Raw genomic sequence first — 70,971 nt, 5'->3', positions numbered from 1 at the left:
TGTTTTTTAACCTTGTGATGTTGGTATTGTTGTCACGCTACAGAAAAGGCTCATAAGTTGAATAGCCATTCCAAATCACCCAGTAACAATCGGGTCTATCTTACCAGCAGCCTCACGCCAGAGACCAGGGGACATCCCTTCCCTTTAGGGACTTTCCTGACACTGGATCCTTGACTGCCTTGCAAAAGCAATGTTGGGATGCAACATTAGTGACCTTATTAAACACCTAGGCAGACTTATATAGGAAGAAAAGAGTACATACTCCAAAGGATGTTGAGCTTGGGCTTCTCAAGGGAGAGCAGCACACTTAGGTGTCCTTATGGTGTACGGTGTATGATGTATGTGATCCTGTGGTCTTCTGAGTCACACTTCTCAAAGTATGCAATTTAAAACAACATTAAGCAAGGCTAAATTTTAAGTCTGCAAAAAAATCCCCTTTTTCTTATTTAAAGTTTAAAAGTTATAAACATATGAGCAAAGCACTGGAGATGGTTCAGAAGTTAAGAGCACTGGTTTCTCTTGCAGAAGTCTTGTCTTGATTCTCAATCTGGCTGCTCACAACCACCTGTAACTCCAGTTTCAGGGGATCTGACACACTCTTCTGGTCTCCTCAGGCACCATATGGTGCAGATGCACACATGAAGACAAAACACCAATATACCCAAAACAACAACAATAATAAATACATGATCAAAACTGGGCATGGTAGTACATGTATGTAATCTGAGCACTCAGGAGGTTGAAGCAGGGGACCAAAGTTCAAGTTCATCCTCGGCTACTTAATGAGCTCAAGAGAGACCATAGCTAGTTAGCTTTTGTGTGTGTGTGTGTGTGTGTGTGTGTCCACACACTCTTGAAGATTTTCTTCTATAGATGAAATTTTAAAAGAGGTTTTATGAGGAGTGAACTTTAGTTTTAGATTTGGGGTAAGAAAGGGGTGCTAATACTGTAAACTCAGGGTTACAAACATTCTGGGCCTAGGCTATTTTCAACATCCCTCCTGAGATGTAAGCAGGAGAGCACAGTGCCCCTCTGTAGGCAACTCCAGCTTTGTCAGTGGTGTGGAAGTTTCTCTCCATTGGCAGGAAAAGCAAGCTGATTTCTTCCCAAACCACAGTTCCCCTTCCTTCAATTTTCATACTTCTTTTTTATTTAAAAATTATTTTTCATTTTACATTCCAACCCCAGTTCCCCCTCTCTCCCCTACTCCCCCACCACCTCTCCCCTTAACACCCCCCATGCACTCCTCAGAGGGGGTAAGGCCTTCCTTGGGGAGGGAACAAACTCTGGCTTACCAATTTGAGGCAGGACCAAGTCTCTCCTCTCCCTGTATCTAGGCTGAGCAAGGCATCCCAAAAAGCCAGTTCATGTCCTTGGGATAAATCCTGGTGACATTGCCAGGAATTCCTCAACTATCGAGTCACATAACTGTCACCCACATTCAGAGGGTCGAGTTTGGTCCCATGCAGGTTCCCAGACTGTCAGTCCATAGGTCATGAGCTCCCACTAGCTCGGGTCAGCTGTCTTTGTGGTTTTCCCCATCATGGTCTTGACCCAACCCCTTGTTCATATGATTCATATGATCCCTCCTCTCCCTCTTCAACCAAACTCCAGGAGCTCAACTCAGTGCTTGGCTGTGGGTAACCGCATCTGCTTCCATCAGTTACTGGATACATCTATGATGACAATTAGGGTAGTCACTAATCCGATTAAAGGGGAAGGCCTGTACAGACACTCTACTATTGCTAGGATTCTTAGCTGGGGTCACCTTTGTGGATTCCTGAGAATTTCTCTAGCACCAGGTTTCTCCGTAACCCATAATGGCTCCCTCCAGCAAGATATCGATTTCATTGCTCTCTCCCTCTGTCCATCCCCCAACTCGGTCTTCTTGATCCCTCATGATCCCATTGCCCATCCCCTCCCTTCTACCCACCTCCCTATTTACCCAGGAGACCTTAACTATCTTCCCTTCCTGGGGCCCTCCATGTGTGTCCCTCTTAGGGTCCTCCTTTTTACCTATCGTCTCTGGGTTTGTGGGTTGTAGACTGGTTACCCTTTGCTTTACGTCTAATATCCTACTTATGAGTGAATACATACCGTGCTTGTCTTTCTAGGTCTGGGTTACCTCACTCAAGATGATTTTTTCCAGCTCTATCCACTTACCTGCAAATTTCAGATGAAGTCTCTCACCCAGGCTTGTCCCCTCAGTGTAACCCAAGAAGACAGCCTGCTGAACTCCCCCTCCCACTCATAAGCATAATAAAGTGGAATCCTTGAGCTTAGAAGTCTTCACCATGGCTCCTACAGGAGACTTGCTGAGGCGCCCCCTTGCTGTGTGGGTTTTTTTTCTTCCCCTGAGCTTCCTACAGACCCTAGAACATGCTGAACCTTCGTGTGCTGAACAGAGTCAGGGGTGTAGGAACCTAGCAACAGGGTCTACCAGGGGGCACAGGCAGGATTATCTTGGCCTGTTATGGCTCCATCCCTGGTCTCTGAAACTTCTGGACCTCCTGTGACCCTGGGGAGTTTTGGAGGTCCAGTCTAGCATGGGAAGGCCCCAGCCCTGAGCCCCAAATGTTCATTCCAGTCCCCAGTCATAGCCACTGAAGAGACTGAAATACTGCCATGTGAGTACAGACGGCAGCTAAAACATATCCTCAGCCCACCTTCTCCGATGGCACCAAAGACTCCTTCTGGTGTGGTGGTCAGGTGAGCTCCCTACCCTATCACCTCGGGGACACAGAGAAGAAATTCTGTGTACAGTGCCAGCTGAAGGTGTGTGAGAAGGCATAGCTTGATGGACTGCACCAATCATGGGGTCCATCCTGGCAATATTGTATTCCCAACTTCCCCAAAACCTTCGAGCCTGAGAACTACTATTATTCACTCACAGTATGGGAAACTGAGGCCAAGGGTAGGAGGTAACAGAGCAAGGCTTTCAATTTCATTCTGGTTTTGCATCCTGTCCACTGATGTGAGCTTAACACAGAAGACTTGATAGTGATGTGGCAATCAGGGGTGGTGTGAAGATGGGTTCCTGGACCCTCCCCTATGTGACTCTGGCTTCCAGGTACCTCATCTGTTGAATGGGAGCATGCCCCAGCTTTTCACACATCTTGAGCACAGTTGGCTGAAGGGAACACTGGCTTGGAGCTCTTACTGCTGGTAAAAATTCCTAGGGATGTTAACAATCCAACCCAGGTATCCCCATCTCCCCAGAGCAGAGAGCAGAAAGGAAACTGGAAGGAGCTGGAGTCACCACTGTGTGGTCTCTAGGCTGGACCTCACCTTTGACCTGGTGTGAGAGACTACCACCCCATGCCCACCCCATCATGCCCAGGAGAGCTGTGGAGTACGCTCTAGGATGTGAGACAGGTGACAATATGCTGAGCCTCCAGGGTACGGAAGCTGTCCAGTCCAAGAGGTCTGTATTCAGTGGCATTTCTGGAGCTGCTGGGCACCAGGGTGGGGGCTGGGGCCTGGCACGGATCACAGCTTTCCAGTCAAGTGCTCACTAATCCACCCTGCACGTCTGCTTGAAAATAGCTTAATTAGCCTGGAAGAGAAACTGGCAGCCTGCCAACCAGGGGCCCTGAAGGAGGGACCCACAGAGCCCCTGCCAGGGAGACCCCATGCCACAGGTGAGCCTTGAGAGGAGGATAGAAGACCTTCATGCTCAGAGAAGTGTACCCATCGCCCATCCTGGACCTGCCATGTGGAGGCCACTCAACCCCATTGGATCTGTGAGGGGCCTGGATAGGTCATGGAGTCAGGCAGGACATGCCTGGCAATGGTCATGGTATGGGGTCTCTTCACAGACTTAGAAGACAAGGTAGCAGCTAGGGCCTGGAGACCTCATTTCCCTAAAATGCTGATGAGGTCCCTTGACTTTCTCATTAGCAGTGGGGAAGGGCCTAGGAGAGAGACATCAGGCTGTAAGCAGAGACTACATACCCAATGCTGGAAGGAGACAGTGTGTGTCCTGAGGACACATTTGGGGAGGGCATCATGTCTGGTGTTTGTCTGGTGTTCCCCAGGGAGCCTGGACAGAAAGGGCTCTCTGATGGATAAGACCCAGCATGCTACTCATCTCCTAGAGACACCATGAGTCCAGGCCTGAAGGTGGTCCAGGGTTTGTGACTTGAGGGCCTGGGTGGGGCTTGGGCGGGGCAGCATGCAGCCAGGCACACTGAGCCTTCTCTGCCAGCAGCTGAGCTGGGTGCTGGCCAGGTACCCTGGGGGAAGCTGGGTGTGTACACTAATGCATGTATGTGTCACTCAGAGTGAGTGACGAGGAACACCCCCAGTGAGTAGCAGCTCTACCTGTGCCATCAGGTCCAAGGGTAAACAGACTCCCTGGCCTCCCTGGCAGCTCTTGTCTCTCACCCTAGAGACCATGTCCTATGCCAGGTCCACTACCTTGTTCCCATGCCAGACACACACTACCTCCCGTTCACCCTATACCAACTCTGCCCTCCAGCCCATGCATGCCCTGACCAACGTCTGAATCCTCTCTCAACTAACAGCCCTCTGAGGCCAGAATATCACCACTGTCTCTCAGGACCACCCCTTGTTACCAGTCTCCGTGATTGGGATAACTCCTGCTTCTAGCAACATCATAAACATACAAATACATGCATGCAGATAGATATATACATGCACACATACACACCAAAAGTCCACATACTTATGTACATACATATACCCATAAATACATGAACTAACACATGCATACATACACCATATGTGCATACACAGACACACACATGAGTATACATCTAAACACGTGCCTTACCTATGGTCAAGGGTGAACTTTCTAGAACCCCACTCTGCCAAAACGAACCCCTTTTTGCACTCTGTAAGCTGGCCTCAAGCTACAGGGCTTACTTGCTTTACTGAGACTGAAGAATAGAGTGATTTGAAATGAGAACATCCAGGCCTAGGTCTAAATTCTGATGGCTCATTTGGCTACTGTGTGGCTATGGCTGAGTCACATGCCTGTCTGGGCGCTGGCCTCCTTTGGAACACAATGTGGCTAGTGACCCTGAGGAGGAGGCTCAGGGCCTGCATCACCCGATTCTTGCTTGGCCTGACAGTTTCTTCATAGCACTCAGCAGTCATTTGGATGCCACAAGCCTCTGATGACATACTGCTGGCTCCTTGGGGGCTCCAGTGATGCCCTTGGCATCCACTCTGCATCTTTCTGTGTTCTGGTGGTCTTCTGATGACCATCTCATTAACAGGACGGATGCTAATCATGTTTGATGAATGAATGAAGCGTGAGACCCTGCAGAAGGGCCGACAAGGATGTGGTTACATGAAGGACACACACACGCACGCACGCACGCACGCACGCGCACACACACATACACAGAGAGAGAGAGAGAGAGAGTCCTCTGAGGCTACACAGACTGAATCAGAAGGGAACCCCCTGGCAGGTAGGGCTACCTTCACAGACATCTCTTTGAAGCCCCTTGACATAGAACGCTGCCTGAATCTAAGAAGAAAGGGTAGGACCCAGTTTCTGGGTCTCCAGGAGGGAGGCTGCAGGTTGCATGGGTCCCAGAAGCCCAGGTATGGGCCTGCAGGGGGCAACCTCTAGGCCTGACATTGGCCACCTGGGTGGCAGAGCTGCCAGTTGCCAGCTGGCAGCCCAGCAGAGTCTGAGTCTGGCAGTGCCGCCAAACACCTACTCACACCAGCCGCTCGTTTTCTGGGCCTACCCACGAGCTAGTGGGCAAGCTGGGTCCAGGGAGGGCCTGAGGTGCCCTGCCAGGAAGAAGCACCTCAGGGAGGATGTCCTGAGCAGAAAGGAGAAGGGGAAATGAACAGAGACAGCCTCCATTTCTCATCCCTCCGCCAGGTGTGTGGCCTGGGACAAGTCAAAGGCCTGCCTTGGCCTTAGATGTCTCTTCTGCACCATTAAGGGTCAGGAGTGGACAAGGGGTCCATGTTCCTCCCTTCCCTGCACCAGGGGACTGTAATCCCCCCCAAGGAAGTGTGAGAGGACAGATATGGCCACAAGAGGGCGACCAAGCTTCACCCCTCAAGGAGCAGAACTACTAGGCCTGCCCCTGGTACTGGACTTGGGGGTCAAAGAGGAGACAGAGCTGAATCTTGGGGGTAGGCAAAGACTCACATGCCTGTCCCCAGCTAGAGGCTGAATCTCCTCAGCAGGTGATAACATTGCCTGGTTTCAGCAGTGGATGCATCTGGACTGAGGAGCTATTCCTATTCAATACTTTACAAGTAAAGAAAGCCGCTCAGAGAGGTCAAGGGGTTTGCCATGGTCACACAGCTAGTAGGAATTCAACGGATTATCCCTTCATTCTGCACTGGTTCAGAAACCAAGCCTTGGGCCTTGCCAGGACTCAGGAGCTCAGAGAAGGGACAAAAACCTTTATTCTGCCTCTTTCAGGCCCCTCTCTGGGTGGTGTGGAGTAGGAATAATTATCACAAGAAGCAGTCATGGGCTCCTCCATGCCTATTCTCCACAGGCCCCTCCTCAGCCTTCCAGAACACTTTAGCTCCAGCCTGGCCCAGACCTCATTCCAGAAGTCTCCTCGGTCCTTCAGTCCCTCAGCTGCTACACTCTGCCCAGCCGTACCTTCTCAGTAGCCAACCCACCTTGCGCTCCGACTGCCTTCTGTTCTGCCCTCTGGAAGCTGGCCTTCACCTTTGACACACGCGGGGCGTTTCTTCCTGTCCAGCCAGGAGACCTAAGAGCCTCTTTGCAGCCAGAGTCTTGGGCACCCACCTTGGCTCCACAAAGTTTCTCATCCACTTCTCCAAATACTCAAGCATGGGACAGACCAGCCAGCTCACTTCTGTGGAACCCACGTAGCCCCTAGGCTGGAATCCATGGTTTCCTCCCTCCATCTCCTCATTCCATCAGTAAATGTACTCCCTTCCACAGATAACCTAAAAACCCTCCCTCAGCTACTCCAGCTCCAAGCAGGCCGGCCGTTCTGTCCCTCAGCCTCCACCTACCCTCTCGTGCATGGACGGTCTACCTTGAACTCACTGTGGCCAGACTGGGCTTTCCAGCTCTGCACAAACTTATCCCCAAGTGCCCAAGACACACTTAGAGCTCGAGGTTTAGTGACACATGAGCTGTGGCTGTGGCTCAGACTAGTTCTGCAGACCCCAAAGGGATCCAGATAGAAGTGGGATACATCCGTTTAGAGTAGTAGGACATGAAGGGAAGAGGAGAGAGAGAGAGAGAGAGAGAGAGAGAGAGAGAGAGAGAGAGAGAGAGAGAGAGAGAGAGAGAGAGAGAGAGAGGGCAGAGTGACAGGCAGAGAAGGTCAGGGCAGAGGTGCGGATCAGCAGAAGGGAGGGTCAGTGGTGCTGGGGTTAGCAAGAACAGTGTGTGCTGCTAGCTAGCGTGAGTGCACTGACATTCCTGCTGCTAGCTAGCGTGAGTGCGCTGACATTCCTGCTGCTCTCAGTGACCTTGCCAGTCAGTCTGCACAGCTACTGGCATCCTAATGAGACATTGCCAGCAAGGGCTTGGGTGGTGATCAGCAGAGCCTCTGGCTGCTAGGGCCAGATCCAGGCTCTGTCTTCTCCCCTGCAGGCCAGCAAGGCTCATCTTGGAGCCACAGAGGCAGAAGACAGCATCCCACAGCCTTAGACGGCCTCCAACCAAGGCCCCAGAAACCCTGGACACAGCAGAGTGGGTGTGACCCACCCACAACCAGGCTTCCTGCAGTACCTGCGAGCCTTGCCCACCACTCCCAGGACCCAGCAGCTGGAAATTCCTTGGGCATGGCAATGTCATCCAGTAAGGGGCTGGAAACCTGGCTCTGGGCTTCTGGTCACAGCCCTGGTTGCAAGCTAAGCTGCAAGGTCGTGGTACATCACTTCCCGTCTCTGGCCCTCAGCTTCCCTGAGGGTAGGCAAGCTGAGAAGACTTTCCAGCCTAGAGATTCCCTGTTTGGAAGAGCTTTGCAATATGGCTTCCTAACTGATCTGCAGCAGACTGGTCAGTATCACAGGGAATCCAAGGTGACAAGGTAAATCAGGGGCTTCTAGTGTCATCCTGGAGGCCTGGGCACCAGCATATTGAATGAGTACATACATCTTCAAGGACTTCCTGCCACTCCTGTTCATGAGAGATACCCATGGCTCCCAAGCCTTCCAGATCCCAGCAGCTTCATCCACCCTGGTTTTCCTCAGCCCCTAGTCCTAACCTTGGCTCCCATCAGCAAACCTTCCATAGAACTCTCTGCTGTCCTCCCCAGCTGCTGGACATTACAGCTTTACTCCTTCCCTGCCACTACTCTAGACAGGAGGCTGGCTTCGTTGCCATCTTTTAGATAAGGGGAAATTTGCATGTAGTGAAATGCAGGCATCTGATGGGAACAATTCCTCATGAACCTACCTGGATATCCTGTACACATCTCCCAGCCAAAATGTGCTCTAGAGCATTCCCTTTATTGAAAAGTGTTGCCAGGAAGGACACACACACACACACACACACACACACACACACGCACACACACACGCACACACGCGCTCGCGCACGCGCGCGCGCGCGTTCTGAACTCTGTCATCCTGCAACAATGTGAGAGGCTAATTTCTGGAGTGATCTTTTATGTTTTGCAGGCTCCATGGGGATTGACATACAGATTGAATGTCCTGTCTCCTGGCATGGCCCGGCACACACTGGTACTGGAAAGCCTGTGGAAGAAACAAGATTAGAGGGTGTGCCTCTGTGTGATGAGCCCACTCCAACAAGGCCCAGGGTCCAGACCCTCCCTCCCCCTTCTCCACCACCCCTGACCTGCAGAAAACACACTACCTGTTTTAATCACCGTGCCAGGGAGAGCCAGGATCATGCCACCTCCTACCATGTCCTTATACACCGTGCACAGCCACTGACGGTTGCTGCCACCACCAGGAAATCTGGGCTCCCAGAGATGAGCTCAAAAAGCACAAGGTGGCCTCCCTGATCCTAGAATGTGGCACTGATTCTGCTCTATCCATGACTTTGCCTGGACAGCGTCTCACAGATGCTAGGCTCTTCCACAGAAGGATTGAGTTACCTAAGCAATGAGCCAGAGGATCAACTATGCCCCACACCCACACAATCACATGGGGTGACCTTGCCTGCCCCTCCCAGCTTTGCTTCCACACCTGTAAAATGTCAGCAAGGCTCTCCTTGCTCCGATGTTGCCTGTAGGAGTCGATACATATTTGTTGGACAAATAGCCCTGTGATGAGTGGCCATTCAGAGTGGCAGCAACCCTCATGGTTTCGGAGGGCTGGCTGAGGGGAGGACCCCTCGCAAACACTGGCTTTGACTCCTAACCTCTGACCTCGGAGATGTATGATTATCCCAGTAGAAACAGATGAAGACAAATTCAGTAGTGATTAGGAGCAGCGAAGGCATGCTTGGCAATGCCCAAGGCTCGAGAGTGGAGCCCCTTTCTAGTGCCCGCTGAGGCTCAGCTCAGCAAAGCCCAACAGGAGGAGCTAAGAGGGACAGTCATGTCTATCAGTTGCCGCTAGACGGCGCCAGGCTACAGCCAAAGCTGATCAGGTGAGCCTATTGGCTCCTTGAACCAGACTGTTGAGGAGACTATCTTGAAAGAAGGGCTGTGGCAGCAGGAGGCCAGCCAGGGTGAGTGAGGACAGAGACAGGGTACCTGGAAAGGATTGTCACCTTGGCCTGACATTCTGTCATTCTATCACAGTAGGCCAACACCCAGATATCCCACTAGAGCTCTAAGACCCACTTAACAGATAGGGAAACTGAAGATGAAAAGGACTTCCTGGGCTGACTGACGTTTCTGAACATAGCACAAAACCTCTGTGTGACATCCAAGCTGGAGTGTCAGCCCCTGAGGCCCCTGGGCTTTGGGGGACAAGAAAAGCAGCAAGTCTGATGGGGGGGGCTCAGGGTGGGGGATGGAAGAGGCACTGGGCACACACAGAGACAAAGCAACACAGGGAGCACCCAGAGGGATGGGGAGGGGACTAAAAGACACCTAAGAGAAGCAACTAGGGTAGGAGGCAGGTGGATAGAGCGGGTGAAGCCAGGCCTGGGAGAGGAGAGGCCGACTCAAGAGGAAGAGGAGGACGAGTAGCGAAGAGGGCAGGGATAGAGCCATCAGAAGAGGGGACACAAGGGACTCAGAAAGAGCCCGTGGGAAGCCGGGAGATCAGCTCCAGCTTTGCCTCACAACCCTTGTCCCGCTGCTACTCCACTCCAAAGGCTGGGGTGGGGGACAGACACCACCTCTTGGGAATGGTGGTTGAGCAAGGTTCCCTGGGGCACTGAAGGCAGACAGGCAAGGTCTCCAGTGTCATGTTGCCAGGAGATGAGGCCCCGAGGCCTGTCTCAGGAGCCTCCTCTACGATGGGGCTTGAAGTTTGCCTGGGCACCCCCTGCCTTTGGCCCTGTGGCTCCCACCCCTCACCCCATAGTACATGAGCTCTCACTTAACATCAGTACAAGGCAAGAGAGGAGGCCTTGGAGACAGAGGGAATTCATATTTAGTACCTGTTGGGTGCCCTAGCTCCTGTCACCCCTGTTCTGTCACAGGGCCTGATGCATCTCTGACAAACACTGACGTCCTAGGTTTGGGTTTGGGTACTGAGAAGCCTGATTCACATTTCTGCTTGTCTGTTACCAGCTATGTGACCTATTACCCAGGCTGCTTTTCTGTTCTGTGTCACAGCAACCTCCTTCAAACAGCAGAGTACCTGTCTTATAGACTGATCCAAAGAGAGGAATGATGTGATGGGTGAGGGAGGGGTGGGGAGGCTGGTTTTAAGCCCCAGGGGCTAAAGTCTGGATCCTCAGATGCCCAGTCCTTTCCCCTTTGAAGACATTGACCTACAGCCACCTCCAGGGGCAAGGCTGTGCTGATTTCTCCCCTAGGCATTTGAATAGACATAAGACCGAAGCCTAGGGTGCAGGCAAAGCCATACCCATGTTCTCTTGTCTCTGTGTGATGCTTTGGGGTCATTTGTTAGGGCAACTTTGCCTCTGGGCACTGTTTGTAAATCCTTCAGGAAACCTTCCTCACAAGACCAAGTTCCCCAGTTACAGACAAAGAAATGGACTCAGCATTATGCCTTTACCTCAGTTCTCATGTTAGTAATGGGAGAGCCTATGCATGGGTGTAGCCAAACTAAGGGAGGTGCAGGATGGCCAGGGATCCTCCTTGAGGCCCCCACCAGCTGCTGGCCTGGCCTGGCAAGGCAGTAAGAAACCTTGAAGGCAGCCGAGGGAGATCTGAGGCCAGGCCACACGTGATTTATGTCCCATGTCGCCTGTGGTCTGGGTGATCTCCACAGACCGTAAATCTCAAATGCAGGCTGCCCAGGTCCCTGGCAGGTGGCAGGGGACAGTTTCAGGGAACTGCAGGGTGTGCTACCCAGAACAGAAATCTCCCATCGCTTGGCCATCCCCATCAAAGTCTGGTGTCCTCGAGATCTTTGGGGGTCTAGAGACCTTAGCTATACACAGGAGTCCAAGTCAATGCAACCATATCCACCTTCTTGTCCTTCAGGCTTGGGGAAGGGAAAACAAGGACAGGGTGTGGGGTGTGGGTTACTATTGACAGCTATGCTATACCCCTCTAACCTGGGCCCTGCCAAGTCAGACCCACAGCTTGGTGGACATAGACACCTGAGGTAAGGACCTGCACCCCAGAAATCCAGTCAGTCTCTGGGGTAAATGTGCTGAGGGGACAGTGGCCAGCACGAGATGAAGCGCCCAGAAGCAGCCCCTTCTAACCGGCAATGAGTCATAGTCTGGCACAGGCCCTTTCTAACCTTGCCCACAGTGTTGTGTAAATCATAAGGCTGTGTGTGACTGGGGGAGAGACAGGTAGAGTGGGATTGTGTGCACACACACGTATAGCTACCTGTTCTGTGTATGCTGCATGCTCATAGAGCATGCATGCGTGCTTATGCTCGTGTGTAGATGTGGTACACATCTGTGCATGTGTTCATTGGTACACAAGCACATGTGTGTGCGTGGTTTCGCATAGATGACTATGACTGTGCATACCCATATAAGCTCCTTCTTTCCAGATTCATTTTCTTGTCCCTCCATCTCTTCTTCTCGGACTTTGGCCCTTGCTTTCTGCTTCCTTCCACAGGCTGGGCTGGACAGAGGAGTGAGTCCCGGGGGCTCCTCGCCTGCCTCTCACAAGGCCCTGTTGCTCCTCGTAGAACCCACCTAACTGAGGCTCTTCCTGCTTTCACGGGTCTAGGGATCACAGCCATCAGAAACAAGTGCCCAGTCCAGCCCCCATCAGGGTTCATCACAGCGACAAACCCCAGATCCTCAGGGGACTGAAGGGACACGGCTCAGTCTCCTCGGGGCCTGTCCTGTCCATTAGCCCTTAGGATTTGCACTTCCTGTGGCTCAGAATGCTAATGCACATTTGACAGTTAAGGGCACTGAGGCTCAAAGAGTACAGGACACGTCCAGAGCACAGCCAGTTTAGCGGTGGCCTTTCCCAGCCCTGAAGTCATGGGAATGAAGTATGCTGGCTGCTCCCTGGAGCCCCGAATCCTAGGACTCTGCTACCCAAGTCTCTCTCCTCAGGGTCCCCAAGACTCCAGGATCTTTCCTTGCCTGCTGCTCCCACCTGTGGTATGAGGCTCCCAGCAGCAGCCTACAGCCCTGTCCTTGTCCTTCTCAGCCTCTGCCTGTGCATCTGTTGGGCCAAGAGTCCTGCTTGAAGGCCACTCAGACATCAGGGTAGCCTGCCTGCTTGCAGGTTGTGGAATACGGCTCTTCCAGACAGAAGAACCTGTCTGCTATAGAGTGCTGTTGGGCGAGCTGGCCCACAGGGGCGCCTAGCTCGTAGATTCCTCACCACCATACTCTTTCCATCCACGCTCTTATACATTCCTCCCTCAGAGCACAGCTCAGCCAGGGGCGTTTCCCCCGCTGTATTCTCCTACCTCCAGATCCCACGTGCTGGCCCCTCTGCTTGGAACACCTCGCCTGTCTCATCACCCTCAACACTGCTTGACCAAAGTCCTAGAGCTAAATCCCACTGTGTCAGAGACTCTTCCTTACAGCCTGACAAGTCCCTGCCCATCTCCAGGCCAAGTCTCGATACTCATGGGCTCCATCTGCATCTTTGCTTCATATTGCTTTGGCCAAGAAAGGCCACATCTCAGGCAAGAAGTCAAGGGACGCGTAGGTCTAGGTGTGTCCAAATGGATGGTGGAGATGCCAGACACATGGGGGGGGGCAAAATCTTGTTGACCGAGAAGATGAATGAGGGGTGGAGAAGGGATGAAGCAGGTTCTTTCTAGAGTTGTGTGGGTGATAAGCTGAGTAGGGAGAGGTCAGGAGACCCCGCCACAGTTGGCAGGGCAGCCTGGTGGGCGGTTCTGCTGGGCGGGAATGTGGTCCACTCCCCAGTGTGCTTGCAGAGGACTTCCAGCACCAAAAGCCTGTGTAGACTTCACTGTGCAGCCCTGAGAAAATGCCTGCCCATTCTAGAGTCTCATCTTCCTCATCTAAAAACGAAAGCTGTTCCTGCCAGCTTCTAGGAGGTCCTCAGTGCTTGTCACCTCCTGGGGGTCCTGCACCTGTATGGTCCCAGATTAGAGCTGACCAGAGCAAACAATGTCAAGTGACAGGGTGTGACTTCTGAGTAGAGGTCAGAAAGAGCAGGGGGGCTTCTTCATCACTTATTTCTCTGAGGGAAGTCAGCTGCCACGCTGTGAGGAAACTCAAGAAACAATAGAGAATGAAAACAGTGGCTGGGCACATGCCATCCCCACAGACACAGGTCCCTCCGTCTCCAGCAAACCCAGAGCCACTCAGCTAAGCCAACCTCAGGACCCCAATCTGGAGAAGCAATGTGAGCTTCTGAGGTGGACATTATGCAGAACGAATAATAATATCCCTTTCACTGTCCACCCCTGAATTAGCCACTTTTGTTTTCACTGTGACCAAATGCCTGGCAGAGACAAATTAATGGAGGATAGACTCACTTTGCTCGTGGTTTTGGAGGTGTCATCTGAGCTTCTTGGCTCTGTTGATTCTGAGCCAATGAGAAGTGGAACATGACGATGGCTGGAATGCGTGTGAAGGAGTCTGTCTGCTCACCACGTGGTAGACAGGAAGCAGGAGGGGGCACTGGATGCCAGGTGTAACTTTCAAAGGCAAGCCTCAAGTGATCTACTTCCTCCAGCTGGACCCCACGTCCTACAGCATCCAAAGTAGTGTGCCGGCTGGGGACTAAGCACTCGACACATAAGCTTGTGGGGAAAACTATAACAACCCCCTATTGTCTACTTAGATAGCCTTGTTTACTGGCCTTACACAAGTGCCAAAGTTGATGTGTCCAAAGTCAAAGTCCCCTCCCATGCTAGAGTCTGAATGCATAGCCCATAGCTAAGGCCTTTTATATTCATCCCCAAGCTCGCTGCCCAGCCTCCTCTGTGGTTCCTCTTCATTTCACATCTAATGTGCCTCTGAGATGGAATCACCCCAAACTCTCTGAATGTCTTTATCCTCACACCTTCTTCTCTCTGTTCTGTCTGAATTCCTTTCCCCTTTCTTTGCCTGGAAAATTCCTGCTAACCTGTCAAGACCCAGTCATTCTGATCTCTCTTAGACCCTTGACTCTCTCTGGCATGTCGTGATCAGCCTTCATGTTCTGTTCCTTAAGAGCCAACGTTGAAAATATGATTTGCTTTCTCTGTGAACCCCACCCTGTGCTCAGCAGAACAGCACAGGCTTCACACGGCTCTGCCCCACCCCCACCCCCACCCTCAGAGACTTCATAGGGACCTTTGATGGAGTGAGAAATGCTCCTACAAGCTCAGGGGCTTAGACATTTGGTCACCAGCTGGGAGGTTGTAGAACCCTTAGGTGGGTTCCTCACTTGAGGAAGTGTCACTGGGGAATGGGCCTTCTCGATTCTAGGCTGCCTCTGTTTCCATCCTGATCTCTCTGCTATCCAACATGATGTAACCAGTTGCTTCACACTTCCCTCTGACTGCTAGCATGACATAACCAGTTGCTTCACACTTCTACCTGACTGCTGACATGACATAACCAGCTGATTCACACTTCTACCTGACTGCTGACATGACATAACCAGCTGATTCACACTTCTACCTGACTGCTGACATGACATAACCAGCTGATTCACACTTCTACCTGACTGCTGACATGACATAACCAGCTGATTCACACTTCTACCTGACTGCTGACATGACATAATCAGCCGCTTCACACTTCTACCTGACTGCTGACATGAGATAATCTGCCGCTTCACTCCTCTACTGCCGCAGCTGCTAGCCACTCCCACTGCTGTGCCTCGCCTCCATGATGGACTGGACTCTCTCTAAACCATGAGCCAAAATAAACCTTCCTCTTTTGGTGGCAGATACAGGCCCCTGAGTGGCTATGGTAGACTCTATCTTAGGAACCACGGGAGGACGCAACTCGGCCTTGCTTGACCACAGATGTGTGTTGATTCACAGGCAGGGCTTTTCTTAGAGATCACTTGGTGACAGAAGAGAGAGCTGCAGTCTCATCTGCAGTACAGCGACTTGTGGTGAGGGGCAGTCCTGGCCTAGCCTGAAGTACACACAGTAAGTGGCTCCACAGTTTGTGTCTCCTATGTTTTTATAATCCCCGTCTCTGTAGGGCACGCCAGTGTGCCTGATCCCTGCCCTAGAGTAGCCCGTGTACACTACAGGTGCTTTGTGCAAATGTGTACAGATTCCAGACTGAAATGAGAGAACCTGTGCTATGAGGTAGGGAGGGTTTGAGCACCAGGGTTATAATGTCCCTGACCCTCAGTTTCACTCTATCAGGAGAGTCAGGAAGGCCAAAGAATGAAGAACGGTGCCTCCAGCTGGGCTCTGGGTCTACAACACAGGACAGTCCTACAGCAAGTATCTCCAGGCATAGATGGGTAGCACTAAGAGGGAGAGGGGGCAGACTCTAGACCCTAGATCCACCTGGGGATCTTCTTTTCTCCCTGATCTCCTCCTATCAGAAGCACAACCCAGCCCTGAGGATCATTATGGGGAGAGAGGCTCAGACAGATGTGTCCTGGTAGCAAATGGATGCGGGCAGGAAGAGAACAGAGAAAAGCAGCACAGATTCTTATCCTATCTCCACTGGGAGACAGCTGCAGGCCAAAGAACAGCCAATGAGATCCCCTAGTGTCGGCTCTAGAATCTGTGGAATGGAGGTTGCAGTGACGACAGATGTACCATAACCAGAGCCAGAGGTCAGTGGCTACTTCACAGAGATCAAGGGAGATGTCAAGGTGAGAAGGCAGAAGGCAGGAAGGGCTTTTAACAGCCGCATCAGGAGGATGGCGTGAAGGACTTCGGCGGTCTTCCAGATCTGACATGAGCTTTAGGCTGAGGTGGAAGGAAGGCTGGGATGTGGCAGCAGTAGGTACAGCAAAGTAGGTTTGGTTAGACAATGGTCTGTCTGAACATTACCTCACCCTGGTTCTGTAAGGGGACTCACATGAGGGGACAGTCCAGTTTCCAGGAGGCAACACTCCTGTGTATGGGGCTGCCACAGCTCCCATCACAGGATAATTGCTCCTATTTAGAGGGGGATTTCATGTTTGCAAGGCTCCCAGTTTCCTGAATCCCAGGTGACTGAAGGTTTAGGACAATGACTGGAGACCTTCAGGGCTCTTCTTAGGGGACTAAAGCAGGACACTGCAAAGGCCACCAGGTTCACATCTTGGTTACTCTCATCTCTGTGCCTTCAGCCCTGAGGGATAGGCAAGGTTCCTCTCACCAGTTTTTACAGAGCCGGGCAACCCAGGTCTCAAGGAGCCATGATCTAGGGAGGGAGCACAGGAAAAGTGATGGACTGGGGATTATGTAAAACCACGAAGAATTGTTTCTCACACTACATGTCTTTGGGGGGAATTCCTGAGGCGGGCTCTGCTGCATGTTGCTGTCACTTAGGGATCCGTGTTCAAAGGGATCCCAGGTCTAACCTGCACAACAGGGCATGTGGGACCGCTTGGAACCAACATCTCCCAGCAGCAGCTCTGGAATGACCAATGGCACAGGTCCTTTCTTCAGCTCCCCCCACACCTCCTGGGAAGTCTCCTGGTCTCACACAGCACCTCCCTCCAAGGTGGGAAAGGTGGTGGCACCTCAGGGTGGGCCCGGTGGAGAGCACTGATGCCTACAATGGACAGGTCCGTGGATAAGTCCTAGGTAGAAAATGGTGTGTAAGGAAGAGCAAGGGGTGACATTGAAGCAAAGATCCACGGAGGTCAGGGAGAAATCCCCAGGAAGGCTGAAAAGGAGGAGCAAAGATCTTAAGGCAGGCGGCAGGCCAGGAGACCAGTGAGAGGGAGCAGTAGCCCAGAAGCAGGAGTTCATCATGCGGAAATGACCCGTCTCAACAGGATTAGACTTTTGTTTTAATTTTTAAATTTGTTTTTACTATTTATTTGTTTGTTTCTTTGAGTGTGTGAGTGTGTCATAGTGCGTGTGTGGAAGTCAGAGAACAACTTCATGGAGTCACTTCTCTTTCCACCTTTGCGGAGGCTCCAGTGACTACACTCAGAGTGTGTGGTTTATATGGCAAGTACCTTTACCCGGTAAGCTGTCTCATGGGCCCCTGTTTTTGTTTTTTGAGACAGGATCTTGATATATAGCCAAGGCTAGCCTGGAACTCACAGTCCTCCTACTTCAGGCCTCCTTAGTGCTGTGATTACAGTCATGTGCTACCATGGTCAGCTAGGGTTGGGCATCATTTGGGGTGAGATAGGACTCACCTGTTGTCCCAGGATGTCCACTGGGAAGCAGCATTGCCAATGGATAGACGATTGTATGAGGCCAAGGCCTACGTGTGCCCTTCAGTATCTTTCTGACTGAACGAGACAGTTGGCCCCTCTGAACCTTAGCATCCTCCTCGGCAAATGAGGGTGAAATGGAGGCTGTATCCTAGGGCTACTGAGACAGGCTCAAGTGCTCTGAGATCCCACTATGTCAGGGCTAGAGAACTATTTGCTGGTTTTCCAGTCACTCTTGCTTCTGCCTGGGAAGCCCTGCCCCCTTACCCGTCACTATCACCATCATCAAGATGTCAGTCCAGTTCCTTTCTATCCTCTGTGAGTATCCCTGAGACTCCAGAGTCTCCACCTCTGGGTCTGCATCTGCGTCTGCTGAGAGGGACCAAAACTAGGCAGACTGAGACCAGAGTTAAGGGAGCATCGACTGAGCCCGACCAGAAGCAGGTGGTACTCCCCAAACACCACCAGGTGGACTCCCAGCTGCCAGTGGGCTCTGTCTCCCAGGGGGGCTGGGAAACATGGGGGTCCCACCCTGAACTCCTCAGCCCAGCTCGGCTCTGGCAGCCGAGCTCTTGGGTTGGCATGAGCTGGTGGCTCACCCAGGAGGGGAGAGCAGCTGCAGAGAGGGTGGGAGAATTCCTCCCGCTGCTGGATTTGTAAAACAATTGATTAAAGACAATGCAATTAATTATTCTTTGATGAAATAGTGAAAATTACCAAGAAAATGAAGATTTCAGCATCCGAACATTAAACCCCTCTAATTATGTCATTTCTGAAAAGGGGGAGGGAGGGGAAGGGTGGAAGTGACAAGATGGAAGGAAGAAGAGGAGTTTAAAAATAGATGGGGTGACCCTGGAGCTTCGTGCAGGCTGGGCAGAGGAAGCATGGATGAGGCTACCACCCTTAGGCCCAGACCCTGTGGTTCCAAGGAGGAAATAGGGATTCTAGAGCTCTCTGTGGGGTCTGGGAGCAGCCTGGGGGGGCAGACACTGGGATATGTGCCTTGAATGCATTCCCAGCCTTTTATCTTTATAAAGGGGACAGAATGAGGCTCAGAGACACCTCATGGCTTGCTCAAGGATGCATAGCTACCACTAGAGACAAAACTGGAACTCAGGTCTTACCCCAGAACCTGAACTGTTTCAGCCCTACCTGACTGGAACCTCATGGAGTAGACACTAGAGATAGATTTGGCATATGCCACTCCAAGAACTGCCCCACCCCACCCCAAAGTCTCCATCTCGGGATTGGTTTGAGCACTGAGTAGCTGCCAACTTCAGCTGATCTGAATTGAGCCAGCATCCGGTGATACCTGTTAAGATGGGAATCTCCCTTCCTTCCTGTGCCCTCTGGGATCCCTCTCAATAGGCTTCAGCAAGCCTGGCCCAACTACCTCTCCCAAGAAACCAAGATTAGAATGCCTAGGTGCTGCCAGCCTGACTCTGCCAGGGGCTGCTGGGTGGTTTTGTTTCCCAGTCCCAGTTCCCCTGCCTGCCACAGAGGACACATCTGTCCATCCACGAGAGGCTGCTGGGCACAGTCTGTTTCCGTTCAAATAGTAAACCCAGTCCCAGGAAACCCCAGCCAGCTCCAGAAGGGCAGGGGGAGAAGAGGAATGAGGGAATTCAGAACTAGGGAATGGACTGGAGGACCTGGAAACAGAGAGAGACAGGCCTGCAGGGGTGTCAGTAGGGGGACCAAGGAGGAGGCGGGAAGAAGTGGGCCCTGGAACAGGGCTAACCCCTGCTCCACCGCGGACCATCAGAGGCGGTCTAGGTTAGAATGGCTGGCCCTGACAGGACCAAATGCAGAGCACTGGAGGTTCTCTCTCAGCTTGGCAGAGATTCCTTGTCACAGCTTACTCTGCAATTCCTGCTCCTGGACCTTATCTCAAGCCAATCACATAATTTTTCTGAACACTCTCAGTCACTATCAGCCTCATTTTTTATCAGTTAATATTTCCAATCTGATCTGGCATCAAAACTCCAATTTCTCATTCAGTCTAACAGGCCTTTCCCTCTGCAGCCTGGCCGGCTCAGGCTGAGACACCTGAGGCTAGGAGGTAAGACCTGGTTCATTGGAAGAACAGAGGCCAGAAGTTGCCTCCCGCAAATGCTGCTGATGGGACTTGGGGGACTTCCTCACTGGGACCCTGTAGCTGATACCTCCCTGATGGGGGCCTTGGCGTCATCTGCAGCTGCAAAGTCTCCGCTTCTGCTTCCGAGCTCCCTCTGTGCATCAGATACCCTTCTGTGCAGAGTGCCTGCAGCGGCTACTCTGACCACAGAGAAGCCCGAGCATGTATCACCACCACAGACAACGTGGAGTCTCCGCCCCTTCCAGACTCGACTCTGAGTAGGGTCTGACTCTAGGACACAGGTCAGCTTTTTCAGGCATCGCCACACAAAGCGCATTTGTCAGATGATTCCTTGCTGCCACCCACCTCCTGCTCCACCCTTACTGTTCTCTTAACCCGGCACAGGTGACAAGGGTCACAGAGCCAACTTGGGGCCGCCACCTCGCAAGGCTTGAAGAGCTGTCTACCAGTTTGGAATGTGAGGATTCTCAGCCCAAGAGGTAATTCCAAAGGAGTAATGTCCCATTTGGATACCCACCCTCGTGTAACAGTAGCCTCCATCAATTCAGACTTCCTGGACCACAAGCCCTGCCACCTGACCCAGACCCTCCTCCATTGGATGAGACATGCGTATTGAAGGATAGAACCTCTCTGCAGCACCCCAAGGTCTCTGGACCAGACACTAGGACCTGAGACAGGTGTAACGCCAAGGGTCTGCCAGCTGGCCACCTCACAGATCACACTCTTGTCACAGTTCAGCCACCAGCATTGTTCCTTCTGGCCAGCCTGATGCAGGGGTGGTGACCAAGGAAACCCCATCCTCAGAGGCAACAACAAGAACAAGACTAAGAACTAGATGGGCCTGGATTCGAATTCTAGTGCTATCTTTTTGGCTGTCATTTCTAAGGCCAGTTTCTGTGGGGGGGGGGTGTATGAAATGGGTATGCTAATACAACCTATGCTTATGGCTGGGAAGATCCAACCAGAGGAGTCCTAGCCAGGTGACAGCAGCCAGCCTCTTCAGAACCCTTCTCTTGAAGAATCTCTTCCTCCCTCCGGGGCTTGACTCAAGCCCAGTTAGAGTTTCTGGCTGAACAGGATCCTGAACTTGTCCTTTTTGCCAAGTGGAGGATAGCTGTGATGTGCCAGGGCTCTGAAAGGGTCCTTGGAACCAGGAGTGGGGCACAGCCTAGCAAGTGGGGAGGGCTGTTCTTCCACCCATCTGCTCCCAAACCCCTCCCACCAGGGATGGCGCTCGGCCCCTCCCCCAGCTCCCAGCACAGATGGCAGAAAGGAAATGCCAAGGCAGGGACAGGGAGGGGCCACTCAGCCCCCAGCAGCAGCAGCCCCTGCCAAGCTTCCCACAGGAACAAGAAAGGAGCCCCTCCCTCACCCATGGCATTGCCCCTCTGAGAGCCACAGCCCACTGATGCCCTGGTGCCTTGCATCCTGTTGTCATGGTAACCAGGACGGGGCTGACGTGCCGACAGGCAGTCCAGGAGCCGCTGCCACATGCATCACTTGAACTTGATGTGACAGACACTGGCAGGCGGCCTGCACAGGGGTGGAGGGAGGTGGTGCCCCTATGGGCAAAGGAATCCAGACCAGACAGGGGAAGCTCACGTGGAAGCCTGCCAACCAGGACATGTTTAGGGTCCTCTGAAATCTGTGAGGCCCTAGAGGCCCCACCCATGGCCTGTTGTGGGTCCTCTCCAGCTCCCTTTGTAAAACTGGAAGAATGGGCCAGGTGGGAAAGAAGAAATAAAATAGCGATGGGCTTGTTTTGTGATTGAAATATGACACAGGTGTGGCTATTGTGGAAAGCCAGGCTCTGCCCTGGCTTTCACTCCTTCCTGCCATCTGCCAGCCTTCACTTTCTGTTCTGTAGAATGGGTCCTAATGTTGCCTCCTCAATTGGGTTCAACTGCCCCACTCATCCATGTAATGAAATGTTCTCAGGCTGGGGATGCGGCTCAGTTAATACCTAGCATGAACAAAGCTCTAGGTTCAATCCCCAGTACCACATATGCCAGGCATGGCAGTACATGATTCTAATCTCAGAATTCCTGGGCTAGAGACAGGAGGATCAGGAGTTCAGGGTCATCCTTGACCATGTAGTGAGCTAAAGGGCCAGCTTGGGTTATGTAAGATCTTGTTTCAAAACAAATAAATAAATAAATTTTTTTGTTAGCTAAGCCCATTTTCACACCAAGCATTGTGTTAGGTGTTAGGGACTCAGTGGACAAGGCTGACCTGTGCCTATGCTCCCTGAACTAATACTCTAATGGGAGGGGCAGACTCAGAGCAAAGACGACAAGTCTGTGGTGACACTGGGGCAATAGAAGGGGGAGACCAGGAGTAGTGGAATACCTGGGCACAGGCTGATTTAGGCAGGAGGCTGAGAAGGGGCTATCTCAGCTTTGAACTCATTGACGAGCCAGACTCTCTCAGCCTCCAGGCTCCCAAGTAGAAGACAACTGTTCTGAAGCAGGAAGAAGCCAGGAGGAGGAGCACTGTGACCTAGCACCGGCCAGCACCAAGCACAACTGCTTGCCTATTCCCAATGTGACAGGAAGCTCAGAACAGAGGCAATGTGGCCCAACCTCCATTGGCATGACGTTTGCAAGTACTGGCGCCCAGAGACTGTGCCTATGAGGTTGCCCGAGTAGAAGCCAGGAAAGGCAAGGATGAGTGTGGTGTGAGTCTGGGGGCAAGTGAAAGAGAAGAAGAGAAGGAATCAGATTCAAGATGATTTGTGGCATGAGAATCACGCATAATGAGGCCTTATCTCTAAGGAATAAATAAGAAACAATAACAAAATGGTGACCATACTACTGGAAATGAGGCCTAAGTGAGGGTGCCTCTGTGCAAACCTGAGTGCAAATGCAGAAGGAGGGGGCCGTGTAAAATGCCTGCCCCAGAGCAGCTATCACAAGATGCACCCAGTAATGGCATCTTTCATTTTTATTGCCTCTACAGAGGTGGGGTACAGATGTGGTAAGGGTAAGGAAAGTGTGCTGAACTTTTGAGCTCTGATGAAAGAACACTCTGGAATGCAGGAGGCTTTCTTTTTCGGTCCAGGACTCCACCCTGAGCAAGTGATGGAGGCCCTACTTTCTGACCTTCTGCTCCGTGTCAGGCACTCTGCCAGGTAATTTACTGTCATTACCTCACGCAGCAAAGATTGGGGATCGTGTATCAGTTAGCTTTCGCTGGATAATAAGTCAGCCCAACGTGTGTGGCTTAAAACCACCATCACTTACTGGTTAAGCTTGTGATGTTGTGGTTTGGAGATGCAGCTGGGATATTCTGCTGTAGGCTGGGCTCCCTCATGCTTCAGCGGTCAGTTAAGTGGCTCTGCTTCTGGGGGTTGGCCAGCTGTCATCAGAGTGATGGGCGGGATCTAGCCATGTGTCTCTCTTCATCCAGCAGGACAGCCCCGGCTTGTTCACACCACAGCTGGGCAGGATGCCAAGAGGACAATGGAGACTTGGTCTCAGAACTGGCTCACCACTTCTCCCACATTCTGTCACAGGCTGGAGTAAGTCACAAGGCCAGCCTGGACCCAAGGACAGCAGAGAAACTACAAAGTTATGTTGATGTGAGTGAGACATAGTCAGCACAGACTTGGGCATGGTAGCACACATCTTCAATCCCAGCACTCGGGAGACAGAGGCAGGTGGATCTCTGAGTTTGAGGTCAGCCTGATCTACAAACTAAGTTCCAGGACAGCTGAGGCTACCCAGGAAAACCCTGTCTTGAAAAACAAAGATCAAAGGACACACTCAGCACAGGGGACACACAGATAGATCTCACTACCACTGCCATCTTAACTGGCAAGCCCCACCCACAGGCTTCAGTGGATTCCAAAGGCAGAAGGAAACCAAGTGCTGAATCCATAGGGATGTGGAATGTGAGAGCCAGCAAGACTCAGAGAAGTAACACGTCTTGCCTGATTTATATAGCGAGTGGCAGATCTTGAAACCTAGGGTCTTATGTTTGACTCTCCGGTGACACTCAAACTCCATTCTCTCAGGGGACAGTGGTGGGGTCCTGTTTGGCACAATCTGAAGCATCAGTGGGCTTGTCTGAAATGAGAATGGGGTGGGAGAAAGGTTAGAGGGGCTAGGGAAGATGGCTTGTGAGGAAAGTGCTTGCTGTGCTAGTGTGAGGACCCGAATTCTGACCCCCAGCATGCATGTAATACAATAAAATAAATAGCTGGGCGGTGGTGGCACACGCCTTTAATCCCAGGACTCGAGAGGCAGAGGCAGGCGGGTCTCTGTGAGTTCCAGACCAGCCAGGTCTACACTAGCTAGTTCCAGGCCCACTCCAAAGCCACAGAAAAACCCTCTCTTGGGAAAAAATTAAAAGCCAGGCTTGATGACAGGCACCAGTAACCCCAGTGCTGGAAGGTAGAGACAAGGAGACCCTAGGGTTTGCTGGCCTGCCAGTCTAGTCATCTAATCTCGACTAGACTAATCTAATCTTGACTAGTCTAGTCTAGTCTTGACTAATCTGTGAGGCCATGTTCAGTGAGTGATCTTGTTTCAAAAACAGCAACCACAACAACAAACCAAAACCCAAGAGTAACGGGAGGGAGACTCTTGACATCCACCACTGGTTTGCACAATAAACCAAAACCCAAGAGTAACGGAGGGAGACGCTTGACATCCACCACTGGTTTGCACATTCATGGGTGCACACCCACACACACATGCGCACGCATGTACACATCACATGGGAAACAAACAGCAGCAGCAACAACGAAAGTCCTGAGTTAGAAGCAGGGGAATGCCAGGGGATGGAGCAGAGCCCACGGCCCTGGCAGGCACAACAGCTGTCTGTTGTGCTATACAGAGGCACAGGACCCTGTTAGCCAGACCAGCACTGACCCCTTTCAAGGCCTCCGACCGACCAGCAGAGTCCCTTCAGAAGCCAGGGGTGAGGGAGCTGCCTCTGGTGTCTCACTGAGCTCCCAGCCCCTGTGGTGACAGGCAGGGCCAAGAGATCAAAGAGGTGCCACCGGGCTGAATAAAGGATCTGCCTCCCAGAAGTGCTCTGGTGACATCTCTGCCTGGCTGGGGGAGAGTAGAGAGCCCTGGCCTGCCAGGGGACTGCCCCACCTCCTCACCTCTACTGCCACTGCCCCTCCCCCCAGACACCAGAGCCAGGAGCACAGCTGTGCCCAGCCAAGCTGCCGGGTGCCAAGCGGGGCCTGGCGGGCTCCCTCTCATCTGTCTCTCTTTAGCAGGAACAAATGGGAATGAGGGAATCAATTAACAAGGCTTCTTAGCCAAATGACGGTTGCTCCCACCTCCCCAGCCTGTTAACCCTTTTCTTCCGGGGCTGGGTAAGGCTGTTGGACTTGTTTCTGCAAGCCCAGGCCCTGGGGTGCCACTGAATGCCATGCTCCTGTCTATGCCAGATGTAGGTGGTAGCTGCCAAGCTGGAGAGTAATGCCAAAACATGAGGACCAAATTTCATCTTAACAGAATCTGGGGTCAGTCTCTGTACACTCAGAGATACCTGCTGCTACAGGGCAGGACTGGCACTTTTTTCCTCTGCAGAGACCTGGGACCCCCTGCTGGCAAAGCAAATGAAACCGAAAGGACAGGTATAACAGTGGTCTTTAGCCCAGGAGGGTGAGTCACAGTCATGTCTCTTCTGAAACCCATGCTAGGTCTAGAAAGTGCATTGGCCTAGAGGACAGGGTGGAAGTATCAGAACACTTTGTATAAGCCCTAAGCACTTTCCCCATTCTGAAAGTAAATACCCAAAGCTAAATAAGCTATCTGAGTGATTCAGGAAGGCAAAAAGAAGATTCTGGAGGTCTTGGGTTGTCAGGAGCCCTGGGTTCAAGCACCTAATTCAAGGATGACACATTGCTTGAAGACATTTTGAATTATTAACTAATAGGCCATTCACATCAAATGTCATTACTTTTGGCCCAGGAAATTTCCCAAGCCTTGGAGTTGGCTTTAGCCTTGAGTTGGCTGTGTTATACAACTCAAGAGGTACCATTCACAGCCTGCTCCACCACAGGCAAGGCCTCTGAGGTCAGTCTTGTATCAAACAAGAGAAGCAAAGAACATATATACATACATACATACATACATACATACATACATACATACATACAAAATCAGCCTTCTACATTCAGAAAGACTTATCTATGTTAAGAAAGGAGCTGGAGGACTCAAGAGATGGCTCAGAGGTTAAGAGCGCTGGCTGCTCTTCCCGAGGTCCTGAGTTCAATTCCCAGCAACCACATGGAGGTTCACAACCACCTGTAATGAGACCTGGTGCCCTCTTCTGGACTGCAGGGATACATGCAGGCAGAACACTCCATTCATAATACATAAATCTTTAAAAAAGAAAGGAAGGAAGGAAGGAGCTGAGGAAGGAGCTGGAGAGATGGCTTAATCAAATCAGTAAAAGACTTGCTATATAAGCATGGGGACAAGCATCTACATAAAAATCCAGGCATGGTGGCATGTACCTATAATCCCAGCACTGGGGAGGCAGAGACAGGAAACTCACTGAGACTTGCTAGCAGCCAGTCTAGCCAATCTGTGAGCTTCAAGTTCAGTGAAAGACCCTTTAAAAAATAATGTGGAAAGCAATACAATAAGATATCAGAATGTGACCACACACAGACATATACATTACAGAATATATATATATATGTACATATATATCACATTTTTAAAAAATGCATGCAACTTGCATTGAAAAATCTACCATTTCCACACTCCAACCTAAGACTAGAGAAAAGACCTCAAAGGCAGGACATAGCAAGAAAGACAATTGAGGACAGGGAAATGGGGACATCCATCTGCCAAGCACCACCCATACACTCCAGTGGTTTTCAGAGGCAGGGAACCAAGTGTGCTCCCAGACAATCCTCACTCTTCGTAGAGGTAGGGTGAGGTGAGCACTGTTCCAGACAGGGTCTCAGAGCTGTTAGTCCATCCACCCATGTTCCCTGTCACAAGCAGGCAGTGAGCTTCTATAGTCAGCCATTCACCAGTTAGGTTGCCAAATAGTAGGGTTAGCATAGGATATAGGGATGGTTCTTGAAGACAAAAACCACAGTTATCCACCACGCTAACTTTGGTGAGATGGAGATAGACTGAGCCTCACTTTTCTGACCTGTAAAATGGAGCTAATTATAATGCCCACCTCACTGAGTCACCTTGAAGATTAAGTGAGGTAACTCAAACGAGTTATGGGAAGCAAGTTTGACTTGGGACCTCTCTCCAAAAGGAAGCATCCTAGCTAATTCCCTGAGGTCTGATGCCCCAGAGCCCCAGAACCCTGAGCTCCAAAACAGATGGTAAGTGAGCAAAAACGCTTTTCTCAAAGGTCTGGAGCCTGGGGAATGCTTCCTGCTCTTCTTCCATGTCCAGGGCTGCCCCCAGCCTCCAAGGCTCTGCCCACTGTCCTAGGAAGAGCATTCACACTGATAACCAGAGCAGGCAGCCAGGGTTCAGACTCCATTCTGGCTTGGCAATCATGCTCAGGCCCCCTTTGTGCCTCAGTTTCCTCGCCCTTAACAAGGAGACTAATAAGTGCAGCCACCTCACAAGGCTGCTTTGCACGTGGCCCATCACATAACAAATGCCATGCAAGTATTAGCCACTCACGTTATTAACGCGGCTGGCTCCCACTCCATCCTGTTGCGGAAATGGCATGGACCTCTGCAGGAGAGAGCTGAGTGCTGGGACAGAGCTGTAAACAAGACTGATTGACGCCGTCTGTCCTCCTTGCTCCCATCCTGGTGGAGGCAGACACATCAAGGGGCAATTGCAATGCAGCGTGACCAGGGCTACTCCCCAGGGAAGTCCAGACTGGGGGTTGGGGACGGGATGTGGAGCACACTGCGCAGTCAGAAGAGAGGCCAACCCTCAGAGGGCCAGGCCAGGGCCTCTGGTGGAGGTGAAGTCTGTCAGACAATGCAAGTTGTCTGGGTGAAAAACAAACGGGGCTGGGCCAGCAAGATGGCTCAGCAGGTAAAAGCGCTTGCTGCCAAGCCCAAAGACCTGAGTTCCACCCCTGGAATCCACATGGCAGAACGAGAGAACTGACTCCCTCAATTTGTCCTCTGACCTTCACACACATGCTATGGCACACACGTGCATACATATACACACCTGCACATGTGCATACACATATGCACACACACTAAATCAACACATGCTTAATTTAAAAGTAGAGGGGCTAGGCAGTGCAAGTATTTGAGAGTAAGGAGAGGGATTGGGAAAACACATGCCACCTAGACTGTTCTTGGTCAATTCTGGTGAAGAGATTCTTGGAGAGGATAAGCCTGGAGGGCATCTCAGAGGTGGTGACGATGGAACTGCTCCTTTCATTGACCTGTGTGTGATGTGTGATTGACCAACGGGGGTGCATAGAGACCACATGTTGGTAAATTTGTACTTCAGTAGCATTGAGTATGAGGGTGTGAGAGCATGTTTGGAAGAGTGAAGGGCTTGTTAGTGCTCACTATGCCTGTTTGAGTCCATGGAGGGAGTGAAGTTCAGTGTATATGTCTGTGGGTGTCCCTAAGCCTATAGCTAGGATGTTTGATGGCTGTGTGCGCATTTTGTGTGTGAGAATGTAATGTTCTTACAGGTTAGCTGCCTGAGTGTGTGTGAAGAGAGAGGCAGGGCAGTGAGCCGTCTCCCCCTCTTCCAGCCCTGCAGCAGAACACACACACACACACACACACACACACACACACACACACACACTCACTCACATACTCACGTACTCCTGGGTTGAGAGGGAGGGGAGGCTGCCCATTGCTGCCACAGCCAGTCAGAACTTGCTCATTTGCATGTTAATGAAGCCCTGGGAGCTCTCCAGCTCCAGACTGACAGGAGCCCCTGGCCCAGTCCTCCCCTGACAAGCCTGGGAGGGGAAGGGAGGCTGAGATTTAGCCAGGGAAGGCAGCAGAGGAGAAGGAACGGGGAGGAAGCTCCCTTTACCTCCACCCCTACCCTAGGTTCCCACTCTTCGCTGTCCAGCAACTAGCTGTGTATCCCATGTCCTCCACTTTCCTTTCTGGGCTCCTAACCCAAAGCAAGAGGGCTGGGGAAAAGCCTTTCCCAGACTGGAGTGAAGTCTGAGAAACCTGCTTAAGGACCCAGATGTCAACCCGTCAAACCACCTACCCTATGAGAAGTAAGTCTACCTGGCGGCAGTGTGTCTAAGTGGGGAGCCTCCTCTCTGACTGCTACCCCACCGGGCACCAGTCACACTAAGAACCACAGCCTGCCCCTGCCTAACAGGAAGGGCTAGGTTCATCTGGGACCAAATCTCTCAAGTCCTTGCCACTGCCGGAGTTCTGTCAGGAGGGGGCAAGTCAGGGCAGGGAGGGGGAAGGAGCTAGAATGGGGCCTCTGAAGACATGTGGAGCCTGGGGTAACAATGGAGGGGCCCCTGTACCTGTGGTATTCAAAGAGCAAAGTTCCCCAGCTCTGGTCTACAGTCTAGGTTCAATTCCTGGGGCTCCTATTATTTCATCCCTAGGACCCTTGAAATCAGATTCCTAGCCAGCTCCTGATTCTGTCACCATCCCCATCCCCCAATTCCTTTTAGGCATCACCCATTCCTCCCGCTGCCTTTTTTTCCTAGCCAGCCACTTCCCACAGGAGGCCACTACTCTCTGGGGAGCCCACAGCAGCTGGCTACCAAACATACTGTCTGGTTTTGTCTCAGAAATGTGTCCCCTTCCTTGGCACCAGGACTCTTGGGCTGGGGCCCTGGCTCCTCCCTCCTCAGTCTGGGCTCACAAGGCATTTTCTTTCCTTCTTTGCTTTCCTGTCCTCCCACCTCTCTGTGCTCTGCCCTGGGCTTGGCTGAGGCTCTCTGTCTCCCCAGCCTCCTCCTCCATCCTCCCTCCTTCCCAAATGCTCAACTATTCAGTCTCTCTCTCTCTCTCTCTCTCTCTCTCTCTCTCTCTCTCTCTCTCTCAGCATACACCTCTGCCTATCCCCCTCCAACCCCACCTAGGCTCAAATATGTCCTTACATATGGAGAGGTACAGTTAAGGGCACCTCCCGGCCCAGGTCTCTGCAGGTGAGAGGAAAGCCAGGCTGTTGCTGGTGTTAATTGCAGAAAGGATATCTGGCAGAAATAAGGTGGTTTTTCTGCTTCAGTGACGACTGTTACAATCAAATTGTCCACAGACAATTAGTGGAGTGGGAGAAATAAGAATTAGATTTCTAATTATTTTCCCAGTAAAAGCCGCCCTGGACCTGTGGGTGAGGGGGAAGGGCTTCTCCGTGGAGCTCACAAGTGCTTTGGGCCTGGCATCCTTCGAGCTGTGGGAGAGGGCCCAGGTCAGAGTTAGTGGAGCCAAAGTGAGGTGGCCCAGTCCAGCCCTCAGCACCTCAGAGAAACAGAGAAAGAAGGGCATGACTTTGCCTCATGAGCCTTGGGCTTCTAGAAAGACCTGGCAACTGGGAGACTCGGGTCCTATCATCAGCCTTGACACTGCTATTGGTCCCCATTTTCTTCTTCATTCCAAAAGTTCCCAGGGTGTGGAGTTGTATGGTATCAGTAGGGGTGAAGAGTTCCTCAGACAAGGCAAGCGTCCTGAAGTCACGTGCCCAGGCTCACACACATTCACACATGGACTCTCCCTCCATATCCCTTTGTCCCTAGATGTCCAGTCTATCTCTGTGGCAGGAGGAGGGGACTCAGGGAAAGGATGCAGAGCCTCAATTACTCACAGGAGCCTGGGTTTCCACCCCTGTAGAAGTCAGTGTCAGCATCTACTGAGGGGGACAGGAGGGCAGGATCTACAACCCCTGACTCCCATGTGTCACTTCGAAAGGAACAAAGGTCTGTATGGCTTGGCTCACGTCCCACAGTGCCTAGGGTGTGGCTCCTACATGGCCTGTGTCCACTAATGCATCGCTGTCATGGTAAAGCCACTGACTCAGGGGCTTTGAGGACTGAAGAGATAGGAGAGGGGTGTCTCTAAGGAACAGTTTTAGGAAGCTGAAGGGAGGGATGAGCAAGCATTTATCAATCCCAGCTGTGCCCAAGGGCTCTGTGCTGAATGCCCACGCCCACCACACCCAAGCTTCATTGGGATGCCCTCCCATTGAGACAGACAAGATAGCAGGAGGGCCTGGAAATAGGACAGACTCAGGCTTGGGTCTGGGCTGTGCCCTCCCTCACCACTTAGACCACCTCTACTTCCCCTCACCTCGCTGACACTCAGCTTTCCTCTCTGGAGGATGGGCAGCAGCAGCGGCAGCTTTCCGGAATGCTTTGGCATCGTGGTTCTGTGACCACGCTTTGTACCCAGTGGTAGGCTTTTGAGTGGACACCAGCCCCACCCCCATCCCACACACATGTCCTGATCCTAATTTAGTCTGCAGGTAGGAGTGCTGGGCCATCTCAGCACCTTCAGGCCTGAGTCCACTTTGACAGGGAGTTCAGGCCTAGCAGGCCACTATCCTCTGAGTGCCCAGTGACCATTCACACACTTGCACACGGGTCTCGTAAAAGTGACTGCTGTAATCACCCACAGACACACCTACACACACACACATACATACACACGTGCGTGCGTGTGTGTGTGCGTGCGCGTGCGTGTGTGTGTGTGTGTGTGTGTGTGTGTGTGTGTGTGTGTGTCCTTCCTGGGCCAGCTCCCTCCTGTATCCAGGAAGAGGGAAAGCTTAAGTCCCGTCCACCAGGGGTGTGCAAGTCAGTTGTGGGGCTGGATTGGGTGAGGGCAGTTATTTCCATCCATACCTCCACTGAATCTCTACCATCCTACCTCTGGAGCCAGCTGTGTGGACTCAGCAGAGAGGAGTCACCTGACTAGAGATGACAAGACCCTCTACCTGTATTGATTTACCTGCTACTCAGCCTTCTTTGACAGGGACAGGGACCCCCCCATCTCTTTCTTTCTCCCCCACACCATCTCAGGATCTCTTCCCCTGTCTTCCTGGATCCCAGGTCTCTGCAGCTCTGGGCCTGGGTCTCCCGCACCCTGCCTGAGCTATGTAAATGTGGTATTTCCCTCTCATCACCCCGGCTGCCTGCCTGGCTCACATTTAATTTGATCCACAGAGGCGCCTCCACAGAGTCACTCATCAAAGCTTGAAGACAATTAGGTGAATGTCAGGGTGGCCTGGGCTCCACCGGGGCAGCTAGAGTCTGGAGCTGGGCCTGAAGGGTGGGGATCAGAGGCCGAGTTAGAAGCTTGGCCACCCATGGGGCTTGCCCAGGCTCGGTGACCCACTGCTGCTGGGGTAGCAGAAGTGCAAACTGCCCAGTGTTAGCAGGCCTGTCCTGCCCAGAATCCTACTTTGAAGAGTGTATGGTGCCCCTGCAGTGGAGTACCCCTCCTCCTCTCCCCGCCCAAGGCACTGAACACAAGCAGTAAGGTTTGGAGGATCTGAGCTCTGCAGTGGGTCAGGGTCCCCTGAGAAAATCACACATTCTTTTCCCAGACACTCCCTGGCCCTGCCCAGGTCTGCTCCCAGAGGGTCTGTCTGCTGAGCTAAAGTCCAACCTTTTAACCCTTCTCGCCTCTGCCTGGCCAGTGTTTCTTCACAGCTTTGATGATTTTACCATGTTTCTATCTCCCCACCCCCCAGCACTGCTTTCCTCCACCCTCAAACATCTTTCCCTGCTCCTACCTCTGCATCCAGCCTCCTGTAGCTTAAGCAGCTTGACTCTAATTTGCTATCTCCACCTCTGGGGCTGACTCTTCTCCAATTCCCCATCTTCCTGGATGCCTTTCTACTGCCCCCTAGCTGGCTCTACCTCTCTCATCAAGCCCTCTGGCTATCTCCCTAGTGCTCCACTCCTGCCAGCAGGCTGTCAACACGTTTACTCTCCCCCCTTGTAACCAACAATAATAATAAAATAATTTATTTTTAGTTCTTTTGTATGTGTGGTGTATGCATATGCATACACATGGGGGGGTCGTGTGTGCCCATATGCACACGTGTGGAAGCAAGAGGAAGATTCCCGGTACCCTATAGTGTCACTCTTTGCTTTATCCCTTTGAGACCGAATCTCTCACTGAAGCAGGAGCTCAGTGTTTTTTCAGCAAAGATGGCAGCCAGCAAGCCCCAGCAACCCTCCTCCCTCCACCCCCCAGCACTAGGGTTACAATCATGCCTGGCTCTTTACATAGGTGCTGGGGATTTGAACTCAGGTCTTCATGCTTGAAAAGCAAGCACTCTTATCCTCTGAGTCATCTCCCCAGCTTATAAAATATCTTTTAAAACTACTTTCTCTTAATATCCCAACTTCTGTCCCATTCTTCACTCCATAAAGAAGCTTCTAGAAATCTGTCTACACTAGATGTTTATACTTTGGTTGCCTCTCCAGTGCTCCTGGGCTCACTCCAGTGGAACCATCCTTGCCAAAGTCACTGGCAACTTCCATCACGCAATCCCTGGTCATGCCTCAGCTGGATGCCAAGACATCCATGGGCACTGCTGACCTTGCCTTTCCCATTGGCCCTTGTTGCCCTCATGATGGCTCCTAGTTTTCCCAACCCCATCCACTGCAGGGACATTTTTAATGCCCCCTCTGCCCTTGGCTCACAGGGCTCCAGCCAAGGCTCTCTCCCTGCTCATCCTTCACAGGACTCCGATCATATACTTCCAGCCCAAGGCTTCAGAAACTTTATGCCATGGCTTGTGATCCCCAGTTCCAACACAGGGCTGTCTCATGAGCTGGGGATATGACCGTCCATCTATAGTCCACGGCATTGCCAAAGTCCTCACAACTCTCACCAAATCTTCCTTCTGACCTCTTCTCCTGATGATGGAAGGGACTGTCTCCTCTCAGTCTCCCCAGACAGAGCCTCCTTCTCCCACCCTTCCACATGGGCATTAAGGAGCTGTTTCTGAGACTACTCTCTCTGTCTGCTCAGGCCTCAGAGTTCCCATTATGCCCTGAGGCATCATAGGCTGTCTGCCTTCAGGTGCTTATCACCCTGTTCCCCCAAGGAATGATATCTTCTTTCTTGCTTGTCCAAATTCATAAACCCACACTTCCCCCTTTCTCCAAAGCTAATCTCCAACCCTTCCCCAGAATGTCCCCCATGTCAGCCCCAGCTGGCATGAGTGACTCCCACCCAAGCTGGGCATTCAGCAGTCACCTCCACTCTCCTGCATGTTCAGACTCTGTGTGATCTCCCAGGACATTAACTGGCAAGTGGGCCATGTGACTGACTACCCCTAACCAATGAACTATGGACAGGGGTAAATAATTCCTACCTGACCAACCCACAGAGGAACAGGCATCTGGCTCTCTTGCTGTGGTAAGTGTTCAAGAGCAAGGCAGCAGAGAACAAGTTATCCCCAAAAGAACAGCAGCCCTGGAGAGAGAGGCCTGTTCTGCTGCAGGCTTGGCCTAACAAACAGCAAACTTGTATTTATATGCTAAGATGGCAGAGGACTGTTTGTTACCTCATCCTCATCTCTCTTGTCCTGACTAACAAAGTCCTGTCAGCTACTTTCCCTGAAGATAGCCAGGGAATGGTACCAGCTCCTCAGTGGGCGGGTTTGAAAGTCTTGCACTCTGTGAGTGCCTACTGAATTCCAGACTTATTGTGAGTCACCCAGCTATGAGATCCTCTAACACAACAGGACTCAGTGTGTCAGAGAGAAAAAGACAAAGATATTCAGCTGCTGGGGTTCTGGGTACTGGAAAGTCTGTAGTGGGAGTCACTTTTCCTGGAGTTGTGAACTGTAGTAGCCTCATCCAGCCCAATCATAAACGTTGAGACTCTGATTGGTCCCTAGAGAAGGAAGAACTGGGGATCTGGAAAGGGCACAGGAGAAATGGGAGCCATGACGGTACTATCCTAGTGTTAATATCATAACTGTGACATCAGGGACATTCCCTAGATACCCCTTTGTTTCTCTCGCAGCAGCCTATGAGGCTGTTCACTCACATACTACAGACAAACGGTGTCAAGGCAGGGCTGACGCAAGGAAGTCATTATGAGCAGCAGCCAGGACTTAAAACTAGGATTTGACTTCAGCACCGCTCCTCCCCAGGTCAGAGCCTGGCTGGATTTGAGCTTTCCTGGCTAAGGTGAGGCTGAAGCTGAGGAAACTGGGTTTCTGACTGTGTCTGGGAGATGACACACAGCTTTTGGGTTGTGGCGGGAGGAGTCATGAAGCCTAAGCACCGACAACCTCCCTCCCTCTTACTTTACAGCCTTTACCTCGATGCAGGTCCTAGACTGTCCTGGCACCCAAATAGCATAGGAACTAAGCCAGAGGCCATCCCTTCTTGTGACATGGGTGGGAGAGACAGATGTGGCAGTGGTGTGGGGGGCTGGCTTCCCAAAGCACGCTCAGGGGTAGCTGTGTGTAAACAGGTCTTTGGAGGAAAAGGAGAGAGAACGGGTGGAGAAACGGGAGCACATGCCATACTCACCTGTCACTGCCAGGAGCCTGCTAGCAATGGGTGTTGGCGGTGAGGAGAAGTCCAAGGTTGTGTATGTGAGCACTGACGTTCCTCAGCTCTGTGAGACCTCATTGCAAAGACAGAGCTCAATTAATCTCGTATCATCCTCCTTCACAAATGAGAAGCTAAGGGTCTGCCCAAGGTCACTCCACCAATGAGCAGCGGAGTCTGGCGGAGTCCAGGTTCACGCACTGCTCACAGCTCCAGCTGTTCCCAGCAGTGCCGATCTTGATGAGAGAATTCCCTAAGTCCCCAAGGATACCTCCTACTGGGGGGATCGGGTTACCTGGGCCTCCTGCAGCCAGGGTGAGCCCTTGCCTCACACGCCCACCCGTGTGCTAGGGACAGAAGGGGGACTTTATGTGCAATCTGCCAGACTCTCCAGAAAGCACTTAGGTTTACGATGTGCATGAAATTGATCGCCAGTTGGCGCGGCCCCCGCTCACTCAGTGCCAGCCTCTCGCTGGCAGGAGGCTATCCCCACCCCCACTTTCAAGGAGCATCAAAGCCTCCTGCCAAGGCCCCTTGTGAGGGTCCTTCTCCAGGAACAAGTGCAGAACGGAGGGAGGAATTCTGCCCAAAGGCCTTTCCACTGTGCACACCCCCCCTCACTCGCCTCGTGAGAGTTAAATAGCTATGTGTTTTATGCCAATTTCAGCCTCTTCGGCTTCCTCTCTAACGAGCCAATGCTTTCAAAGGCCCCACTAATTGGTGTTTGTGCCTCACACGCCACGACACTTTGATAGTCACTTAGGACGTTGGTCCATCTATCACAGCCCTGATACGAGGAATCTGTTCACCTTGCTGCGCCAGGGTTCCTGGCCTGTGTGCTCTGGTGCGTGCACACAAGTGTGGGTGTGTGTCTGTGTGCAACGTGAGGACACAGTTGTCTTCTTTTCTGTCAACAGGCTATCTCTGTCTGGGCACACCCCTGTGCACATGTGCACAAATGTTCCTTAGAGGGTAGCTCTTGTGTACCTGTTTGTATGTCAGTGTGAGTGTGCATCGGGATGTGAATTTGCATATGTGTACACTTTTCTGGGCAGAAGAATCCATGTGCACATGCAGCAGTGTATGTGTGTTCATGCATGTACATGTTTTGGGGGCATGTCTGCCCATGGGTATGTCCATGAGAATACTCGCAAGTCTACTAATTAGGTAGTTCGTGTCCAGCTGTACCTGTGGATTCACAGGCTTGTGTCCCTTAAGCACAGGGGAAGAAGGTGTAGATGCCATGGAGAGCATGCAGGCAGGGTGATGGTGCAGCCTGGTTCCCTGTGTGTCCCAGTTCCGCAGCCGTGTGCCTAGGTGAGTGTGTATGTAGTATTGTGGACGGCACGCAAGGCAGGTAGAATACTATGCCAGACTCCAGGCTTTGGGCTTAAGGCTTTGCTAGCTCCACAACTTTGGTTACTAACACACCCTCTAGTTCTGGGGTCTCTCATTTGGAAAATAGAGGTAATGGAAGTTTTTTACCCCTTCCTGTCTGAAAACCAAATGTGAAGAGCTTGTGACTGTGTGAGAAAAAGTACATAAAATGTGCCTGTGGGGGCGCAGTGGGAGTGCACACCTTTAATCCCAGCACTCAGGAAGCAGTGGCAGATGGATCTCCTCGAGTTCAAGGCCAGCCAGATCTATGGAGCAAGTTCTAGGATGGTCTGTTACACAGAGAATCCCTGTCTCAGAAAACAAAAAATGTATAGGGCAGCTGGGGCAGGCTCTCCCTCTTTGGTTTGATCCTCCTCCCTTGGGCAGATACCTTCCTGAGGGCTTGCTATGCAGTCAAGGGGGCTGTCTAGACACTTGGGGAGAAAACTAGAAGAGTGGTGGTGAAGGCTGGCCAGGCCTGGAGCCATAGCTGGCACCTCTGAGATCTTAGTCACTTTCAAAGTCAGCTTATGTTTCTATTACCTACCCATTGCACATGGGAAACCAAGGTACAGAAGTAATTGGGAACTAGAGACGGCAGGGTCTGTTGTCAAAGGCCACTGCCTGAGTCTCTGATTCTGGTGGGAAATGAAGCATGCACTTCACGCACCCCACACGTAGACCTGTAAGCCTAGAACAAGGAGCTCTTCACTGAGCCTCAGCCCGGGGTGCATGCCTTGGACTGTGAGGACACATGTCTAGGAGCCCATCCCTGTACTTTTCTGTAAGCACACAGCAAACAGCTCTGCTCCCCACCATGTACTCACGAAGAAACCTGCCCAGAAAGGGCAGCGACAGGAAAAAGCTAAGGGCAGAGGCTCTTGTACCCTAGAAGATAATTCCTACCTTCCTGTTCCCCTTATTTGCTACACCACCCCTTAATTGGCTGGGCCTAACAGGTGGGTCATGACAAAGATGGGATTCTACCCTTGGGCAGGTCACAGGGTCTTTATATCCTTCTAGTGATCAGTTAGGTGATCTATTGTGCCAACAAATGAAAGAATGGCCCCTAGATCTGAGCCACACTGAAATTGTAACCAATACATGCCCCTGCTTGTGTGTGTGTGTGTGTGTGTGTTATTTGTTTTTGTTTTGTGTTTATATTTTGCAGGGTAGCTTTTTAAAAAATACATTTTTGAAAATTAAGATTTTAAAATGTCACCCATCCACAATAGCACTTTAGCCCAGTTTGTTGGCATTCCCATCACTAACACCACAGACTTCAAAGTCTTCACCTGCTTCAGCATTAGGGGTGACTGTGCCCATTCCCACCAATCCCTGTCCTGTAAGCTATTGGCACCCCCTTGCCTTAAATGTCTCTGGCATGGCTCTAGAGCAAAGCAGGACTGGTCCTCTCCCTGAGTCCTTCACTTCTGCCCCTGGCCTCAGGCTGTTCCAGACTCAACCTGGTGTCATACACAACAAGGGCTCTCTGGATTCAGAGCCCTCCCCTGCTCCTAACAGCCAGACCTGCCCTGAAGGACCCTGGTGTTGGGCTCGGGCCCTGAAGTCTTCACTGGGACTGGCAGCCAGCAAGGGGAGCAGAAGGACCCAAGGGGCTCGTGGCCCCCTCCTTGGGCCTGTCGTCCCACCCACCCAGCCGGTGGCCTGTCTGCCTTCCTGAGCTCATTAACTGCAGGTCACCGTTCAGCAGGAAAGACAAGGCGTGGGTTCTGCAGGCGTTCATTAGCCGTGAGAGGAACAGTGTGTGTGAAATTAGCAGTCACCTGAGGACCTCGATAATTTCATAATTAGGAGGCCTAATGGCTCCAGCTCTGGATGCCAAATGACTTAACCCCTCGCCTGCTGGGCCCCCAGCCCCAAGACCAAGGCTGCAGGGGAGGGCCAGTAGGAGTCCTTCTGTTCCAGCTCCCTTCCCTATTGCCAGTCCTGTTCGTTTGTGTCACCCAACATCCAGCACAAAGGCTGGCACAGACACAAGGGTTGCAAGAGCAAGGCTTATGAAGTGAATGAACGAATGCATGAATGAATGAACAGGTGTCTGGAAGGGGAAGGCGCTACAGCCCCTGCTGCTGCAGGTGCTCAGAGAGGAATGCTGGGGTGGGGGAGGAAGGGCGCTCCATCTGCATAGGAAGTGGGTAGCTGAGTGCAGGCGTGTGTGTGTGTGTGTGTGTGTGTGTGTGTGTGTGTGTGTGTGTGTGGACATGTGCAAGCATGAGGGCACACACATGTGGATCTAGGATGTCAGCTTCTAAGAACCTTGTGTGTGGCCATGCCCAGGCTGCCATCTGGGAGCATGTTCTGCTGCCTCATATCTCTGTGGCAGGACCCAGGTGCCTTTCTTCATGCCAGCCTCTCTTGGCACCACCTGAATGACCACATCCAGAATGTCTGTACAGGGAGCTTGAGGGCATTCTTGGCCAGGAAAGGAGTCCTAGGGGGCCTGCTTTCAATCTTCATTTGCATTCCAAGTGCAATATTTTCACTTAGAGAGAATATTTATTTGGAATTCTGAGAAACCTATGCTAATACTAGGGGGACAAAAGTCACACTCCTTAGCTCACAGGGAGTTAGGACAATCTCCTGTGACCCTTCACCCTTCTCAACCTGTCCTCACTCCTCCTGACCTTCCCATGGCCCTGAAGAGACAAGCACCAGTGGAGAGACGGTGTCCTTCTGCCTTACTCCCTTAACTGGAGAAAGGGAGCAGCATCCTACAGCTGAGTAGGGCCAGAGGGAGGAGAAGGGAGGAGGAAGCAGGGATGAGAACAATGGAGGAATAGTGAAGAAAGGAGGAATCAGGAAGAAAAGGGAGGAGGAGAGAGGATAGGCAGTCTGAAGGAGGTGAGAGAGGGGAGGGAGGCTGAGAGCATTATCAGCACTTAAAAAGCGAGCAGCTCAGTTCTTCTTTGGCACAAATAATGGCTTTTTATGAATAAATCATGTGTCAGACGCCTCCCAGGGAGTGAGCATGGAGGGGGGCGCGTCTGCTGGGCTCCAAGGCTGGTGGGGAGGGCCAGTGACAGACCCCCAGCTGTAGGGGTGTTTCTCTCTCTCCTGATGGGGCCCAGAAGGGCAGGAGCTGTCTCTGAACCGTCTCTTGAGCTAGCTGGAGCTGGGCAGAGCTCAGTTATCACTCTGAGGTGGTCTCCTGGCTCCCTGCTCATGATTTGGGCTGGATCCCAGGGCTGGAGTATCCCTCTGCCCCTCTACTCCCACAGACAGCAGAACAATCCAGAAGATGTTTCTGGCAGGGTAACACCAGCCTGGTGCTCCCAAGAGACAAGGATGTGCCAAGTCAGGCAGGCACACCCAGAGAGCAAAGCATGCGGTGCACATGTGGAGACAGAGAGAGCAGTTTCACACAGACGTGGCCTCCACACATGTGGGTGCACTCAGAGACGGATACATTGTAATTCACACACTTGCACAGAGATAGATACACACACTCAGCAATATGCACTCAATAGAGACCCCAGCCCCCAACTTGTTCACTAACACTTATACACACATGTGTGCATGTGCACACATACACACACAGGTGGAGGGGGGAGTCAGAGAGAGACGGGGGCCACACAGACAGATGCATATGGAGCTACATGGACACACACAGACCTACATGGCACCAGCAGCCCACCCTCCAGCAGCCTAGGGTGAGGGCAGCTTTGCAGCCCATCTGGAGCCCAGACTCAGTTGAGCTGTCTGAGTCTTATTGTTGGGTGGAGCTGGGACATTATCCCAGTAGAGGTCTTCCATGTGCTCCCCGTGGGCAAAGACACCACAATACAACAGTGAGGTCTCAGCTCCCCAACTCTGAGCCTGAACCTGTATAGCTGCTGCTGGCTTGGAGCTCCTTCACTCCCCTGGTCTGAGTCATATCCTGAGGCAGAGGCACCACAGGGGTACCTGGGCATTAGAGGCATGAAATTGGGGCAGAAAGCCTGACTCTATCCTTTGCTGGTGGTGTTACTACAATGGAGCCAATCTTATTTTCTGCCCAGACAAACCTACAAGACAAGCACTATTGCCTAGTCCTCCAGACAAAAAAGTGGGGGCTCCTGGTGATGAGAGAATTGGGTATCTCGGACCTGCCAGGCTTTCACAAACAGCAAGAACCTGTGTGTCTCAGCATCCTTCTCCCCACTCCATTGTTTAGCTGGTGGTCTCCTCCTCTGGTGCCAAAGGAGTTCTAGCCCCAGTGCCTCAGAATAGAGTCTGACTCCAGAGATTCTTTGTTTATCCCACTTTACAATGCTCCCCCAAGCCTTCCTAACACCCCATGGCAACCTCTTTGCTTCTGATTCTCTGAACTCCCCCTCCGGTTCAGATGTCTTCTATCCAGGAAGGCATCTTCAGCCTGCCATGATGCCCACGCCTGAAAATGCCATTCACTTGGTGGAAGAGCTCCTCAACTTCCCACAGGCGGTAACTCAAGTGGAATCATTTCCCCAGGGCTGCTCATGTCACAGGGAACAACTTTCTGTCCAGGTACCCAACATCCACTCCACAAGTCCCAGGCATTCCACATGCAAAAGTATGCCTAATCCTTCCAGTTCCACTGCCCTCCCCCACACCCTGGTGGTCACCTTCAGTTCAGCGCCTGTGCTCTTGCCGTCTATTTTCCTCAACTGCCTGTTGGAGTCTTCGCCACCAGCAGGCTTTCCATTTCTGAGTTTTAGCCCAACCCGACTGCTTTTGGTTCTTGATTCTAGCTACCCCATTTCTGGTTTAAATCTCTCCCTCTCCCAGTGCCAACCATCCCTCAAGGCCCAACAGTGAAAGCATCCCTACAGCATCCTCCCCAGCCCCTCCACTCATTACAGCCTTGATGTCTATTGTCACTTCACTCATTACAGCACCCAGGAGCCTCCAAGTGTCCCAAGGCAGAGACAATGTGCTACTCTTGGTGCAAGAGCTGACTTTGAATGGTGCTCCCTATCTTCCTTCCAGACAAATGAACCAGGGTAGGATCTGTCTAGTTCACATCTTCTCTCATTTCCCTGAGATGGAAACTAGATGCTACAGCACAAACTAGGGAAACAAGGCTACAGAGGGTGAGCCGTGCTTGGGACAGTTAATCATAGACCCACCCTGAATGTGGGCAGCAACTGTCCTCGTGAGCTGGGACCCCAGACTGAATCAAAAGGAGGAAGCCCTTAAGATGGCTTAGTGGGTAGAGGGGCCTGACACCAATCCCGGTGACTGGACCTATGTGTTGGAAGGAGAGCCACCTCCAGAAACTTGTTCTCTGTCTTCCACGTGTGTTGTGTGTGGGCAATTGTGTAAAAAAGGAAAGTTTGATTTGGGCACCAACATTCCTCTGGCTGCCTCTGCTTCCTGACTGTGACCAGCTGCCTCGTATTCCTGCTGCCATGTTTTCCTTGCTATGATGGACTTCACCTTCAAAGTGTGAGCCCCAATAAACCCTTCCTTCTTGCCTCCCATCTGTTAGTTTTGTCAGGGACTTTGTAACTAACACAGTGCCCTAGGTGACAGCTGTTGAAGGAAGGGAACTGGATGAGTTCCTACAGATATCGGTGCTTCCAAGGCTTCTTCTCTGTGTGTGTGTGGTCTGTTTTAAACCAGTCCTTACCTTTCAAAAATTATTTCCCCGCTCTGACCTTGTGTTCTCATCTGTGTAATGGGACTAAAACTCATGCTGACACAAGGCTGGCAGTTGCAGCTTCTCAGTAAAACACCTGTGCCACCCCCCCAAACCCTAGGGCTTGATTCAGGAATTTCTCCAGTCAGGAAAATTTCTGCTCGCACGTGTTCACGAAAAAACAGGTGCAGAGCCCCACAAAAACTATTTCTAGCATCAGGAACTCAGTAGGCGCTTAACCAATGTGCAGCTGAGTAGATCTCCAGTCGAAACAGCCGCAGCAACAGGGACCCTGGCATCACTCCCTAAAAATCCCTTTCACTACCACCACCCCTCCTCCTAACCCAAGGCGCGGGAAATATTTAAAACAATTTTATTCATGAAAATATGCTGTACAATGCACTCTACACGGCCTCGACACGGCACACACGCACACGCACACGCTGACGGCACGGCCACAGTACACTGCCTACGATACGCACCGGGGACGCCGCGCCCACCGCCCGCCCCGACCAGACACTTATAAATATGGGAGAGAGGGACCAGGACTGGCACGGAGAAAGGGGTGTCGGATTGGGGGGCTGGATCCGGAACTGAGGCCCACTGGAAAGGCTGAGACCAGTACTGCAGGAGTGTGGGGTTGACTGACAGGAGAGAGGAGATGCCAGGACTGTCAAAAATGGGAGACACTGAACCAGAGGATAGCTGAGGACCGGGAGGACTGAGCAGAATGAATGACCAAGATAGGTGTGAACGAGAGGGTTGCTGGCTTCGTGTGGTGGTTCTATGGCCAGTGAGGAAAAGTATCGTTTGAGAATCAGATTGGCGCTGGGTGGGTCATGTGTCACATTACTGCAAACGGCCCAGCAATAGGAACTGAAGATTCAGAAATGCCCCTGTCCCACTTCCTGGTACCTTCTGGTATCAGCATCCACAGAGGGCCGTCCGCCTTGCTCTTCCCCACTGCCACCTAGCTGGACCTCAACTGTCTCTCCTAAGCTTCCAGACCCAGCAGGAGGTCTTAGGAGTTCGAACAGGAAAAACGAGGTGTCCCAGCCGTTCCCTCCCAACTCCCTCTGTGCTCAGCTCTGAAGGGATGTCTCCAGCTGGGCTGGAATTGCCTCCTGGTTCCTCCCGTGGAGCTGGGTCGGGGGAGTGGGGACCCGGGGATCGGGATGGGAAGACAGAGGCCCCTTGGGGACGGGACCGGGGCACCCAGGCTGTGCAGGACAGCCCTCAGCCCGGCACCCAGCTCTGGTTAGGGGGCGGCGCCCCGGCCAGGCCCGGGGGCGGCGGAGGCAGGGCTGAGTCGAAATTGAAGTCCATTTCGTCGCTGTCCATGAAGTCGTTGAGGATGATGGACTCGACGTCACACTCCAGGCTTCCGCTGAACATGTCGAGGTCCAGGTCGGCCGGGAAGCGGTCGGGTCCCGCACCCAGGGGACCGGCTGCAGCAGCGGCGTAGGGCCCGGGCAGCGCGTCCAGAAGGAGGCCGCCGGGCGGACCCCCGAAGGCTGCGGCGTGGCCCGGTGGGGCGAGACCAGCGGCGCCCGCCTCGCCGGGCAGCGTCATAAGGCTGATGGGGTGGGCTAAGGCACTGCGCGAGGGCGCCGGCGGCGCGTACGGGGCTGCTCCCTTGCCAGGGTAAGCGGCGGCCGAGCCAGCCAGCGCCAGCTCCCCGGGCGCGCCCAGCAACGGGCCGGGTCTCGGAGCGAGTGGCGGCGGTGGCAGCAGCGCCGGCAGCGCCCCGGGGCGGAAGGGCGTGGCGGCCGGGGCGAAGCTGGCCTGCTTGTTCTCCTGGATGGTCTGCATGGGCAGACGGCGGAGCGCGCCCAGCGCTGGTGGCCCGAAGCCTCCGCCCCCGCCGTAGGCGCCCGCCTTGCAGCCGCCGAAGTAGGCGGGAGTCCCGGCGCGTGCCCGCGGCCCGTACGCGTCCTGCGCGCCGTCCAGCAGGGCGTCCGGTAGCCCCGCGACGCCGCCACCGTGCAGGCCCAGCGGGCCTCCCAGCTCGGCCAGACGCGGTATCTCGCCCGGGCAGCGCGCACCCAAGGCAGGCGAAAGCGCGCTTGCAGGACTCGGGTACATGAGTGGTGAGGACGGTGCCAGGGCCTCCAGGGCCTCGTCGTCCTCCAGCTCGGCCGCCTCCCCGAGCAAGGGTCTCCCGCTACCGCGGAAGTCGGCCCACGCCTCATAGTCGTCGCTGGCATGTGAGGCCGGGCTGGCGGCCCACTTGGCGGAGGCCGACAGGGGCCCTGGAGCCGGTGCACCCGGAGGACTGTCGTCCGGGCTCCGCTCCGGCAGGTGCAGCTGCTTCTTCTTGCTCGCTTTGCCCTTGATGCGCAGGAACTTGGCCCCGTTGTCCATGGACACGGCCCGGCGCCGCGGGGTCTTGCCAGTCTTTCCTCCCTCAGGGTTCAGCATCCACCACGAACTTTTGCCAGTGCCTTCGTTCTGCACGCGGATGAACCGGGTGTGCAGCGACAGGTTGTGCCGGATGGAGTTCTGTGGCCGGACACAGGGGCATGGGTGGCAGGAAAAGGAAAGTGGGGAAGGCAAAGGGATCAAGGGAAAAGTGATGAGACGATGGGAACAAAAAAAGAAAAATGGGGGGGGAGAGGTCAGAGGAGGATGGGAGGAAACAAAGATCAATGGGGATAAGAGGGGGTAGAAGAAGAGTGCAGGTGTAAGTACCACGTTGGACAAACCCAGAATAGCTGTCCTTTAATCTATCCCCAAACATGCCCTAACCTGGCGTGTCCCACCTCCCGTGTAGACACTGCCAGAGAGTGGGGCTGGGGCTTCAGGGATATGGCCCACTTTGACCTCTATTCTGAACCTGTGCCACCCCTCAGCAAGGGAGCAGGACCCCATCTTCCAAACGCAGCCAAGCCTCTGGAGGGGCTGACTAGACTGTGAGCCCCCCCCAGCAGATTATGTAAGGGCTCATGCCACTGCCGAGGCTCATTTGTCCGCCCCCCTCCCTCCCCAGCCTGGCATGGAGCCAGGAGCCCGAAAACCCAGGGCTCCAGAAATCAATCTCGCGGTGACTGATTAAGCCCTGTTTAGAACTAATTGCTCTTTCGTGTGTGGGGAGAATAAATTACCTGCTTTAATTTCGTGTCTTTAAAATGCAACTGCAGGTAGAGAGGACTGTTAACCGTTTGTGGGAAGGCCTGGCCAGAGAAAGCGGAACACACTGAGGGGGCCCAAGGACAGGTATTAGCCTATACGCCTGAGACTTTTAGGAGATGGATCCTCAATATCTCCAAGCGCTTGTAAACTCCAAAGGTTCGGGATTGACCAAAGAGACCTCAGAGCTATTCAGGTTCAGAGGCTGCTGCCCCTCTGACTCACCTGTCCCAGACGTGCCCTCAAAGCCCCTTCCTCATGAGACCTTTATACAATCCCCACACATTCCCCATTTACAGTCAGCTTCAAACAAGCAAAGAAGCTTGCTTAAGTAAGGCTTCAGAGGCCCTGTCCGCTCTCCCTCAGTACCTCCTGGTCTTTACCGCTGCCACCCTACCTATATCCTCATCTGAATTTCTACTGTGCCAACTGGGAGTGCACTTGGGTCATTACCTTCAAGGGACAACCCTGTGCAGATATCAGAGGAAGGCATGGTGAGCTCACAGCTCCACCAGTCTGACTTCCACAAAAACCTGGTGCAGAATTTCTTCTGGGTTCCCTCTCTGGTAGTCTTGACCTTCTTGATCAGACACTATTGAACAGTGGGCCTGGTTGAGGACTGGGCAGGAGGCCTGTCTATTTGGTCACCTGGCTGTGTGACGATGGCTCTGTATCAGTCTCTGAGCAACTCTGAAACACACACTGCAGTCCTCACCATTTCCTAAGGCTGTTAGATCAGCACATGAGCTAATGGGTGTGGTTCGGTGTTTGTGAACACTCCAGGTGCTCCTAAGCCTCTGTCTGGTCAGAACTTACCCCTAGACTCAACAGACCTGCTTGGTCACCATCTCCTGAACACCAAGACTTAAGTGCAATTGTATTGGGCATCAACCACCTGGGGAAACCAGAATTACCCCATTTCATCCACCCCATTACAAACGCCCAGAGGGCATGATGTAATTTGCCCACAGCCCCGCAGCTAGGCAGTGATGCCAGGCACCACTCTAGCTCTGCCCAGGCCACTGGGCATGCTCTTAATTTGCTAACCTACCTAGGCACACCCTAACCACTAATCTGCAAGGATTCTCTCTCTTCCCTCCTATCCCCATCAGTCTGCAGAGATCCTTTCTCCTGCCCATTCTCTCCATCATCCCAGCTCCGCCAAGCTGACTGTCTCTGGCACTTTATGAACTTGGGAGGCAACAGCTGGAGCTTGCCAGCCTTGTCCTGGCTGACTTCTCCTGGGGCTCTGTGAGGAGGGGAGCTGGACCCCCAGGGAGTGATGTTCCCTCAGGTAGATACTCCCTTCCCTGGCCCGCCCTTGCACCTGGCTCCCTGCCCCTCCCCCACACCTGTGTTCAGTTCCTCGGAGGCCTCAGCTCTCTTCCCTTAGGACTATAGGCCTTGCCAGAAGCTCCACCTTCCACCTTCCCAGTCCTACTGGAATGGAAGACCATCAGGCAATACTGCTTTATGCCATTATGTGCCAGCCTGGCTCAGAGTGCTGTGGGGGGAGGGGAGAGGAAGGACATTGCCAGGTAATTGCACCTAGATAGTACCAGTCCATTTGGCCCTAGGATCCCTAAGTACTTATCTCCTGAAATCATCATGCCAATCCCTATAGGGTCAGGATTGGCATCCTTAGTTCCAAATTTGAGGAGGGTGTGGCTCAGAGACTATGAGTTGCCAAAGTCACACAGCTTGTTTAGCACAGATTTCGGGTAGGTCTTTGTAAAGGAAGGCCAGGGAAGGTCAGAGAGTTTGCAAAGATTGTTAGCCGGTGCTCACATATTCCCCAAACCTACCATGCAGACCATGCCCAGGAGCTGCCCATGTAGATGGCTGGGTGTAGGCTGCCAGGTCATGACTGCTACAAGTTCTGTGCTTCCTTTTTAGAGTTTCCATGTGCTTCAAACACACTACCATTCTTCATAACCGCACAAAGGCCAATGAAGGCTTGCAGCTCTCTCCCCTTGCTCCCACCCTGGACTCAGACAGGAGGCTGGGAGTTCATGCCCCAGCCTCATGCCATGGCTCTCACAACCTAGGGGTAAATAAAGAACTAATCCAAGGTGGTCCAGGATCTGGTGTCACGGGATATGCCACCCAAGCCTCCTGACCCCCAGCTTGGTACTCCTACCCATTCCACAAAGTCTGGCCGAGGGGAAGTCCATCCTGTTCTCCAGGGCTGTCCCTTTATATACACTGATGACCTGGGCCAGTTGAGCTCTGTGGAGTTTTCCAGTTTGACACTGAACAGTTTTTGAAACAGTCTAATCTAGAAGTCTGCAACTTCCCCCCCCTTAACGTGGATTCTTTTTTCATAAATGAAATCTGATGTAAATCTTAATCCTTAGACACTCGAGCCCTCAGCACAGGGAAGCCCTACCCACTCAGCACCTTCACTCCTCATGAACGAGGCCCCGTGGAAGGGTTCTGCAAGCCAGATGGATGGGGCAGCTGGGTTCAGAATGGTGCCAGGCTTTGCTCAGGGTTACCCAGAGAGGTGGCCTGGAGTTTGGGGGGGGGCGGTTGACTTAGGCCTCTGACTGCTAAGCTAGGCTCTGATCTGGATGTGCACAAGGACTGTGTCCCTGAGGGAAGCCCACAGCCTGCATCCTAACGTCTTCTTAGGGCCTAGACACCTGGTGCCAATCAGAGCTCCCAGCTAAGATCCAGTGGCAAGCACTGATGACAACTCTGGCTTGCCCACACGGCCTCCTGGGAGGCCAGAGGCCGTGAAGGAGGTGAGGGAGGTAGAAGAGGGAGATGCCTCTGCCAGGCAGCTGTAACCAGGGCTCCCTATTGGAGTCGCTTAGCAACCCACCATCACAGCTCCGGCCCAGGCATGCCCAAGTTCCCTTGATGCCCAGGGCTGGGCTCAGCTTCTGGGGCCTCCCACATCCCACGTGTATATCTAGGTTTGGCACAATCTCCTAGGGAAGACAGGACCTCCCTGATTTGGAGCCCCAGGGAAATGATGCAGGGGCAGAAGAAAGGACAACAGGCTATATTCATGCCTACCCCATTCTCCCTCAGAACCTGGGCCTGGGTGGATACCCTCCTGGGGCCCACCCATTAGGGAGAAACATCTGACAAGAATGGCATATGGCCAAGTGCATGGACTCTGGCCCTGGATGCAGATGCCAGTTTCAGCTCCAGCACACACCAGTGGTGCGGCCCTGGGGCAAGGCACTTTGAAGCTCCAGTTCCCTCAACAGCTATGGCTTCCACCTTTGCTTCCCTGCAGCACCTTTACAGAGATGCTTAAACACCTGAGGCCCCTTCCTGCCCATCGCCTCAATGAACAAAGGCCTAGCCACAGCCCACACCTCCATGACCTCTTAGATGTCACCCTGCACACTCCATCCTTCGCCTCCAACCTGCCAGGCCAGGTGCCCTCCCCCTCCGCCAGATGCTCACAGAGCTCTCTCATCTCCCTTCACATCTCTGTTTCCCAAGCAATTTTCACTTGGGGCCCAGTCCAACAATTCTCTTAAAACTTGTCCCTCTTCCTTGCCATGTCTTGGGACCCTTTCCCCAGTCTGACTTTTTCTAAAGGTTATACCTTCTGGGTGAATATAGGTTGAAATGAATACTAACTTGATAATCCTAGCTCTAAAGAGCTCCAAATCTGCCCACTTTTAAGTTATAGCTTTCAGATTTGTGGCTTAGGGATGCTCAAAGTCTATGCAAATATCCCAAAATCCTAAGGAATTTTGTAATCAGAAACAGATCTGTGGCCAAGCATTTTGGATAAGGGATATTTGGTCTCTGAGTAATTTATTGATCATGTTTTACTTATTGTCTGATTGCCTTATAGTAGAATTTTTTGTGAGGGTAGTGATTTCCATCCATCCATCCATCCCCACTTCAGTTTTTACGGTACTTCATGTGTTTGGCAAATACCAGGCACTTAAAAGTTTGTTCACTGAAGGAATGAGAGACATACATACAGGATACTGGGTCATAGGAGGATCTGAGGGAAGCGGCCCTGGCAGGCATACAATAGGGACTTTTCCAAACTGCATTTGGAAGTAATCCCAGGATGAAAAAGCAGGGATGGGAGAAAGTCAAGCCCACCCTGATGGAGGAAGGGCAGGCTTCCCAGAGTTGCTGCTCTCCCAGGCCTCCACCTGCTCCCAGATGGCCCCAGGCTAGCTCACACCCAGCCCTCCCAATGCACTGTTCTCCTAGGGCAGACCATACTCCAAGAGCTCCAGCGGGTCAGAATGACCTCGACCTTGGTGCCTCTCACTTAGATAGGGTCTGATCCATCTGGTGGTGACAGTTCATCTATCCATCAGGACACCCTCATCTATTCCCAGGACACCCTTCGCCCAAGAGCAGTAATGCATTCATCTGACAGCACAACCCCATTTATCCAGCACACCAGTCCCATTTATCCAGCAAGTACAACCTCATTTGCTAACAGCACTCCATTCACCTGACGGGGCCCCTCATTTATCCAGCAGGACACCCTCATTTATCCTCCAAGTCGGACACGCTCCTTCCTCCCGTGGTGTGGCTGTGTTCTCCGATGGTGCAACCCAGCTGATCCAGCAGGACGTCATCTCTGCTACAAGTACACTCCATCCCCCTGACAGTACAACCTCATTTATCTAATAATGCACCTCACCTTGCCTCCCAGTACCACCTCATTCCCTGACAGTACCACCTCGTTTATCTTCCGGTACAACCTCATTTCTCCTCCTAGCACAGCTTCATCCCCCAACAGCTCAACCTCATCCAATCTCACTTCTCCAGCCAGGACCTGCCAGCTTTTGGCGGAGGGGTGGGGAATGATGAGTGGAAAGAGGAGAGATCTGCCCCCTCATTTGGCGTTCCTGCCTGCGAGGGGCTGCATGATGCTTCAACTATATGCCATTTTTCTCAGACCAAGAAGGGGCTATCGACTTTGCCTTTTAAGTCGCTTGGCCTAACCAGTGTGCCACCACTGCCTCAACTCTCATTCTGTCCCAACTCGGACTATATAGAGGGCCAACAAAGTGCAGTCTGGGATGTGGACTTCGGTGCTCTCTGCTGGGGCCCTGTGATCCTGTGAAAGGGGCATGAGAATGGCTGCCCTCTCTGGGGCACATTCGGTGGTATACTGGTAAATGTTTAGCAACCAGCTCTGCGGGGGGGGGGAGGGACCCAGCTGACTGACTTGTAGCTGTTGCTGCCTTGTGGCATGGATCCGCCTAGCATAGCCCCGTGAAGCTGCCAGCGTGAAGTCACCGAGGGAAGAACCGAAAGGAAGTGTGCACAGTTGCTCTCGTGAGCCAGCTCAGCTCAAGCATTCTGTTGGCATGTGCTTCCAGTACAGAGGCAGGAGAAAGGCACCGCCTGCTCCATGCCAGGTGTGGGCGGGGTTCTTTCATCTTGACAATCATCCCACAAGAAGGGACCACTAGTTTACAAAGGGGGAAAGGGAGGCTTTCCTGGGAGTTTAGTGACTGCCGGGTTGAAGCCCCAAAGCTGGAAGTGAGGAAGGTTCAGGTCTTGGGTTATTAGATTCCAAAGCTTATGTTCTTTCTGCCCTGCCCCCCCAGTGGCAGGGGACACTGTTCTGCTGTCCATCCCAGTAGTTATCCCTGTCATGGCTCACAAGTTCAGGCTTTCCTGGCTTTCATCAGAGAGAGGATATGCAAACTCTGTACCCACTGCCTACCAACAATCCAGCACTGTCTTCTGGTCTCCCTGGTCTCTGAGGGGATTCCAAGATGGTGAGTTCAGTCCTGGGTCTTCCATTCTCCCACCCAACACCATCAGGTATAGATGCCTCTATAGGCTCCATCACAGGCAAAAATCTCAGCTAAGGCCAGCCCTTGGGAGACTGACCTAATCTGTATGATGATAAATGATGACCCAGCTCCAGTCTCAGTGCTTTAGAGACCACCTGTGGGTCTCTGACCTCCCTGTAAGAACTCCAGCACTCACCAGGAAGGGTCCACAGATCCAGCTGATCATTCTTCCTGGTTCAGAGCCCCAGGAGCAGCCCCAACCCTGTCCCTTGCCCCTTAGTCTATTCCTAGAGCCCTTGCCTTTCCAGGAGCACACATGTGAGTCAGACAGACCCACAGTCTGGCACGCATGGGTGGGGTGGCACTTGCCCTCTTGTCTGGGGTGGAGTTGGAGTGTTTCAGTCCAGGCAGGCTTCCTGGTAGATGATGTCAGGATCTAGAGGTCATGTGCAAATCCTGGGTACTAAGGGTTGTGATGGAGGAGGGGCAAAAGGGCAGGCAGATGAGGGGAAAGAGCCACAGGTGCCCCATAAATAGGCTGAGGGCCATCAGTGGAATGGTATGCAGGAGTCCAGGAGGAACCAAATACTGAAGCAAGACATGAAGTCAAGGGTCAGACTACATAACCCCATTCCTTTTTCCTCTCCCTTCCCCCCACACAAAAGAGCTCACAAAACCAACCAGCCTGGGCAAACAACAAGCCAGCAACAAGCTCTCCCCTGCCCCACAGCCTTGGGCTTGGGTACAAACCCAGATAGATACTCAAGAGCCTTTCTAAGTGTCTGTCTGTCCAGCCACATTCCCCAAGCCAGCAGATCTGTCTGGGCTTCCAGCCACCATAAATGTCCACCTCTGGTGCTTCTGTGCACTTTGCTCCCATGTTCTTGTCCCTCCCTCTGTCCCACGGGTTCTAGTCCCCCATCCGGCCCTGCTCTGAGCCCCTTCTGAACCCTTCCACAAGCCCTGGAGATAGTTGACAGGCCCCCACAGTGTTAATGACAGACTGAGTTCAACTGAGTCTGTCTCCTCCACTGAAGTTTGTGGGGCTCATGGGAAGTGTGGAGGAAGGAGGGGCACTGTCTGACTGCTCATGCTCGGTATTAGTGAAGGTGCCACTGAGCAACTCCTAAGACCCTGCCACCACCTACCAGGGTCCTCTTAAGTCTCCCCTTTGGGCCGGGCAGTGGTGGTGCACGCCTTTAATCCCAGCACTCGGGAGGCAGAGGCAGGCGGATCTCTGTGAGTTCAGGCCAGGCTGGACCGACAGCCTCCGAAACAATACAGAGAAACCCTGTCTCATAAAAACCAAAAAAATAAAGTAAAGTAAAAGTCTCCCCTTTGGCCTACCAGTTTCCCCAGGAGCTTCTGCTACCATAGTCTCCTTTGCCTTCCCCAGGAGAATTCAACATAATTAGGGGGAAAAGACTACTTTTTTCCTTTTCTTACTATATATCCCAGCTGCCCACAGTCTTCTTGCCTCAGTTTCCCCAGTGCTAGGCTCACCATGTCTGGGTAAGATCACCATATATTAAATATTATCATCGTTTTTTCACCAAATGCTGTGACTACATCACCAAGTCTTTGAGCCAACCTTCTCATCTTAGTATCCTCATGAACCAAATCACAACCCTAGCACTGAGATGCCTCGAACGCAGTGGTTCTCAACCTGTGGGTGGCGACCCCTTGGGGGATTTGCGGGTCAGATATCAATTCGTAACGGTAGCAAAATTACAGTTTTGAAGTAGCAGCGAAGTAACTTTGTGGTGGGGGATCCCCACGACATGAATGTCACAACAATAGGAAGGTTGAGAACCACAGCTCTGAGGAGAAGCCTAGGCCAGGCAGAAGCTCCTGGGTTGTCCTGGAACAGAAGTGGGTCTGACCAACTGGCTCAGTCGCTCCTCCCCAGCACCCCTAACTGCAAAGCCCTTCAGACTTGGCAGGGCAGCCCTCCAGTCTGATCACCTCTTATCTGCAGGCAGCTCCTTCCTGGTTCCCTGCCCAGGCCCTGGGAGCAGCTGCAGTGACCTCACTCAGCCCTGCCCTGGGCCCAGCTCTGGGGAAGGCCTAGCAGCTGTGCCTGAGCCCTGCAGGCTGGCTCCTGGGGGAGAAAGAGGAGGAGTAGGCATGGTGCCAAGAGAACCATCTGCTCTCCCAGGGGCACAGCCACCCGCAAAGAAACTGGCCTTGCCCCCAGGGACTGCCCTTGTCCCTCTATTTCGACGAAAAGAGGCTCCAGGAGCCCAGGGCAGTCCATTCAGACCAGGGCAGCAACCTCATTTGCCATCTGTCTCCTCCTGAAGCCTCAGAGGTCCTTCAGGACACACTGGAGCACCACAAATGTCCACTGAAAAAACGAACAAGTGCTTGGGTGATGTCCAGGGCCAGAGGCCAGAGGCCAGGCTGGGTGTGCTAAGTGTGGCTGCCCCCAGTGCAGGCCTAGCTGGCTTAAAGTCCTCACTCTCCCTGCTGGGGCCTCCATCTCCACATCTGCTTAGCTGGCAGGTGCCTCTGGCAAAGGGCAAGCCCCTCCTCCTCAAGGCCCAGCTCAGGTTACAAGAGGAGGTGGTGGCAAGGCCAGCTGAGGACAGAGGAGGGGACCGGAGGAAGAAGGAGGAGGCCTCAGAGTTTCCCAGATGGAGGAGAACCAGGAGGCAGAGAGGGAAGGGTCTTGCCCAAGGTCACACAGCCTGGCAGTGGAGCAAAGACAACCCAAAATGCCAGCAACGGGCAGCCCTAGGCTTGAGGATTACCTCGAACAAGTGACTTTCTTATCTGTGAAAAGGAGGATCCCTGGGGCTGACGATCTGTCTCAGTGGGAAAGTGTTTACTGCACAAGCACTCGGACCTGAACTCAGGTCCCCAGCATCCATGTAAGAGCCAGGAGTGGAAGCGTATACCGCCATAACCGAGGTGCTTGGGCTCAGCTGGACAGTCTAGGTAAAAGAGTGAACTCCAGGTTCACCAAGAGACCTGGTGTCAAAAAATAAGGCTGGGAACAATAGAGAAAGGCAACGTACATCAACAGCTGACCTACACACACACACACACACACACACACACACATGCCCAGCCTTAAATCTCCTCTGAATGCCTCCCAAGGCCACAGGGAAAGTTCTGGAGACTCAAAAGCAATGGATCAAACTAAGGGCAGGCAGAAGGTTGGACTGCCAACATTCTCACATGTTGCTTTCAGGGGCCAGAATAGGAGGGACTCTAACACGCACACACACATACACACACACACACACACACACACACCCTTCAGGGACATACATATGGAGTCCTACCCTATACACTGGCAGGTAGCTCCTTTCTTCACAGAGCAATGAACAACAGCAGTGACCTCTGATAAGACTTCGTGGGGACTCCCTAAAATTCTAAGAAAGCTTAGACATAGGCCTGTTACCCACTTTGTAGAGGAGAAAACTAAGACTGAAGCTGCCCCAGGATCCACAGAAGGTAAGCATCACGAGGCTCTGCCATTGCCATTGGCTTCCCAAGCTCCCTACTACACACAACCCAGCCAGTCTCACCGAGAGTCTTCAGGCATGGTGGGATGGCTGCAGAGAGCTCAGTCTGACATCTGGAATCTGACTCAGGCTCATCCGCTAGTCTCACCCCACTGTGCCCTTGACACACAAGTCACTCCTGTATGACTTGTCTGCTGGTGTCATTCCATCTCCCACTCCCACTGGAGAGCCAGCTCGCAGGTCTGAGATTGCCCTCCATCCCAAGCCACTCTGCTTTCCCAGCTTCTAGTCTTGCTAAGCCCCCCAAAAGTCCCAGGGGTTTGACCGCCTGTAAACACCCACAGCTGACCATGTGACCTTCCGCCCTGTCCTGCCCTGGCTGTGTTTGTCCAGAACCAGACTCTGTCTTCATCACCCAAGCTTGACCTCCCAGCCCCTCAAGGTCAGATCCAGTCCTGACAGCACTGCATAGCAGGTACCCAACGGTGTAGCCTTGGATGACAGTGTCCTCAGCCCCAGGTCTGTAAGTCAGGGAAACAAGAAACTGGTCTGTCCCTGCTTCTGGGACACTGTCTGGGAAAGACAGACTGGAATCAGGGCTCATTACCCATGCTAGAAGCCTCAGGGTCAAACTTCAAGGGAGAGCACAAAGCGGGGGGGGGGGCAGTCAGCTTGGAATGACCTGGCTGGAATGCTGGGCCAGGGTGAAGTCAGCCCTGGGGCATTCCAGTGATGCCATGCATAGTTGAAGCCTCTTGATTTCTTTTACTCTTAGTTTCTTCATCTGCCAGTGGGATAGACAGCCACAATAACAGTATCATGGAGCAACCATGAAAATTCAATGAGAGAATATATTATGTGTTGGCACATGGCAGGTGGAATCCTGAGCTAGAGGTTTAAAGTGGCTAAAGCAAGTGTCAGAGGACTGAAGGGGGAATAGGAAAGGTTGACAAGGTTGGGGACTGGGCCTGGAATATCACACTAGGCTCCCCAAGGATGGACAGATATGCTGGGTTGTACATATGTTCTCTCTTCCACCAGTGGGGAGCTAGCTATGACAGGGTCCCTGACTGTCACTTTCTTCACACTCCAGGCCTGGAGAGCTGAGTAGCACCCTCTAACACCTCCCTCTGTCCTGCATCAAAGGCTGGCAGGAGCAGCATGTTCCAGTTCTGGCTGTGGCTCCCCTCTCTCCATGTCTTATCCAGGGCGGTTCTGAGACATGGGGTAGGCATGGGTGCTAGAGCAGGAGCTCGGGCTTCTGAAACCGATGGCGTTAGGTTCAAGCCTCTGGGGCAGGAGGGAGGAAAAGGAGCATGGACCCACTAGGAAGCAACTCAAAGAAGAACCTGAGCCACTGTGAGGGCACAGGGTGGGTGGGGAGGCTGAGTGGCTTCCAAATGACTGGTCACCCAACACACCTGTTAAAATCTAGACTTCAGAGCTCGAGCCCAAAGAACTGAGATGGGAATTAGAAAGTGGGCTGGTGAAAAGCTTCTGGGGACTCTCTGATTACAGGCCCGTGACAGCTAAGGATGGAGGCAAAGATCCTTAAGGAGATGTGTTGGCTTCCAGAACCACCTGGATGCTGGTGGCTTCAATCAAAACACTCAAGCACCCTGGCTATCTGCTCTGAAGGGCGTCCCAAGGGATCAACCAAGGAGAGTCTCCGGTAGGCCTGTGATGGTGGCGGTGGGTGGAGGCGGAGGACTTCCGTGTCAGCCGTGAAGGTGGTAGTACCAGGGTACCTGAGCATGGGGGTTGGGGGGCTGGACGAGCACCGCAGAGGGCCCAGCGACCCTGAGTAGTTTTGACTTGGTTGGCTCCCATGGGAACTGAGGAGCCTTAGAGTTCTAAACCAGGTCTTGAAGAAAGGCTGGCGACGATGTGGGAGTGAGACAGCTCTGGCAGTGAGAGATGGGAGAAACGGAGGAGAAACAGACAGGTCTGCATCGAAACCTAGGCTCTGCCTTCTCCCAGAAATGCCTTGATTTCCTCAACTGCAAAATGGGACAGCAAATGCATAGCTGGCAGGATTTAAGAAGGGTAGAATGGGAGAACACGTGCAGACGAACAGGACCGACTGCCTAGCACCCGATTCTCTTCTCACTCCCCTTCCCACAAGAGGCAGCCCCCTTAGAGACCAGGAAGGCTTCTCTTAGTGTAGAGGGAGGCCCTGGGGGTAGGGTGTGGGAGGCCCCACCCCCACACACCACCTGGCCCCCTCCCACCTCCACATATGGGTTGGGGGGTGGGGAAAGGCAGCAAACAGCCAAACCCTCCCAAACAGGAGTGGGTTTCCATGGTAACTGGGGTGCCAGGAGAAGGGGGGTGCTCCAGATCCAGCTGTCCCCCTGAGCACCCTCCTCAGGCCCTAGAGCCCAAACTGATGCCCACCCAACACCCTGAGCTCCCCATCTGCCTGCTCTGCGGCCAGCTGGGGCTGTCATGAGCACTCCCTTGTGCTAGCAGAATGGTTGCCACCTGGGTACTGCCGTGGGTAGGGCAGCAGCCTTTAAGTAGGCGGCCCAGGTTCAAGACTCTGAACCCATACTCACAGGTGTCCACCTGTGACAAGTTCTTTCAGTACCATGCTCCTCTGGGCACCTAGCACCAAAACATTTGCAAGTCACAGTTCTGAAGATCCCAGAGACTATCAAGGTCCTCTGACCTTACAGGAGAACACAGAGGACTCACTTCAGGTCACAAACACGGAATCATGTTCCCCACAAGGGCTCTGTCTACCCTTTCCCAGGCCGGACTCCAAGTGACCACAAAGAGTTACACCTGGACACAGTAGGTGATGGATGATGCTTCAGGGCACTTCTGGGGAGAAGAAAAAGAGCCATTCTGGGTTAAAAAGATGTGTCTTGCCATTGAATGGCCGTCCCAGGGGAGAATGTGACAGAGGGGACTAAGTATGGCTCGCATTCAGTCTTATACTCTTCAACTTCTCCAGTGACCCAAAGTCTGACCTGGAGTAGATGGGGCTCTAATGTGGAGGTGTCAGCCCCATCCTCCTGTTTCCCAGTCACTCAGCCCCGGAGTGGGAGGCAGCCCCAGGACAGGTGTAGGGAGATGGTAAGTCTGCTAAGGCCAGAGAAGCACTGCCTACCCCAGAGGCCCACTGGCACTCACAATTCCTGAGTACCTTTAAACCTCAGGTGATGGCCATCACCAGCTACCACTCAAAAGGAAGGTGGGCTGCAGAAAGGAGCTCCAACCCTTTCCAAATCCAAACCCAAACCCTTCCCAACAACAGCTAAAGAAACCCCAGTCCTACCCATTGGCACAGAAAATGCTGCAGTTTGAGGGTTAGAATTTGGTCTAACACTTAGGACTGGTACTTGCTAGGTATATGACCTCAAGACAAGTCGCTTCCACATCTGGAAAGAGGGTAGTGGTGAGAATCCGGTGCATGGGTCTCTCACTAGTCCTGTACTCTGGCAAGGCCTCCCTCCTGCTTAGTTCCTCAGTTCCCATAAACGTTGCACCAGAGTAAGTCCGGAGGCTGGAGCCCTCAAGGTCTGCAGAGAGTCCCCCACCTGCATTAAGTGGGGGCTGGAGGGCGCTGAACTTTCGAACCCACAAACCCCCCGCGCCGTTCATTACCTTAACGCGAGTTAAAAATAACCGTCTCATCTCTTTAAATTAGTCTGTCTGCAATTACCGCCTGGCACGGCGCTGCCCGCCATCGTCCCGCTGGAGCGGCGCCAGGTGGCAGGCGGGGCCCTCACCCTGTCTGTCGGTCTGTCTGCTGCCTCCTGGTCCCCCTTCCCCCGAGGCGCGGCAACCCCAGAGGCCCCCGGAGGCCCCGCCCTGAGAGCTCCCCAACTCGCGCACGATGGGGGCCTGGGGTCGCATAGGGCCGGCCTAGGGGAGACAAGAATTGGGGAGGGGGCTCTGGGCACGGCGTCGAGGGAGGGGCGCCGGGAGGCCCGGGAAGCCGGAAGGGCCCGCAGCGCGCCAGCGCTCGTGGGTGGGTGTGAGCAGGTGGCCGTGGGAGTCTGCCGGGCGTGCCAGCAACTGTGCCAGGAGCGGCTGGCACGGGCTCGTGCCCAGGAGGCGGGCAGCTGCCAGCCCCTCGCTCGTGCAGTGAGGGGGGTGAGGACACCCCCCCATCGGGGCTCACACCGCCTCCTCCCGCACCCCCACAAGCTCTTGGGGCTGGGGATCCCCGAGGACAAAGGAGGGGGAAGGCACCCTGGTGGAGCGGGCTGGGGGAGGGGACACTACTCTCCAAACCACCGCTCATGTCCAGGAGCCGGACCCTGCTGCTGGCCTCTGGGATCAGCTCCTCATTCAAGCCCCCGCCCCACCTGGAATTTATAGGGCCGGGCCTGGGCCAGATGGGGCTAGCAGCCGCCTTCTGATCCCACCCCTCAGCAGCAAGGCTGCTCCAGCCCCTGAGGGAGAGGGGAAGTCCCCATCCGCTGGGCTCCTCCCCTCTGGGCCTAGGGACAGAAATGGGAGGCGCCCAGGCCTGGCCTGGGAGCTCCCTAAGGACTGGCAGCCAGGAAACACAAAAGGAGTTGAACAACTCCAGAGGCGTTCAGTGGAAGGAACAGCAGGACAGTGCAGCCAGGAAGGCTTCCCGTAAGAGGCCAAGGCTAAGGGAACGCGTAGTTTATGGAGCAGCTGAGAGGGAATGGGAGGTTCTACTCTGAGAGCCATACTCTTTGGCCACTGCACTCCTGGCCAAGCCCTGAGTCCAGGCTTGATACTCTCTGTTCCCAGGGGACCTGGACCAGCCCTTTTGATGGAACCCCAAATAGTCCTAACTTTCCAGACCTCTCTCTGTCTGGTTTGGGGGGTCTGAGTTTCATGCTGTCCAAAGCAGCAATGGAACCCCCTCTTCTTGTTACAAGTGGACTTCAGGCAAAGCCCTCCCCCATTTCTTCCCTTCCCATCCGTTCCCTTCCGGAGGTGGCCACTCTACCTTTCCAGAGCCACTTTCCTGCCAGCCTGAGAGCCCTAGGTTCCAGTCTGCAACGGTAAAACACCCCCAAATGCAGCAGGCTCAGTCCCTGCTCTCTGCCTTTGAACACAGTCACTTTACCCACCCCTTACAAAACTATCTCCCTTATTTTCCCTAACCAAGGAGACAAAGTGCCACCTCTGTGAGGGAACATCAGACTCCCTAGAATATGGAACCCACTTTCCCCAGGGCCTGCCACACCCACCAGCCTTTCCTTTCTCCAAACACAGGGTCTGGATGCAGAAGCTGTTCAGAGCAATGCATCCTGAAGATGGGGCCAAGAACACGGGTCCCCTTAAAGAGTCATAGTGCACCCCTCTCCCTCGTGGAATCAAGGTTTAGTACCCCCTCAGGGTTCCCAGGGCAACACTCTTGTGGGTGAATGAAAGGATGAAGGAATAGCGGATCTCTGGTCCAGGCACCTGAGGTGCACCCAGCCTTGGTCAAGCTCAGATCAGGAGAGAATTGGAGATAGCTCCTCCTCCAGGCGTCTGGAGGAATTGACTGGGAGTGCCTAAAAGGAGTTCAAGGGCAGGAAGTTCCAGGAATGAGATGGGAAGGAGGGGCCCTGGGGCAGCAGGAGGGTAAAGGGGGACATCCGCTGAAAAGACAGCATGGATTAGATTCCCTCCAGGATCTGGATACTTTCTGCCTGGACCAAGCAGGAGTCCAAGCTTGGGACTGCTCACCCAGGATCCCAGCCTGGGACTGGGAGCGAGGCACAGGAGCAGCCAGTGTGTCCCCAGCAGTGTGGTACAGCGGGGATTGCACTCAGTGGGCAGACAGGAGACTCGGGCCCTTGTCCAGGGCCCACTGCTTCCTGACGTCCTCAGGAGAGACTCCTATCACCTCCCAGGGCCTCAGTCTCACAGTGTGAGAAATGAACTCACGGGGCTCAATTATCTCCAAGCACACGGCCATCACATTCTAAGAGTTATATCTGCCTCTGCTCCAAAGCCACCAGTGCCAGCAAGACACTGTTCCAGAGGTTTTGTGGGACCTGGAGAGGTGACACACCTGGGTTGGAGTCCAATTGGCCTATTTTTGAGCTGTGGGACCTTAAGCCGTTGACTTTTGTGCTCTGGACCTGAGCGCCCTCCCTGTAAATGGTTATAGTAAAACACAGCTCAGGGACTACTGAGCACTTTAAAGGCATCAGAAGAGCCTGGCACAGAGCTTGGCCCCAACATGCTTGCTCAGTGAACTGCAGCTGTCTCCTGGCTTCTAGCTTCAAGTGCCTACCTCCCATCTTTCCCCAGGCTCCTTCATCCACCCAAACCTGCTGGAGCTCTGCCTCTTCCAGGAAGCCCTCCGATCTGCTCTGGTCCTAGTATTCTTTCCCAACCCATCCGCTCTGAGCCACCCACTCATCTCTTTACCCTCACCACACACACACTGATGGCTTCTTGGACCAGACTCTATATAAGGTGCTGTGGGTACAGAACAACCCAACACCGACACCGGCTTCCAAAGGCGAAGGAGGGAGGGAAAGGGAAGCAGGGCACACATGACTGATCCATGAGGCATGCCTCAGGGCCAGAAAAAAAAATGGAGAAACCTGAGCTAACTGACACAGGCTAGGGAAGGCTTCCTGGAAGAGGCACTGGGACTCTGTACCCTTGAGGATAGCGACTGCATCTCCTAGAAGGAGTGGAAGATGGACTCAGGAAACAAGGGGAGCAAACCCAAGGGCAGGACACACTTGAGAGGAAGTTGCATTCTGGTGGGAACTGAGCTATAGGGACTTGAGAACAGATGGGATGAGACTCGGGTCTACTTCTCTGTCCTGTGTCCCTGCCCCATAATGGTCAAGGAGAGCCAAAGAAGATGCCAGCACACCATCATCCCAAGAGCTGTGGGCTCCCAGGACAGCCAGGTGCATCTAGAGCTGTCCGTGGCTACAGCCCCTGCTCCTCTCCTCAGACCCTGTCGCCGGCCAACACCCTGCACAGCCTCATCTCCAGACACAGGCATGCCTTCCTCATAGTGCCCCCCTCTCCCAGAAGGAGTCCCCTCAAGATTCCTCACCCCTACATGCATAAGTTAGCCCCATTTCCTAACAAGATGGCCAGAGGAGGAGCTGGATCTAGAAGCTACAACCCAGTGAAGACCCCCATTTAAGTCTTCTCCCAAGATGGTTCTCCCCTTTCCACTGCCTGCCACCGAGGACTCCCTAGAGTACCCCACTTCTTAAGTGCATCTGGGCCCAGGAAGCCAGGGAGGTGGTAGATAAGTTGCCTACAGTCGGCAGAGATAGACACCCAGGCCTCAATGCCCTTCCCTCAAGTACTAACAGAGATCACTAAGCAGCCCCCACCCCATACTGTACCAGGGAAGGGGCTGACAACACCTGCCCCATAAAGAGCCCAACTCAGGTGGCCTGCCATGCTTTCCACCCCATGCAGTTGGTGCTCCATAGAAATAATTTGCGGACCCATGGTCTGTTAGCACCCTTCACCATGGGGCCGGCTCCACGGAGATCTAGGTGGATTTGGGAGGGAAAGTAGCCAGGAACCTCAGATCACGACTCCAGCTCTTTAAAGCGGGTGCTCTGGTGGAGAGGGTAAAACAAGTCACAGAAAGCAAAGAGGGCTCCCCAGTGTCTGTGGCCTTTACATGAGTTATGCTGCTATGCCCTCAAGGACAGACTAGGGATGTTCTTCTGGGATGCCTCAAAAAGACAGTCCCTTGTTACCTACCAGACCTCCAATCCCGCGCATCCTTCCTAGGGGGCATGAATGAATACAGCTACTGCTAGCACGCCCTCGCCTGTCAACTAACCTGCCCCACGCCCTGGGCGCGCACTACAAGACCTCTAGGGGTGTTCCAGAGCCCCCTCCCCGTGGCCTGTCCAAAGCCCGGACGCCCCCACCTTCCAGCCGGCCGAGCTGTTGCTGTCGCCTTTATCCTTGAAGTAGGGCACGTAGCGGACCATCCAGTCGTAGATCTGCGAGAGCGTGAGTCTCTTGTCCGGGGCGCTCTCAATGGCTTTGGTGATGAGGTCGGCGTAGGAAAGGTTTCCCCACGCGTTCCGTCGGGAGCTCTTCGCTTTTCGCAACGGTCCGACCTCGGCGCCCAGCGGCGGCGCTGGGGCCATCGCCGGGGCCGTCGCCCTGCGTTCCGGCCCGCAGTCTTCCGAGCCTTCAGCCACCCCTGCGCCCAGCGCCCCGTCCTCGTCGCCGGCCAAGTCGGGCTGCGGCAGGGGCCAGGTACAAGAGCGCGGCCGGCTCTGCGGCGCGAAGTCCGGGTCCACGTCCACCTGATGCGCTCGCAGCTTCGCAGCCATGGTCCCGCCCGACTCGGGCGAGGCAGGGAGGGAGGCTCCGCCGAGGGTGGGCGCGCGGCTCCGGGATCTGCGCGCCCCGGGGAGGCCCACGGGAGGGGTCCCTGGCGGCGCCGGCTCAACTGCGGGGCGCCATGGGCCGGGGCGCGGAGGCAGGGGGTTGGACGCACTGGCAAGCACGGAGGGAGGAGAAGACCCAGGCAGTGAGGGGGCGGCGGCCCGGGAGCCCAGCGGGCATACACCTCGCCCAGCCCGGCTTCTAGCACCTGCCGCCTGTCTGTGCCTGCAGCCACCACCGCCACCGCCGCTGCCGCCGCTCCGCGGGCGCCGGTCCCGCGCGCGGGCCCCGCTCTCCCGGGACGAGGCTGGCTTGCACCATGCCGGAGCCCGAGCCCGTGCCAGAGCCCGCGCCGCCGCCTCCCGGTGAATGCCGCCGCCGCCGCCGCTCCTGCTCCAGCGCCAGCTCCCGCGCCTGCCGCGCTCAGCGCCGGCTGCACCTCGGGATGGGAGGGGGACTGGGACGGGGCGGGTCCGGCGCAGAAGGAGGCGGGGCGTGCCCAACCGGGGCCGCGGAATCCTTGCTTACTGGGTGCCCCGCCTGCAGACTGTGGGGGGCGCGGAGCTCCCGCTAAGGGCGACCCCGCCAAAGCCCCGCACGCCACAGCGCCCCCTAGGGAGCAGGCGAGAAGTGGCTGGCGGGGCCCCGCCCCCTGCCAAGCCCGGGGGGAGGGCGACGTGGGGGCGGATCCCGAGTGCTCCTATTGGTGCACAGCGGGACTGCCCCGCCCACAGGCTCCAAAGGATCCCTCCCAGGAGCGCGTCAGCGGGTTATTGTTACTACCCGGGGTTTCCCGGGGCAACAGGAATGGGGCGGGGCCCAAAACACTGGTCCCTCCCTTCTTCTACCACCCCCAGAAATGCCCCGCCCTCTGTTTCTAGACTCTTAGCGTTTCCAAGTCTTCCTTCATACAGCCAGACCAAGCGTCGATCTAACTCTCCTCTCTCTTCTTTGTGCCCTGGACCGGTGTAGGGAAAAGGAATGGTTTGATAATTCCTGGATTGTAGGCCAGGCGTTGCCACAACCCTACCTGTACCGTGTGCAAATGATCTTCCTAGGTTTTTATGGTGCTTGCAAGCACAATTTTAGAGCCTTGATTTTCAAAGTTAAGTGTGTGATGAGGTTTATCCTGCATACTATTAAAAAAGATCCCTGGACCCCGACCCTCGAGTTTATGGCAGCAAGTCTGTGCTGGGGTGGAGACTTCACTTTTCTAGAAAGCTCACAGGCACTAGAGACCCAACTTTACAAATCACTATTTTCCAGTACGTGGGAGCTTCCCAAAGGGGCTGTTGGAACAAACGCCTACCCCCAAAGTTGAGAATATTTGGCGAGGGAATTCATTCATTTAGTGGGTATTTATTTATTGAGCATCTTCATTGCTCCTGTCTCCTTCCAGGGCCCTTTATGGCAAGAACAGCAAACGGAGACAAATGAGGTCCCTACTGTATAGACTAGTGGAGGACTCAGATGTTAATCCCATCATCACGTGGAAGGGAGCAGCTCCTGAGAGGTTATGCAGTCCATTACCTCATCCCAAAGGGTATAGGAGGCTAAGTCTCCAGTCGCCACTCCATCTGCCAGCTTTTGCTCAGGCTACGCCGTATGTATGCCTAGAATCACCCATTCCCATCCACAAGGCCTCCTCCGGAACTCCACTTAAACATCAATCTAATTCTGACACCTCTTCTAACTCCAGCTCCTACACATGCCTGACTATTCCCTGCTTGTCCTGACCACTTGCTGCCCTGCCAGCAAACCTTCATGTCCCTTTGGCACAGTATTCTGTTTTGCCAATCAGAAAACTGAGACCCAGAGGGGGGTAGCAAGCTACCAAAATTAGCATGGCCAGCACTAGAATTCCAAGTTTTAACCCCCTCCTGGCCAGTACCTGGTTCCCGGAGGAACTAGAGAGGCAGTACAAAACCCGTTCTCACCAAGGGAGATAGTCTCCACTCTAAAAAACTTCCTTCCCCCAGATTAGAACCCATGGAGAGGATGACTGCCAAAGGTGAAAGTAAGGCTTGGCTCTCGAGGCTGGAGCTGCAGCCCCACCCCAAGGTTGGAGCAGGCCCATCTTTGCAGATGACTGTCATCAGCCTGAAGCACATACCAAAGGCAAGGGTGGGCACAGGGACTGTGGGCTGCCCCCTTACATATACACATGCTCCAGGTGGTTCTGTTTAGAGCCACTCAGGGCTGAACTCCCACAGTTCACAGATGCCCTTCTTGCTTGGGGAGCCGACACTTGGGTCTGTCTCTTGTGTTGCCTGGAGGCCAGACAAGCTTCTTGCCATCCGTGAGGTCAGGCTTGGCTCTGAGTGTAACAGGGAAGCTTGCTGGGGACCATACTAGGTCTGGGAGAAACTTAGCTGGGTGCTCTGGCACAGGATGCCACTGCAGAGCTGGGAAAGCAGGTTGGCAGAAATGCCCAGAGACTGACTCAGGCTCTGATCTGCCCCTGCCTGCCTAGTGACCACAGCTGCTGCCTGACCTCTCCTCTGGGGCCTGTGTCTGGCACAGTCAGTGCTCTAACACACCCACTAGGGCTCACTGACTTTCTTTTTTCATTCACAGGCTGGCCCCTGCTTACACACTCATCGGGAGGCAGTTTCACAACAGTTAAAAGGAGTATGGCAAGTCATTTAGCTGCTCGAAGCCCCGTTTCCTACCCTGGAAGTAGATATTGCTATGGTATGAACTACGATTCCAAGCAATAGGCTCAGAATCAGTCCAGAAATGCTGTCTTGATTATTATTGCTCATGTGTATTTTCCCTTCCTATCTTCCCCAACTCAAATACTCTGCTGAACTGCTCTTAGGATGAATGCACACCTCAACTCACATTCACTGGTTCATTCATGTGCACAGCTGCCCTACCCTCAAAATCTAGTTATGCCACCCTTACACTCCCATAGTTTGCTTGACCCCTGGCTCCCCACTCCCTTCCCCCATGCAAGCTCTCCAGCTCAGCGTGCTTCCACTGCCACGCACTCCCACACCCATTCTTCCCTCAGACAAGCTCCTGCTTGCTTACCTTCCCGTCTCCTTCTTCCACACACAGGCACACTTGCTTCCACACCTGCCTCGTCATGAACTTACAAGTGCATTTGATGTACACCTACTTGTTCACTTGTATATTTATGCCATGGGCTTGCCCATACACTTGTACATATATGCCCAAATAACGACAGCAGCCTCCTCAGTACCTCAGCTGGTCCACTCCTGCCCAGGCCAAGAATTTGCCACACAACTGTCCCAGTGCACCTGCCTCAGTAAGCAGCCCCTCATCCTGGCCCCATGGACTGTTTCCTCTCACTGCATCCGATCCTGTCTCAGCCCTTCCCAGCTCTCAGAATAACCCCTGCCACCAAGGCTGCTACCACTGCTGAGCTGTCAGGGCCCGCCAGAGCCTGTGTCCCACCGTTCTGTGCCAGGTTTCCTGGCCTGCTTAGGGGCAAGTGAGGACAGGAGGAAAGCTTCTCTGAGTTCTGATGTGTGTAACTGCTCTATACTACAGGACCCCTCTTTCAGAGCCTACCTGGAAAGCAGTCGGTCTTTGGAGTTGACTGCTGCTACCTGTGCTACCCTGCCAGGGTCTCCTGATAATCATCTTTCTCACCCTGTGAAATCAGAGAGACCACCTCCTCTCCAGAGGCCCATAGAGGAACAGGTTTTACTTGGACAAAGCTAGACCATGGTAAAAAAAAAAAAAAAAAAATCTGGCCCTGCTAGGCTACTCAAGAGGACCCTCCCCAAAGCCACAGTTATCAAACAAAACAAACAAATGAAAGAAGCCCACTCCTCTGATGCCCAGCAGAGCCTGGTTGACATTTGATGCCACAGTGGCAGGGAAAAAGAATAGCACAGGGGTGATGTCTGGGGACACCTCTGGAAGTGGGGGAGGGGCTGGTGTCCAGAGGAGGCCTGCGGGTTGGAAGGGGGAATGTCTGTAGAAGGCAAAGGGGACATCAGGACAGCTGGGAGCACCTCCAAGACAGGCTCATGCCTGGCTCAGGCTGGGACAGTGCCCGGAAGCGGGTGGGTCTGAGCTGAAGAGGCAGGTCCAAAAGGGACAGGGAAGCATGGAGGGCCCCTTGAGAAGAACCAAGGCCCCTTCAGTTGCTTCCACAAACTATTCCTAGGGCACAGGGTTCACTGCTTTGGGGAAGCAGCTCAAGCAGTCACTGAGGAGTTTCCTGAGATTGTGGGGGCCCAGTCCAGGGGACCTGCTGTTCTCTTGTCCAGAGAACTGTCCACCAGAGAATCAACGCCCGCATGAGTCCTGCTTGCCCCTTCCAGCCTGCCTTCTTATACCTCCAGTTCCATCAAGCACTTACTCAGAGGCAAAAACTTGGCTCATCCTGTTCACAGCTCTGTCCTGTGGGCCTCCAGGAGAGGCTGGCACCGAGGAAGGAATGCATGGCGAATGAAAGCCTGAACTCACTATGCTTACACTCACCTGAGAGGCAGGTACGCTTATGTCTACTTTCCGAATGATAGAAAAGAGACTTGGAGAAGGAAAGTGAGCCTCGTGTCTCCCTGAGACTCAAACTGTGGTCAGGGCCTGCTTTGTGTGTGTGCATGCATGTATGTGAGGGCTATGGCATGCGCATGTATGGAGGTCTGAACACAACTTCTGGTGTCAGTACTTGCCTTCTGTCTTGAGGCTTGATCTTCTCTTGGTTGTTCACCGATGAGTGTGCTGGGCTAGCTGACTCGTGAGTTCCCAGGGGTTTGCCCGTCTCCTCTTCGCATCTTGCCTTGGGGCACTGGGCTTACAGACACATACTACTGTCTCTTTTTATGTGGGTTCTGGGGATTCGAACTCAGGTCCTCACACTTTTGTGGTACACATTTTAGTCACTGAGCCATCTTCCCAGCCTTGGGTTAGCTTCTTACGGTGCCTAGTGTATGCTTCTGATATGAGAAATGAGATTAGAGAAGGGAAATCCCTTTCCTTTCCCAGAGCCTCTCTCTCCTTATTGTGCAATGGGAACGTCTGTACTTAACTGGGGTGTGATAAAGATGCCCAGCCAGAGGGTAGAAATGTATCGTAGCTGGTAAACTGCTTGATTAGAAAGCACAAAACCCTAAGCTTGGTCTGTAGCCCTGCACAAACAACATGTGGTGGGGTACACCTGCATCTCAGCACTAGGGAGACAGAAGCAGCAGGATCAGAGGTTCAAGACCATCCCAACTGCACAGGGAATTTGGGCTTGGAATATATAAGGCACAATCTCAAAAAGAAAAGAAACAAAGAAAGCCAAGCCCAGAGCCCACCATGGAATAAACGTTGAATGAATGTACCTACCTGTCTCCTTCCTCCTTTACATGGAAGCCCCAGCCCTGTGAGTCACTTGTCCTTCTACTCCATGGGAGGAGGGACACTCATTCTAGGGCCACCATAACAAAACACCACAAGCTGAGTGGCTTGAAACAACAGGGATTTGTTGTCCCACAGTGATGGAGGCTGGAAGTCCCGAGGTTAAGGTGGTGGCAGGGTCGTGCAGTGTCTGAAGGCTCTGACGGTCATGGCTGTGCTCTGAGGTCCTCCCTGGTCACTAACATAGTGCTCCTCCCTGTCTGTCTTCCTAAGGCTATTTCCAGTTGACTGTCTCTCTGTCTCATCTTCCTATAAAGGATATGGGGCTCCTGCTATTACAGTATGTCCTCTTCTTAATCAATTACATTAGTTAAGTGTTTATTTCCAAATGAGCATCCCATGATAAGGTTCTGGCAAGGGCTTAGATTGTAAGGAGTGTGGGTGAACCGGAAGCTGAGGTGGCACAGAAACTGTATGGAATATGGAGACAGGCATGTCTGCATCTCAATTTTGCCGCCCTCACCAAGTTATCTGGCTGAGCTTCTGAGGTGTGTGTCTTGCTAGCCTCCCGTGTGGTAGCAAGGGAAATATTGTGTGGGGAGAAGAAAATAAGGACTGGTGTGTTCCACAGCCTCATTGCCCTTCCTATGTCTCCTCTGGCTCCAAGTCTATCACCATCTCTCTGATTCAACAGTTCTACCTAGACTTTGGAGACAGACATTCTTGAATGAGTTAACTTGTCTCTGGAGCGTCTGGGACAGGCAGCTGGTCATCTCAGAGGTAGGTGAGTGCAAGGTTCTCAGGCTACTTTGCAAAATATGATGTCATTTGGAACTCTCAAGAACCAGCTGTAACCATCGAGAGGAAAGATGAGATTTCTAGAGGGAGTCTTCTTCCTGCTCTGCCCCTCAGGTAAGGTCCCTAGGCCCTCCAAACCATGAACCTAGCAGACGTTCCCAAGCCGATGAGTCTCAGTCTCCAAGAAGCCCCCCAGGACCCAAGCTGGCTGTTGCACCATCTCTAGATATAGGCAGCTACGGGAAGAGACAGAAAGGATCAGCCTTATCAGGCACCTTCTATGTGACCCATGACTGGCCACTCACCTCAGTCTTCCCATTTCCAAACTGGGTGCAAAGAAGGGAGGAGTTAAAGTAGCTGAAAGGAACTGTGTAAATTTTGTGAAACTGTAATTTCTTTGGCCAATAGCTAGGTTCTTGCCCTGTGACCTCCAGGGCACATGGAAAACCTCACTACCTCCTGGGCTAATTGCGAACCTCAGGACCCTATGGTAAGAGGCATCTCAGAATAGCAGCCAAGGCCTCCAGTGAACTTGGTAATTACAGCAAGGGGGTGGGGCAAGAGGAGTAGGGAGAAGCTCTCTTCTGTGTCAAGCACGTGCTGGGGGTTCGGAAAGTCATAATCTGTACCAGTGGCAACTATTCCCATTCTGTAGATGGGGAAGCTGAACATCTCAGTCCCCCTCCAGACTCTTACAATGAAATCCTCATCACAGGGTCATGTGGGAGGTGACTAACCCAGGGGGATGAAAACCTCACCAGACACAGAGCTTGCCACTGCCTTGTTCTTAGACTAGTTACCAGAACTCTTTATAAACTACCTAGTTTCTATTTTGCTGCATTAGTCCTCATGGACGATGACAATGACAAAGATACTAACATTTACTGAGAACTGCAGGCACTATGCTGGGCAACTCCACATTTCTCACTCGATCCTTAATTGAACTTGAGAGTTTGACAATATTTTAAAAGGGATAGCAGAGGTTCAGAGACAGAATAATGTCCTTGGGTCACAGAGCCAGGCTCTAAGCCAGGGTTTTCCCACAGCTAAGTTTATGCTTTCTCCCTGCAGTTGTTTTTTGTTTTTTAACCTGGCTGTTGCCTATACAGGTAGGTGACACAAAGCACATTTTGGTATAGCCTGCCCATACCAAGCATGTCTGGCACAGGGCTTGCCACTTTCTACCCTGAGCATTATCTGAAACTACACACTTATTTAACTTCACCTTTTAAACATTGAAATCTATTATTTGGGTTAGACATATTGAGGCCAAGCCATGAACATGGCCCACACCAGTGCAAATAGCCTATTCTTTCATGGCTTCGGGGAATCCTGGAGTCAAGTGGCAGCCCTTTAGTGGGTTTGACACTGCCTGGGGTCCTGAGACTTGGGCCCATCCCTACCCGCCTGGCATCTTCTTTTATACTGCTCCTGGTGTACCTACGTGTAGCTTGTGCCTGCCCACCCACAAGGTGTGCAACCTTAGCTGCAGGACCCTGGGACACATATGCATCCATCCAGGTTTTCTCTCCAACTACCATTGGAAGGCACCTACCTCCCCTAGCAAAGGGACCCCACACCGCACACATTTACCCTAAGCCCGGCCGCCTTCTTCTTGCTTGTCCTCAGACATCATTTTTTTCCCTTCCAGCCTCTGTCTCACAATGAGGAGAGAGTACAGGAATTGTTCCCAATGACCCTTGGCTATAATCTTGGCTTCAATTTAATGCCGTTAGGCATGTCACCTTCCTGAGCCATCTTCCTTAGCAAGGAGGCAGCACTGACAATACCTTCTTCATGGGGCTGTGGTGAGGATGATAAGAGAAAATATAATAGCAATGACATTTCTGGAGGGCTGATAGCA

At 53.2% G+C, this 70,971-nt stretch overlaps 1 protein-coding gene across 1 annotated transcript; it reads right to left on the bottom strand.

Moving 5' to 3' along the window:
* Window positions 1–42,673: 42,673 nt before the first annotated feature.
* Foxo6 (forkhead box O6) lies at window positions 42,674–63,514 on the bottom strand. The gene is made up of 2 exons (XM_005083842.4): window positions 62,516–63,514; window positions 42,674–44,818 (listed from the first exon to the last, which is right to left on the bottom strand). The coding sequence occupies exons 1-2, from the start codon at window positions 62,927–62,929 to the stop codon at window positions 43,553–43,555; spliced, it is 1,680 nt and encodes a 559-aa protein (XP_005083899.1). The 5' UTR covers window positions 62,930–63,514; the 3' UTR covers window positions 42,674–43,552.
* Window positions 63,515–70,971: the final 7,457 nt, after the last annotated feature.

The sequence above is a fragment of the Mesocricetus auratus genome, unplaced genomic scaffold (genome assembly GCF_017639785.1).
Source record: "Mesocricetus auratus isolate SY011 unplaced genomic scaffold, BCM_Maur_2.0 Super-Scaffold_100014, whole genome shotgun sequence".
Lineage (NCBI taxonomy): Eukaryota > Metazoa > Chordata > Mammalia > Rodentia > Cricetidae > Mesocricetus > Mesocricetus auratus.
The sequence above is the reverse complement of the archived record's forward strand: the minus strand, read 5'-3'. Positions and strand labels throughout refer to the sequence as shown.

Coding starts and splice junctions, on each gene's coding strand:
- Foxo6 (XM_005083842.4), bottom strand. CDS start 62,929: ATGGCTGCGAAGCTGCGAGCGCATCAGGTGGACGTGGACCCGGACTTC. Junction 44,819..62,515: donor ACAGCTCGGCCGGCTGGAAG/GTGGGGGCGTCC, acceptor GTCCGGCCACAG/AACTCCATCCGGCACAACCT.